Source organism: Fistularia commersonii, chromosome 5 (genome assembly GCF_037954325.1).
Source record: "Fistularia commersonii isolate RoL2024-O1a breed Wild chromosome 5, RoL_Fcom_v1.0, whole genome shotgun sequence".
Classification (NCBI taxonomy): Eukaryota; Metazoa; Chordata; class Actinopteri; order Syngnathiformes; family Fistulariidae; genus Fistularia; species Fistularia commersonii.
In genome coordinates this window covers 1,562,449-1,632,929 of record NC_141288.1, presented here as the reverse complement: position 1 = coordinate 1,632,929, position 70,481 = coordinate 1,562,449, and the positions used below count along the sequence as shown (strand labels likewise).

Sequence of the window (70,481 nt, the reverse complement as noted above, 5' to 3'; positions counted from 1 at the left end):
TCAATGTGTGTGTGTGTGTGTGTGTGTGACTCACTAGGCCGCGGAGTCGTTGAGCTGGTATTCCCGGGAGCGGCTGAAGCAGGCTTGAACACCTCCGTCCTTCCACAGCCGCTTGATGACGCCGGCCAGCTCGGCTGTCATGAAGCCTTCCTCGGCCGATCCCGCCAAAACAAACAGCTGCCGCGCGTCGTCCTGGTGGGGCGGGTCGGTCGCGGGGTCAGGATTATAAAATCAGCCGTCACGGACACGCCCCGACCCTCCAAATATCTAAATTGACTCGCGGGGAAGCTGAAATCCCGTCTTGTGTTTTAATGCTCCGAGTGTTCCCCGAAGCCCGCCGGAAGTAAACGCATCATCGCCGCACAGCAGAAGCAGCGCGTCAACACGCCGATATCCATTTCCATTTGCCGGAAGCCGAAACCGCACGGATAGAATTAACGGTCTCGAATTTCACGTCTCATCAGCCGGAGAAAGAGGGTCTTTGTCAAACTCAGAAGTTACAAACCCTCACCGCTCCCGCCGGCACGGTTTAATTGTGCTAAGCTAACAAATGGAGGATAACGGCCCCATCACTCACGGCTCTGGCGGCGTCGCCGAAGTCGATCTTGAGGCGTCCCATGGCTCTGATGATGGCGATGATGGACTGGATGGTGTTGCTGTAGACGACGGCCTTGTACTGCTTACACTCCTCCTCTGAGTATCCAGCCTCGTGGATGATCCTGGTGGGCGGGAGGGAAAGTTTGCCTTCACACACTCCGACCTCACACTGCCAGGGTGACCTAGAGGGCGTCTAGGCGAGGGCACACGGCCCCGATCGCCACCCTCATTTCAGGTTGCTTAAAATACACGCCGTCCAGGGAAATTAAACCCTTTTTTTTTAAAAAAAAAAAAAAAAAAACAGCTTTTCTTCGTGTCAGATTGCGGGTCGTTCAAAATCTTTGATGCGCTGGCGAAATATGGTATCGGCGAATGCAACGCTCTGGTATTTGTTTAACAAACTTTGGTACTGCAGGTGTTCTGCACAAAATGCACTTTTTTATAAAAGAAGGTGAAGCGTTGCAATATTTGTTGGATATTGAATTGTTTAACCCTCATATTATGTTAAGGGTCAATTTCACCCTTAACATAATATGAGGGTTAAAAAAACATAGCGATGAAAAGAAACTGTATCTTATTGGAAATAGAATTAGACTATTGACACATTTCCATTTAAGAAGTGGTGTTTACCCACTGGGGTCGGAAAGTTTCTGACCAGCTTGACTTGCGTTGCCGCAGAACCGAAATCCCGAAAAAGGGAAACTTAGTTTAAGTCGCTGACGGCGGATTGCCGGAAACGTGGCCGATCGACGCCACGGAAACAAACCTCCCCATTGACTGAGTCGGGATTGTGTAACGTCAATAACAGGATGTTGCCCAATCGGGTGGACGCAAATCGCGAGTGACGCCGTGCGGCGGCGGCGTTTTCCGCGACCTCTGCCCCGTTCGGTTTGGTGACGCTTCAAAACAACTGGAGGTGAAGCGTCCAGACGGCGGCAGGAAGGAGGAGCAAGAGAAGGGCAAAGAAATAAGCGCAACTGAATCTCCTGTGTGATGTAGGTGTTGCAAGTGTGTGTGTGTGTGTGTGGGGAGGAAGATGAGCGATGACATTTCGCTCTGCAAATGAGGAAACGGCCTGCGTTTGGTGTCCGCCGCGGTGGTAATTTTTTAGATCGTTCCTCCGCGGCCGAAGATCCAACGGAGGGAAGAAGAAAGAAAAAAAAAAAGAAATGTCACGGGGAAACGGTTTCAAACATCCAGGCGATACGGCGAGGGATGAATACATCGCGGAAAAGGTCGCGGCTAATGTAAAAAGTGGGTAAACACACACACACACTGATACAATAACTAGACCCCATCCTGTTGGTAGTCTCCCCATGCACCATGTCTGTGGATCCTGCAAACGCCAGACCATAATACCTCCAGGAGATGACGTGAACTTACTTCATCTGCTTGACGATGGTGCTCTTTCCTGATTCGCCGGCTCCTGGAGGAGACGAGAGAATGCAGCGTGAGTATTTCCAGGGAATGCATCTTTACCCATTATCTGACCCTTGAGATAAGCAGATGGGGTGACCCACAGTATGTGTGTGTGTGTGTGTGTGTGTGTGTGTGTGACTTGAGGTCAGAGGAAGTGTTAAAAGCCCCCCCCCCTCTTTGCTCCAGGGCAATTTCAGCCTCACATACCAACCGGCTGATGCTACTGCAGTGGAGTCAGATGACTCCACGCCGTTAGCCGGTCGATCCCGCTCCGGTTTGTTGTGAAAAACAGGCCTGATATCGTGAGAGCCGCCGCCGCCGCCGCCGTTCTGGACGCCTGACATGCGCCGAACGGGTAAAAATAGATCGCGGACGAGGCGGAAGCGCCGAGAAACGTGGTGTCGCTTGAAGAAGGGCAGGAACTCGGCGCTGAGGCTTTATTGGATTGACAAGCCGGTCGCCGACCGGTGAAATAACACAACGCCGATGGAGGAGGGGGTTAGCGAGTCGGCTTTGTGGATCCCTCAAACGTCACGGCGCCATGGCAACCGATCTCTCGCAATCCCTCTCTATCTTGACATCTTTAGTGCGGCTGCAGTCACCGGAGAAGGTCTCGCGCGCGACACGCCGGTGTCCACGACGACCGACCGCGAGCATTCTTTCACGGAATCGATGGAGGTGAATCTCGGTCCTCCTGACCGCCCTGCTCTCTGCGTCAAAAAAAAAAAAAAGAGGAAGTGAAATTGTGACACATGCTACACCGCAAGCTCATTATCTTGTGATACTGCCATGGCTCGCTCTTGCATAATTAATCATCCCCGCGTTATAGTTCCACTTTCCTCGACGGTGGAGGAAGAAGTGGCGGCGAGCGTACCGCCCCCCGCGGGGCGCTAACGCTAACAAAGGGATGAAGTTCGTTAGCTTGAGGAACGCCTGACACTTGATGGACAAATATCCCATATGTGACAAGTACCAACACTCGGCTAGCTAGCTTCTTCCGTTGCTGATCACGTGGTCGTATGAGCGCACGAATTCCGGCCGCGAGCGTACCGCCCCCCGCGGGGCGCTAACGCTAACAAAGGGATGAACATCGTTAGCTTGATGAATGCCTGACACTTGATGAACAAATATCCCGTATGTGACAAGTACCAACACTTGGCTAGCAAGCTTCTTCTGTTGCTAATCCCGTGGTCGTACGAATGTCCGAATTCTGGCTGCGAGCCGCTAACGCTAGTGAAGGGATGAACTTTGTTAGCTTGACGAATGGCTGACACTTGAACAAATATCCCATTTGTGACAAGTACCAACACTCTGCTAGCTAGCTTCTTCCGTTGTTCATCCCGTGGTCGTACGAGCGCCCGAATTCCGGCGAACTTCTCCACGGCGCGAGAATCATCCCAGGGCATTTTATTTTAATTACACGTCACCGCTCGGGTGCCGGAGCACCCCGGAGAGGGGGTTGGGGTGACGCTACGGTGGCAGCTCCCTCTGCTCCGCGGCCAAATAACTCGGTTTCGCGAATCCCTGTGGGATCCGCGCGCCGACATCAGATCCGCCGCTCGACTCGGCTGGCTGGCGAGCGCCGCCGTGACTCCCGGCCTGCCCGGGAGCCATTTCGACAAAGCCTCAGAGGGGGCGCACACCATGCATACAAAGAAGCCTCCTTTTTCGGGTACCCTGATTAAAGGTAGTTTAAACATACTTCTTCGATATAATCCTACCTTGAAGCCAGACGGTATTTTTAAGCTACCACGCTACTGATGCTACTTGGAACCGCAGAATCCAAAATGACTTGAAAATGTGGACAGGCAAGTCATGTGATCCAACTCAGAGTAAACTTAGAACTTCTGGTTGAGCCATTATCAAACCGCGACCCCCAAGAGCTCTAGCAAACGCGCATTCCCATATCGAGATGACGTGGAAGATCACAGATCCCGGCGCTGCCGCTTTGATGAAACCTCGCTTCTGCCGCTTGATTCTTGGAAACATCGGGAATAAAAGCGGGGCAGCGAGGGAGGACTCATGCCTGTGCGTGACAGCGGCTTTGACAGCTGTGGTCCTCCGACACATCGCTGCTGCTCGGCTCAACACTCCACAAGAGGAGCTGGTTGTTCCCACACTGGCCCTGACGGAAAATTTCAATTTCATTGCTCAGTCTTTAACACACACACACACACACACACACACACACACACACACACACACGGACAATGAGCAAACCGCAACGAAAGCAGAGGAGCTGTTGGATCCAACTTGCCCAGATGTTTCCTTGTGAACCCAAGGTGACCGACTGGCCCTCTCCATCTCCCGTTGTTGTTTAGCCCTTTTCTTTAGAAATCCAGATCCAGGGAAGGAGAAGTACTTTTGGTGCCAGTAATTTTTCCACCTCTGTGGATCTTCCATGTGACTGCGTTCAGATGGAAACAAAGAAAGAAGCAGCATTTCTTTGTTTGACGAACCCCGGCACCAGTGGCTGTTTCTGCGCCTCGCTGGACCTTCTACTTTGCAACACATTGCAGATTCATATTTATAGCCTGCACAAATCAACAAGCTAATGTCGGACAGAAACTTTTCAAGAACGACGCGAAGAAAAAAACACTATCAGAGGGGATGTAGTGTTTTCATTGCTTCGCCATGTGAAGAAACCCCAGCGTTGGCTCGCTTCTTTTGGCCAAGATACTGATGTACCTCTGCGTGCCGTGGGAACCCCTCTGTGTTGTAGCAGGCCAGAAGAGCTTGAACCTCTTAGTCACATTTCTTGCTGCTTCTGTCTGTTATGTCACAAGAAAACATTCCACGACATACAAGAAGTATCTGGTAACGGGCGCGGCTTAAAAGTTAGACAAATCACAGAGCAGGGAAGTGACGACCTCGAACCGTAGAAAGACCCTGCCTCAGGGTGGGAGCTAAGACGGTTCCAGGAATCCATGTTTCCTGGTTCCTCTGCAACAAGAAAACGGGCTCGTTACTGAAAAGGTTCTAGAAACCGTGAAAAGTTTGGTTTTAAAGAGTAATGAAACATCTTTCATAATGTGGGTTCGACTGCGGCGGCGCCTTCCTTCCAGCGCGCTATCAGTATGGCGAGGCTTACTGCGCGACCTTTAAAACACGCCTTGCTTCCTCTGCTTGATTTACAAGATTAGAAAATGCAGAAGTAGTTCTTGCATCGAAAACAAGACAGAGAGCTCCGATGCAGGTCAAAGAAACGATTCCTCCATGGATTAAACACCAAAGCCTAGCAAGGGTTTGGAAGATACCTATGAAACTACATCTTGAGGATATCTATCAAACCATTTCGCTGTTGGACAACCCTGCCACTCGCTTGCCAGATTCTTCCAGCATGAAGCGGTTGCGATGAAAAAGGTCAGTAAATCTTCTTTCAGCGGGTCGAAGGTGAATCTTTGGACCGCTCGCTCTAGCGAACATCTGATTTCGAAGCAGAGGGTTTATCGAACATGCACGTCTTCTTCACGTTCTCCACGAGACGCGACACCGACGTGAACTTCTGCCAGACTCCGACTCCACGTAAGAAACGAATCCTCATCCCACCACGCTTTTCAAGAAACGCGCGATGAATTTGTTTCGGAAAACCACAGCCTGAAATCCGCAAGCGCCCCCCGGCTTCGACACAAGGTGGTTTGTATCGATGCTCTATTTGAGAGAGCGAAGCCGATGAATCGCTCTTTGTGTGCGACGGGCCGACTGTATCCTTATCGACTGAGCGCATCTCAGATCCTGGAGATTCTGGTTTGTTGACGATGTGATGGGAGTTCTTGACACGACCCCGATGGGCACCGGGGGCTGAAAAGCAAGCAAGATCCTGGGAAACCAGTTGGAAACTTCTGTCTCTGGCTACCGGTCGAAGTTGACAAAATCACCCACAGTTAGCCTTTGGGACATTTGTCTTGTAGACACCAGACAAAGGGAAATCTCACCAGGGTGGCAGGGAGTGTCAAAAGCACCGCCCCTTTCGCAACGCCATGCTTTCCCAGCTCCACACACAACCGGGGTCGCAGAATGTCACAGTGAAATGAATAATACTTTACGAGTACCATGTCTGGTTGTTCCGAGCAACAGTGTGTTCCCCTGGCAACACCCTAAAAACTATGGATTAGCAGCGAAGGCTCGTGCTCTTTGACTCTTTTTGACTTGGGTTTGGAGGGGAAAAACACAGAAGCGTCTTCCATTCCAAGTCTAAGAGATTGACTAATGACTTTATCTGATCCAGGCTCGAAGCGGCATCTCAATAAACAAATCCCTTAAATTCCAAAAGCCCTTATTAATATAGAAGTAAACATCGGGTTAAGCCTTGTGGACACCGGGCACTTGTCATCAGGCAGAGTGACTGGTGGGGAATGGATATAATTTCAAGGACTCCGAAACAGTATCAACCCCAGAGGATCTGCTCGATTTAACACGGGAGGTTCGGGAGACGACCGCCGGTTACTGGTCAGAGCGAGAAGAAAAACCAAAATCGGATGTATTTCTAATCCCGCGGCGACAACATCGAGCTGAGATGTTGCTGTCGGAAAGAATCCGGCATGCCAAGCGTCGTAGGCTACATCGAAGGCTACATCGAAGGCTACATCGAAGGCTACATGAAAGGCTACATGAAAGGCTACTAGAAAGGCTACATCGTAGGCTACATCGTAGGCTACATCGAAGGCTACATCGTAGGCTACATCGTAGGCTACATCGTAGGCTACATCGAAGGCTACATCGTAGGCTACATCGTAGGCTACATCGAAGGCTACATCGAAGGCTACATCGTAGGCTACATCGAAGGCTACATCCCCATCAGGCTGGAGACGAGCGATGCGTTCATGGAAGTATCTTGGCTCAGGCCTCTTTACACCAGTGATGTCATTAGGGTGTGGTTTGTTGAAGCCTGTGGGCCTGAAGAGCACAAAGGACACACACACACTCTCACACACACACACACACACACACACACACACACACACACACACACACACACAGACCTTTGAGGGTTCCAGAACCACAGGCCTGACCTTTGGCTCTTCATGCAGAGTCATGTTACACACCCACTGCTTTGATACGCCCACCCCAAAACAGCTTAAGCCTCAAAACAACTGCAGCAGCTGGTTTCTGTTTCTAGTGGTTTCAACTATTTTTGGAAAATTCGAGCTCACCCATCCGGAGCGAACGGAGATCTGCCCCCCCGACACACACACACACACACACACACACACACACACACACACACACACACACATTTTTTTTCCTCTATCAGCTGGCTGTGATGAACAGCTTTCCTCTGGGAACTTCCCCGGGCTGATCACGGAGAGGAGGAATGTTTCGCAACAATGGCGGTATGGAGACAAATGTGATTAAAATGGCCGCCGTGCCCGGGGTTTCGCACCGTTTATTGATTTAGCATATGTCACCTGGCGGATCACCGGGGAGGGGGCGGGGCAAGCGACGAGAAGACAAACCTGAGAGGTCATGAAACGCTCTCCATCCCTCGGGCTAGGATTCGATTAACGCCGCGGAGATAGATTTGCCGGCCGAAAGCATTCGCTGCAGTCGAGGGAGGGGTGGCGGCGGACTTTGAAGTCTGGCGCGGCGCGCTAACCACATTAGAAGCATGAACGGCATCATCCACGCATCGCTCCTGCAGATTCCCCCGCTCCTATTGGGCACACCGATCAACGCCCTTTCACGTCCTCTTTTGTTGCCTTCAGCCATCGTGCCGTTATGGTTTACGGTTCCTCTCATTTGCCGTCCACTTCCACTCCTCCCTTCACTCTTCATCCGGAGGGGGATCTAAAGTGGGAGCCATTCATAAGGGAAGCCCGCAGCCTCTGAGTGCTGCTATCCGGCGGAGGGAAATGACCACGCTAAATCACAGGGATCGATCTGCCAACGAGCAGGTCGATAGCTATAAGATTGTTTCCCACACACACACACACACACACTCGCCACGGAGCGAGCTGTCCGCTGCGATGTTTAATAACGCTTACAGCGAGAGGAATGTGAACAATTTAACCCGGGCTTTCCCTGATTACATTGTCTGAAATAAACCCTTTGTCTCACCGCTCCGCCGCCTAACTGGAAATTTCAAAATCCCCCCGCGGTTGAAGCTATTGTGTTCCCGGGGAGGCCGGCGTCTCTCGCCGGCCTCCGAACACTGCACTCAAGTGGAGAAGCTAACGGGAATACATCTCTGCAGAAATCAATGTGCGCCGACTTGAATTGCCTTCACTCACGTGGAGAAACAAATGCTTGAATGTCCTCGAGTGGCAGAAATACACTGGTGCTTGAACCCTGCTTTATGAGCCGGGGATTCACCAGAGGACACGAGACATCAATACCAAGGTGTTCCAAAATTAAGCTGGACTTAGCCAAGCACTGAAATCTTCAGAGTGCGCATGACGGACAATCGACACTGGTGGTGAGCTATGGGGACGCTTGTGCGTTCACATCTGTCTGACGAAGCAAAGTGAATCACCGTTGCTCGGAAGGGAATTCAACAAGATGATGACACAGCAGGTTACTGGTTCTGTTCACCTATCCCCGAGTAGTTACGTACACCGATCCCAAAATAGGTCTATCCTACAGTTTATGCAAGTCTGTCCCTGACTTGTTCTGTATGTCTTTCCTTAAGTAGTTCTGTACACCTATCCCCAAGTGCTTCTTCGCACATATCCCAAAATGGTTACCATATACCTTTCCCTTAGTGGTTCAGTACCCCTGTCCCTGAGTAGTTCCTTACACCTCTACCAAAGTCGTGCCGTACACCTCTACCAAAGTCGTGCCATAGACCTCTACCAAAGTCGTGCCGTACACCTCTACCAAAGTCCTGCCGTAGACCTCTACCAAAGTCGTGCTGTAGACCTCTACCAAAGTCGTGCCGTAGACCTCTACCAAAGTCGAGCCATACACCTCTACCAAAGTCGAGCCGTACACCTCTACCAAAGTCGAGCCGTACACCTCTACCAAAGTAGTACTGTACTCCTAGCCCTGAGTGCTTCTGTATACCTACACCTTAAGTTGTTCTGTGCACCTGTCCCTGACTTGTTCCGTATGTCTTTCCCTGAGTGGTTCTGTCCACCTATCCCAAAGCAGTGCTGTGCACCCGTCCCTGTGTGGTTCTGTATGCCTCTTCCTGACTAGTTTTGTATGCCTATTCCTGAGCAGTTCCATAAACCTATCCTTAGGCAGTTCTGTACGCCGAGCCCTACATGGTTTCTATATGTCTATCCCTGATGTGCAGCACGCCGCACAATTCAGAGACAAATTCGGCGATGGCATTTTCCAACGAGAAATATCCAAAGGCTCACTTTGCCCGACACTGACGCACAACTTGCCTATGGCTAGCTTAAGTGACATTAGAAAACATTGGTTTTGTTCATCTAATCTGACCATCTCTTCTTTTAGTTTCCTATTAAGAACAAGCTCGTGTCTGCTGTTGCATGTTTCCTTAAATGAAAACCATTCATTAGAAAGACATGACAAACATTCAGCAAAAAGGCGGCGGGTTTTAATAAAAACCCTCCCGCCGTTTCCTGACAGCTTTAGAGAGAGCAATTAGGCTGAGAAGATTGTAATCTATTTCAGCACGTGGACACGAATAGTAGGATAATTGGATCCTTGCAACGTCGGAAATAAAGGGAGCCAAATAAAGACGAAGCGCTAGATGAGAAATATGTTCCATTTTAGGGAAAAAAAAAAAAAAAAAGCGAGGCAGAAGAAGACACCTCCTCCTGCAGGGCTGCAGGATTAGAAACATCCTGCACGTTTCAGGGCGGGAACATTGTGCGGTCGGGGGGCCTCGCAGATTCCCCGTGATAAACATTCAGGACGGCGCCGGAGAGCCAGGCGGTCGCCCGGCGAAGCTGTCGATCACCATCAATGTCGACGGCGAGCGGACGAATCATCGCTTTTAGAGCCGACGCGAAAAATCCCGACATATTAGCGGTCGATTACATCTACAAGTTGCGGGAGGTTACGCCGCGGTGCTTGAAAAGAAAGACTGTGAAACAAAGACGCTCTCTGCGACCTCTGCTCTGCTCCTCGGGGCTTTTTTATTTTTAATGCCCCCGTCATTTGCTGCCTTCTCATCTTCCGCGGCGCTCTACTGCTTTCTCCCGGGCGCCGCTGTCCGGTCTGTGCGTCACTCCAGGCGGTCACCTGAAGAGGCCCGGTGTTACCTGGCTACCGCGGCTACCGTGAATCAAACACAAATAGTGTGACGAGGTGAAGCGGATACGCGAGCTGGCACGCCAGCGAATGTGAAAAAAAAATAAAAAAACAGCGTCGGGCTCGCGTCAACTTGACCCAACTTGCTTGTTTTCGAGGAGCAAGTCGCGTCTGGCCTCCAAGCACCTGAGGAATGCGAGCCACGCTTGACAGAAAATATGCGGACGCCTGCTCGGGCGGAGAGCCGCCTCGAATAAAACGCGTCGGACGCAGACGGTGACCTCCTGGAAATTACAAATCGTGTTTGTCTGGTCCTGGTTTGCAGCTCGTGTTCCCACCCGCCCGTGGAGTGTTTGCTTACTATTGATATTGTATTCATCCCTCCGTCCCGGTAACCCACATACTGCGTGTTTGCATGTAAACACCTCCAGAAAGCGGCAACTTCAGGGCTCGGTGGAAAAGTTTTTCACCTACGGTCGGTGTTGACAAGGGTAACAACCTCCCGCTCCAATATCGTGCTGGGGGTTCGTCGAAACGGGAAGAAAGAAAACAAGAGATACAGGAAGTGAAACGGGTCGGCGTTTTCGGCAAAGGTCAGGGGAGAACGAGGACGAGGGCCTCCGAGCGGACCAGGGGGGAATTTTTTTAAAAAATAAAGCAGATTGCCCGTCAAATGCATGAACGATCTGGAGGCGAAGGGGTGAACATGAAGAAGAAAACCCCGAAAAAACGACTGGTGTTCACGTCCGGCCCAGGCCCGGGCCTGCTGGACCAGACCGAGGAAGTGGACCATTGTTGGGAGGATTTAGTCAACACAAATGGTCCAAAAGGGTGGGTCAGTGAACGCCTACAGGGAGGGAGGGAGGGAGGGAGTGGAAAATAACAAACGGTTACCAAAGTTAGGGGATTAAAAACCTGTAGTTTAAAATAAAAAAAAGAGTTCGTCGCGGCTCTTGAGGCAAGTGAAGGTGGTGCGTTCACGGACCGGAGTTGACAGCTAGCTTAAAGGCTAAAGACGGAGGGGAGTTTTTTTTATTTTCGCTAGCGATGCTCCAACTATTTCGCTCGTTAAAAATAATAAAATGAACCAAAAAATAGATGTACATATGTGTTACACAGTTGAATCTTCGTGTTTGTCCCCTCGACGGTGTTCGGAGGGGAGTTTCACCACCGCCGGAGCTCCCCCGGTCCCTCCCCGGTCCCTCCCCGCCCCGGCGCCTCCCTCTCACCGAGCAGCAGTAGCTTGACCTCCCGGGCCGCCTTTTCTCCGTCGTCCCGGAGGTTCCTGTCGATCATCTTGCTGCGCTCCACCGCCGCCTTGTCCTCCGTGCTCAGCGTGCATCCCATCTTCCGCTGTGTCCGCTCCGACCCCGGCCCAGAGAAATGCTCTTACAGCGGCGTGTCCGCCGACATGAACCGGTCACGGCTCCCCGCTCTCACACACGCCCTTTTCGGATTGATCCCTCCGGAAAGGGGGGCCGAAGAGAACCGATGCGAGTTTTTTTTTTTTTTGTGTGTGTGTGTGTTTTCTCCCCCCCACCCGCCTCTGACACACACGAAAAGATGAGAAAACAACAAAAAAATGTTTCCCTTCTCCTTCTTCTTCTTCTTCTTCTTCTCGGGCGTGTTAAATTCCTCGCCGAAGGGGAGCGGTGGGCGGTGAGGCAGGAACCCGGCGATGGTGCTCTCCTTCCCGGTCAGTCGCTTCCATCCGCCGCGGCGACGAGCTGCTGTCGTATGTAAAGCGGCGGGCTGGGCGAGGCGTCAAGCGCGCAGCTCCACAACCGATCATCACTTCCGGTTGACCTTCAAAATAAAACAACATCATTCGCAACACAAGGGTTTTCTGCGAACACCTGCAACCAATATGCTTTTTTTTTTAAACAAAGAAAACAAAATCAGATAATTATATATATATATATCGATGAAAACCGCATGAATAAATAAATAATCATCAATAATAATCATTACTATTAAATCTCCCCTGCATGCCGTGAAGTGGCCCTGTCTCCTCTATTACGCCTGTGCAGTGACATGCTGAAATATTCTCCATTTCATCCTGATTAATAAAAAGAACAATATTTTATTTTAATATTTCCACGACTTTCCAAGATTGTTTGTTTTATTTTGAAAGTAAACGCCCAAACCGGAAACCTATCGACCGCGGAACCCAAACATACAAATATTGACTCATCACTTCCAGGTAAGATGACCCTCTTTTTTTATTATCTTTTTTTTTTTTTATCCCAACAAGACTTACCTAACTAATGATTGATTTTTCAGGAGGAGATGTAGTAGGATGACAAATGTGTAAATACTTATGTATCATATTTGAAGTCTGCATTTTAGACACAGGGAGGCCTTTTGCCTTGAGAAACACTAAAACACCGGAAGGCGTTCTGTGTTTATTGCTGGTGTGTTTTGATTCTGGAGGTGCAAACCCTGCAGCAGGGACGCCGTCCGAGCCCTTCCCCGCCCCGCTCGGCAGCGCACAGCCGCTGTTTATGGTTTAAATAATTTAGCCTGTCGGACAAAGTCAAGTTTGAGCTTTCAAAGTCAACACTCGGTCCAAAGGTTGTGGGTTTTCCCTTCTTTCTCCCCGCTGTGCAAACATTCTGTCCTCCCCTTTTCCATTCCAAATATTTCTTTTTTTTCACCTTTTTTTTTTTAATCCGGTTGGTGACTTTTAGGATCTAATCCGATACTCGATGGGCGGCGGGGCCGCTTGGCAGCACGAGATGGACGATAATAGGGGAGACGGTCAACTTATATATAAAGAAATACAATAACGGACGCCTTCTCGGTGCTTCTCACGGGATATTCGACCCACGAGACCCGTTTTCGAAAGCGTAAACCGCACCGGGCCCGACCGAAGAGCGTGCATGTGTGAATTTTATATCAGAGAGGGATAAGTTGCGGTGTTTTCAAGGTGTCGTTCACGCAGTCAGCCGTGTCTTCGCGAGGCTTCGGGCCAAACAGGCAAGACCAAACAGGCCGTCTGTTTTCAGAGATTTTGGTTTTGCTGATGCCTTTCCTGACTGAGGGAAATGTGCAAAATTAGAAGGAATGAGGAAAAAAATAAAGGGAAAAATAAACTTGTGTGTGTTCGCAAAGTCCAACGATGTAATAAAATTCAATATAATTTAATATATCGAGATCTTCCAGAAATTATTAAAACTCACACTCACATAAACTTACCCAATGAAATGATAATATTACTGTAAATATTTTTAATTATTTTTTTTAAATGACATTTAAAATGATTTGTTTTTGTTGAAGCAAAATCTTTGTCACTTTTGACTTTTCTCTGACCAATGTATCTCAATTTTTATTTGATAATTATTATAATAATCTGAATATTTTTAATACATTTTTTTAAATAAGTAATAATAATAATTTGAATCATTTGTTTTTGTTGAAGAAAAACCTTTGTCACTTTTGACTTTTCTTTGACTAATGTATCTCAATTTTTATTTGATAATAGTAATAATAATGTAAATATTTTTAATTCATTTTTTTAATAAGTAATAATAATGATTTAAATAATTAGTTTTTGTTGAAGCAAAATCTTTCTTGGATCAATTTATCTTTATTTTTATTCAATTTTTTTTTTAAATTAAATTAAGTTAAATGATAATTATAATCATCATCATTTAAATATTTTGTTTTTGTTGTCGTGCAATTTTTATCATTTTCCACTTTTCTCTCACCGATTTATCTCTATTTTTTATTCAAGTATGAATTTATTTGCCGGTAACATGTTTGTTTGTTTTGGAAATGAAATTAGAGACGACGCATTAATCATTGATGGGGTTTGGTTGAAACACCTCCAGCTCGGCGAAGCCTCTTCTCTCCCAACGCAAACATCCGTCTAATCCTAATATCGATGTTTTCCCCATGGCGGTGTTGACGTCGGTCTTTTTCGAAGACAAAAAAAAAAAAGAAAACGTCCAGAAAAACACCGCAAAGCAAAGAACACGGATGAACACGATCAACGATCCCGTGAGGAAGGTTTCTCGTCCTCCTCCAGGATCCGACCCCGGCTTCGGATCCTGGTCCTCGCCGCACCTCAGGAGGGTTTTGGCCTCCTGGACCTGCAGATGCACCCAGACGGACCACGTCTGGCGTCTCCTTGTGGCCACGTGGTGCAGAGCAGCGGAGGTGGACCAGAGGTGGACCTTCTGGATCAGAAGGTTGCAGCCCCCTGAGGGGGTCGAGATGTCTGGATTCTCCAACGAACGCCGCGAAATAAAACAAGAAACGAAGTAGAATCATCTTCGAGGAAATGTCTTGGACGATTTCAAGAAGAATCATACATTTTAATTCGGTCATTTTTCATTCCTTTTGTCTTTGGTTCATTTGCTCTTGTTAGTTCTTATCCTTTAACTTGTAATATCTTTTTTTTTTTTATGATACGTTTTCTAAATTAAATGAGGGTTTCCTTCGCGATGAAAAATTAAATAATCCACACTTGGTGTGTTTTGATGTCAGTAACTACAGGACTGTCTCAGAAAATTAGAATAATGTGATAAAGTTCTTTATCTTCTGTAATGCAATTACAAAAACAAAAATGTCATACATTCTGGATTCATTACAAATAAACTGAAATATGGCAAGCCTTTTATTATTTTAATATTGCTGATTATGGCTTGCATCTTAAGAAAACTCAAAAATCCTATCTCAAAATATTCAAAATATCAAAAGAAATTTTTGTTTTTTTAATTGCATTACAGAAGATAAAGAACTTTATCACAATATTCTAATTTTCTGTGACAGTCCTGTATATCATAATAATATACATGATGACATTTTTATCATCAGTATTATTATTAAATATTGAACTATATTACTGATATTATAATATAATGTGATACATTAGCCATATCATAAGACAGGTTTCTTACTACAATTATCATCATCAGCATTAGTTTACATGTTGGCATAAATGATACATTCAATGAAATGTCCTCAATCATTCTTCCATCGCTATGATTATTATTATTATAATCATTATAAATTATTATTATCATCACATCACATGTTATTATTAAGGTTATTTTAGCTCCTGTTCCTGCAGAAAATAGTTTGTTGTGAATGCAGTTCCTGCTGCCGCCGCTAGAGGTGAGTAGCGAGTCAGAGCTGCAGAACAACGACGGCGTGGATTCCAAACACACTTGACGTCTGTTGAGGTGAAATTAGCCGACGGTGGCGAGGAAGGTGGCGGGCGTCGCCTCGGAAAGTGACGAAGCAGCCGCACGCGCACTTCCTGCTTAAAATCTCCATCACGGGCCGCTAAACCAATCGCGCGCTACGCGAAAGGTGCGGATTCGCGGCCGAACGCTCGCCCCGAAACTCGGCGCAAGAGCGACGGAGTGAATCGGGAGGAGGCGCGCTTCCTCTCGACCCTTTCCTCCGAAAAACGCGGCGGAGCGAAGGAAAAAACAATTGCGCCCCCGCACAAACCAGAATGAATCATTCATGGCGCGCCTTGTTCCTGTCGGCGTGACGACAGGAACGGGGATGAATAGGGTTTTCAAACAAAGAAAGAAGACGACGAGAGGAGGGGGGGGGGCGCGTCTCCAGATCAAACATCTCGTGCGAATCCGACGGACGTCAACAACCGAAGCGTTTTCGCCGGAGAGGAAAGGAAGAGCGGCGCGCCTTCCGCCCGTGACCTTTCATCCCCACCCGCCGCCGTTATCACCCGGTCAGATAGCGCGCGCCGATATCCGATTGGACGTCGCTCGCCCTTGCGCCCTTGCGCCCCGACCTTTCCGCCCGTTATGTAACATCAGCCGCGGCGCGTCCCCCAACCCGGGGGCCTGTACCTTTACCTGGCCTTCCGCTGCTCTGTCAGAGTCTGGGCTGGTAACGCCCGCCCTTCCGCGCGGCCGGGAACGCGCGCGCGCGCGCGCAGAGGCTGCACGTTAGCGCGCCGGCGCGGGAAGCGAGAAGGAGAGCGGCGCTGCCAGGCAGACAGACAGCGAGACAGACGGCGGGACGGAGGGGTGGGGGGGGAACGCTCGCCACCATGGGATGTAACAGAAGGTGCTGGCTGCTAAGCGGAGCGGCGTTCGGGGCGGTGGTCGCTCTCCTGGGCGGCGTGCTGATGACACTGGACACCACCATCATCAAGGGGACGGTGGAGAAGGTAGGGTACTTTTGCTTTGGGTGCATGCATGCATGTGTGTGTGTGTGTGGAGATCAAGGTGAATGGTACCGAAAAGAGTGTTTTTGTTAGAAAAAGACGTCGCAACCGGCGTGACAACCAGCGAGAGCAGTTTTTATGTGTCAGCAGGAGATGAGGAGAGGGTTGGGGGGGGGGGGGGGGGGCTGCTGGCCTGCAGGCAGTCTGGAGGCAAGTTATAAATAGAAAATGTGTGTCTGCGGGATTTAGGAAGCCGTCATCGAGCCGGGGACGACAGCGTATGACAACTGGGTGTCCGCGGGGGCGCCGGTGCACAGGCAGTTCTGGGTCTTCAACGTGATGAACCCCCAGGAGGTCCTGAGCAGTGGAGCAACTCCGGTGGTGGAGGAACGAGGGCCGTACACCTACAGGTGAGCCGCTCACCTGGCCGGCGGTGACCTCGCGCCCTCGCGCCCAGACGGTTGATGTCCACGGTTGCCGTTTCAGGACGAGGTTCCTCCCCAAAGACAACATCATGGTCAACGGCAACCGCACCATCTCCTACATGCTGCCCCAGATCGCCGTCTTCGAGCCGTCCATGTCCGTGGGGCCGGAGGAGGACAGCGTCACCGTCTTAAACCTGGCTGTGGCTGTGAGTGATTGTTATCCAACCTTGTCTTTCGGCGGTCTCGTCCGACATTTGTGTCGGTATGTCTACATGTAAACGGCGTTCTGTGTGTTGGACGCTGAGGTCGAGGTGCTTGTCGCTGATCTCCAATGGGGACAAGTAGAACAGCAGGAAGCGAGGACATTCGGGGAGGTGATTAACGAAAACAGAGCGATGTGGCCAAGAGGCAACAGGCGAGGAGGGAGTTTGGATCCTGGAACAGTCGCTGATTGCGCCATAAAAGATTATCTCCTGGGTTATATCCTGACGGTGCACATCGGAGATAACGGTGGACGAGGCTGGCCAAGACGCGATAACCCCTACCATCCTATCTTACTCAAAAGCAACACCTTTGTAAGACCATGTTTCCTTTGGCTTGTGTCCTTTTTCCAAAAGGGTGCTTATTCGCTGGTCCCAAAGAAGATGCACCTGGCCTTGGAGATCATGATCAAGTTGAGCAACTCCTCCCTGTTCCAGACTCGCACGGTCAAGGAGGTCCTCTGGGGCTACTGGGACCACATGGTGAAAAGGACCGTCGGCGTGTTCGACGACGTGAGTTAGAGGCGTACGTTTCCGTCCGTGCACTCCGAGCGTACCCTAATCTCGATCTGCTGCCTCACCAGTACAACAATACCGCCGACGGCGAGTACAACGTCTTCAACGGAAAGGACGACATTTCCAAAGTTGCGCTGATTGACAGGTGGAAGGGAGAAACGTGAGTGAGCAGTGGGGTCGGGCGATGTTTCCAGACTTCAGGGCTCCGAGGGGTTAATTTACTTTTCTTCCCCGGACAGGAGCTTGACCTTCTGGGAGGACGAGTACTGCGACATGATCAACGGGACAGGTGTGGCGCAAACACTCGGACGTTCTCCGCGAGCATCTTCCATTTTGTCGTCTGACGCTTGTTCCTCCTCCTCCTCCTCTTCCTTCCTTCCAGACGCCGCTTCCTTCCCTCCCTTTGTGGACAAGAAGAAACCCATTTACTTTTTCTCCGCGGACATCTGCAGGTGAGCTTATCTCCAGCCCGAAATGTCTCATTTTGGGGAGAGGCAACCTTTCCCCCCGGCGACCACCGGAGGGCAGAGCTTTCCAGCAGATGGAGCCGTGTCAATCGACGGCGAGCCGGGCTTAGTGTTCAGGGAGGGGAGCAAGTTTGTTTTGAGCTTCAAATACCTGAAATACTCCAAAGCAAAGCGGCGTGTACTTCCACGTACTCCGTCCAGGTCGGTGTCTGCTGGCTTCGTGGAGACCAGGGAGCTGAAAGGCCTTCAGGTCTTCCACTACACCCTGCAGGAGTCCACCCTGGCCTCCCCTACTGTCAACCCTGACAACCGCTGCTTCTGCAAGGACCTGGAGACCACTAAGAACTGCACTCTGGCCGGGGTTCTGGACATCAGCTCCTGCAAAGAGGGTCAGGGCGGAAGTGTCGTCCCGACGCCACGGTCTCCCTGCTCTTTTGATGTTGATGTTTGTTTTCTATTCACTCGACAGGCCAGCCCATCTACATCTCTTTGCCCCACTTCCTGTACGGCAGCCCGTCCCTGCGGGAGTCCGTGCGTGGCCTCAATCCCAGCGAGGAGCACCACATCACTTACCTGGATGTAGAACCTGTAAGAGTCCTAAAATACCCCCGCGTTGCCTATCGTTTCTGACGGACGGCCCTGATTCTTGCCGTTTCCGTCTCCATCCCAGCTCACCGGCTTCACCCTGAGGTTCGCCAAGAGGATCCAAGTGAACATGATGTACGGCCCGTCGAAGGTCATCACGTAAGTGGCCTTTCATCAAACACCCCGTCACTTTTCGACGGTCGGGTTCCGCGTTCGGGTAAACCGAAAGGAGGTGAAGCCGCAAGCAGCCGCCGATTGGTCGAGAGTCGAAATAAAGGGGCGAAACAGCCAGAGTGGATCTGAGTCCTCAAGCTAAACAAAGGGGACGTGAAGGGAACCACTTGAAGTTCACCGGGAGGAATGTAAACAAGAATAGAAGACGGTTCCAAATGTCTTGCGGTCAGTCAAGGCGTTTGACCCAATTAGAAGGCGATGTGATCTTAACGTTTCCCACCCGGTCTTTACCGTCGCCTCGGCACAACGCAAATATTCTTGACCAAGATTAGCGTATCGATTGTTTGATAGCCTCCAAAGTACCGTAAACCTTCCACGCGACTTATGGCTATGGCCTATGGCTAACTTTTGCCCAACCTACAACGCGCGCATGGTTCAACGCTAGCTGAAGCATCGGTGAAACGGCTACCTTTCTGATCCTTGTTGTTTATCGCGAGGCACCGGTGTGGACGGGACACCGACTCCACCCTCCACCCCCACCCTTCCCCCTCCTTGCTAAGCTACAGTATGCCGAACGATCACAACAACGCCTGTGTTTGCGCACTCGGCAAAGTACAGCGCCGCATTCCTCGACTCTTGGAAGCCTCCGAGAGACGCTAATGAGTTCTGTCTGCGCAGGGTGCTAAAGAAAGTCAAGGATTACACCATATTTCCCGTTGTTTGGATGAACGAGGTAAGAAAAACCAAAGCCTCGCCGTCGTTGAGAGAGCACTCGTTCGGTTCACCGGCCGCTCTCCCTTACTTTGCCTCCATCTGTGTAACCAGACGGCCACGCTGGACGACGACACCGCCGACATGTTCAAGGAGGAGATTTACGGCCGCATTCGGATGCTGGACGATTTACAAAAGGGGCTGCTGGGCGCCGGCGTGTCCATCTTTGTCGTTTGCCTCGTGCTCTACACTTGTGTGAGACTGAATGATACCGATGCTAAGAAAGGAGATGGGACGGCTTGAGGGACGCTGGATCTTTTGATATGTCGATGCACTTTTTTTTTCTGGAGGTTTCAGTGTTATTAATGCAAACACTTCCCCTGATACCAGTGGAATTTACTGTGATTTCCAAAAGAGCCGAGCCACTTTTGCCGAGTACTGTATATTTTAATTGCATTTAACCACCGTAACTCAATCAGGGAAAACGGAGGCTCCCTTCAGTTAGCCCGACCCCTTCGGATCTCCGCGGGGGGGAAGCGAGTGTCGGGAGTTCGTCCGACGAGCTAGGGAAGAAACATAAGCTACACATCGGCTCCTGCGAATTTTGTCTGAATGTTCACATCCTTTGCCTAAGCGATTGCTTTAAAAGTGAATAAAAGCTGAGAAAGACATTTGGGTTTCCTGTTCCCGGTGAACTATTGTTCTTCCCTTCTTCATTTGTATGGTTTTTCATCCCCTCGGGGCTGAAATGCATCTTCGACCAATAAAAACAAGCCCCTGAATTTTGCAGAGCAAAGCGCTGCGGATGGAGTTTCCCCCCCCCTTAACCTTAAGTGCGACATTAATCAAAAGCAAAGCAATACAAGTGCAAAAAAAGAGGGATGGTCCGCAGGACAGGGGGAAGGTGATACTCTGCTGATGGATGAGACTTGCGGTTCTTCACATCCATCTAAAGACATCTTCGGTGAAGGGGGTTTTCAATGACCTCACGCCGACCCTTGCAGAAGTCAGAAGGCGGAACTTGAGAGGTCACTTGCGGGACTCTTTGGTAGCAGGTCCTCTTAGCAAGACCGAAGGGCCAGCGGTGAACGGGTCACGCCTCCTTTGGCGCTAATCGGACATATCGGAGTCGTTGACAATCCGAACATGCCTCCCCAACGGTAGCGAGGGGTCGTCAGACCAACGACCAACCGGAGCGGACAGAAAACGGTCAAACCGACCCGGTTGCCCGGTTAGCTTTACGCCGTAAAATGTCTCAGCCGGGTTCTACCCGTATCTGCGTGGGGTTCCTCGGAGGTCCACCGGAGACTAAATCGCACGTCTCGCTCTTTGCCCCTTTGATTGATCCGGGGTGAACCATCGTCCGGGGCGTCCATCTCGGATTCGGGTACCCTTTTAGCTTTCCTTGCAGTTTTTGGGAGTCAGACAACACTCACAGAGTAGCGTACGAGTAGCATGCAGCGGGTGAGATTCATCGGAACGCTTTTATTTAAACGTGTCATGACATGAATAAATAGACAAAATGAAGATAACAGTGTACATCTCGGCGTCGTGCGGAGACGAGTCGGAGTCGGACGGCGACGTACGCTGACACGTATATACAAGGTCCACACATATTCACAACACTTTTGCACAACGTTAAATAAAAACATACCGAAACGACTGTACACAAGCGACACTATCTACACTAGCTACGCGTCTAGTGAAGTCCATTCACGTCCTCGACGTTCTATCTCCAGAGCCGCCCTGCGCCGTGGGAGCTTCATTTGCGTCGACCGAAGGAGGACTCGGCGTCCCGATACCTCGTGCGTCGAAGGCGTCGACGCCGATGACTCAAACGCGCCCCGCCGTCATCGTAGCTTTCGCCGGACTATAACTTCATTAGTGGAAGAAAGGAAATTAATAAATGTGGCTAGCATAGAAATCAACACTGACGCAGGAAACGGAGGCGCCTCGGCGTCTGTTCTTTTAGCTCTCGCTGGTTTTTAAGCTCGATATCGAATGACCGACTTGCGACGGAATCCTCGGCGATGAAGGTTTTGCCCTCTAATTAAAAAGCGAGATAAGATCGCTGGCCGTGACTCGGAGCGAAAGATCGCGAGTAACGTACGTTTACCAGCGCCGCTCATTCCGGGTTCGGTTCGTAAAGCGAGATGCGACGGTAAATGAACGGCCGGCGGGCGCCTGCATGTGTGTGTGTGTGTGTGTGTGTGTGTGTGTGTGTGTGTGTGTGTGAGTCACAGCCATCTGCTTGCGGTACCTCATGCAATTCTGGAGAGGAAAAGGAGACAAAGCAGAGCAACAAACTTCTCGCGCCCTCCAGCGTCCTCATCTGCAGACTTGTAGTCGGAGCCGAAGACCCGCCGACGCCTTGTAGGCTTCGCGGAGATGGAGATCGGTTCCTGCGGGTCGCCGTGTCAGACCTCCGGGAGGTGATTGCGACGGTTGCGGCTCTTTGTCCGATCCAGGAGGGGCTTGAGCTTGGCCAGATCCCCCCTGAGAGGTCCTGGCGGCGGCGGCTGCTGCTGCTGCTGCTGCTGAAGACTCTTCATCTCCTTCCTCTCCTTGCAGTACTGCTGCACCGCCAGGTTCTCCGCCGGGCTGAAGGCCTCCAGCAGGGTCTTGGGGTGGACGGAGCTGGACCAGGCCCACGGCGACCGCTGCTTGTCCGTCAGCACGCTCACCATGGCCTGGCTCAGAACGCGCAGTCGGATCTTGGCCACGGTGCGTTTGAAGCCGTTCTCCGTGGTCAGGCAGTAGTAAAGACCCTGGTCGGACGGTTGGACGGAGCGGATCAGGAGGCCGTGCTCCGTGGAGAGGACGCGATCGCTCAGCCTCACCTGCGGGGGGCGACAGTCGGGCGGCGTCGACGTTATCGACGGAAATTCGGGCGGAAGAACGTCTCGTTTCTACCAAACCGGAAACGATCTGGAGTTTTTGGAAGTACTCGTGTCCTTCTGTTTGGCGTCGCCGTGGAGACCGGAGTCCCGCTAGTTTCACCGTTTCACTTGTTCGCCACCCGCGGTAGAAATTGCACCGTCTGTCTGGTTGTCGCCGCCGATCCCACGAGAGAAATCGACCAAAACGGACAAAGTGCGAGGAGCATACCGCCGATGCTAGCCGACCGGCCGGTGATCGGCTAGCATCATCTTCTCAAGGCAAAACCGAGAAATCCGTGAAGCGTTCATCAGCAACGGCGCTCTCTCGCTTTAGTTAATCAATCCCAGCTTCGGTCGAAGGGATGACAAATATTTGTAAAACGTTTCCTGTCCGAGAGCGCGCTCATTAGCCAGATGCTATCAGGCCTGATCCGTATCGGAGCCCATTACAAGCCTCCTCTGGGTGTCATTCCTCAGGCGGCGAGATCGAGCGCGTGAGCTCATTCCAACCTTACGACATGTTCCGGCGTCTGATGATGAACATCGGAGGCGGCCTCTCCGCGGATCGGACACTTTTAATCAGCGACCCCTCCGGAGGTTTCCCCCCGCCCGCGACCTCTCGGACGCGTTAACTCATACTTTCCGGCGGACGCGGCGGCGTTGACCTCCGACCCGGCCGAATCTCCACTGACCTCCTTTCTCCTGTCATTGTCCCTCTGCATCAGCCAGCGGATGGAAGCTTGGGGAGGCTTGGGAAGGCACTCCAGGAAGGTGGTGTTGTTTTTCACGCTGTATTGCGTCATCTCAATTGCATTCCTGTATGCTAACACACACAGAGTCAAGAGACAGGGAAGGGCATGAGTCTTCGCTTGCTGACGGACAAAAACCTCACAAAAAGCAGGTTGTTGACGCCGAGTTCCGTCCGGATCCGGGTTCGCGCCGCCGTCGGAACGTCGTTCCGGTCGCGGCTAAGTGGCCCGTCACACGGGGCCGTGGCTAATTAGCGCTAATGGCCATATGCTCGTGTTAGTTCAGGGATGTAAAAACGCCCCGGGGAGCGAATCCTCATCTCATTAAAACGCATCCCGCCGCTCGACGGGGGAGGAACTTCCCCGAGGGACGGAGATGCAGGGCCGCCGCCTTCTCCGTCATCCGGGTCACGATAAATCCCCGTCAAACCTTTATCGCGGCGAATTCACGGCTTCCGAAGAACCGAAGAAACGTCTCAAACGGGAGGTGGAACCTTTTTCAAGAGGAGACGTCCGGTTACCGTTGACAAGGATTAAGATGACAGGTCCTGACATGAGTTTTATTTTTACCACGGCGCGTTCCTGTCTCTGCAAATACGGCTCTTTCGGAGATGCGACGCGCGACGTTCCGCGCCGAGCAAAGAGACGAAAATATCTCGATCGAGGCGCGCAAATTTGTTTTCCAGCAGCAACACCGTCGCCTTCTTTGAGCTCCTTTCTCAGCCGACTCCTCCCTTCCCAAAACCCCCTCGAAAAACCAAATGTTCGACGAACAAAACTCTTGGCCTGCAAAAGTATAACAACGGAACAAACGATCCGGGGCAAAAGCAGCTGCAAAATATGGCGCAATGGACGTTAGTCCAGATTTACCTTTCAGGTTGAATCCTCTGCACTGCGTGAGGGGATTCCCGTACATGATGTCCTGCCTCCTGCTCCTCCTGAAACCGGAGGAAACGAAACGTCTGAAAACATTAACAAACCTTCTCGGATTTTGTTCCCCAAATTCTGGTTTGAAGAAATCGGTTGCAGGCCGAACGGGAACCAAAAGGAAAGAGGCAATAAACAGCCGACGCCTCTGCGACGGGGGAAAGAACAGGGAGCGCGTTAGCGACCGCCGACCCTGGCGAGAGGGCGACGTGTCGCTCGCACATCCTGGTCTGCCTTACGTCTAGACGGGAGGGGAAACAACAAAAGCAGAGTCGGAGATGACTCGTTCTGGAGCGACCGTTGAGGGATTCCAGTCCCGTTGCCGAGTTACTTCATCGCAATTCTCCCCTCTCATTCGTCATCGTGCAAGAGTGGCTGCTGCCCACGCGCTCGCTTGGAAAAATGGATGAAACTTTTTTTGAAAGTGAGCCCAGATGAAGTTTATTGGAGTTCACCGGCCGCGCACGTGAACGGGCTACGTCTCGGACACCTGTCGGATCACTCGGGCTTGCTTGTAAAGCAGGGGCGTTAAACTCATTTTCACATAGATGTAAAAAAAGAAAAAACATTTTACCGGTTTACTTGCTAGCTTACGTGAAGATGCTCTGTTGCCATCGTAGTCTGGCTTTTAATTCTCGTACAATTTTGTTGTTTTTCCAATAGGCTACCTTTAGCATACTTTAGCCTACTTAGCTTAGTTTGGTGTCAAAACGTAGCTCTTCGACAACCGACGTTGCCTCTTAACACAAAAGACATACCGCTTTCTCTCCTTGAAGCGCAAACATGTGTTGGCCTTCCCATCTTTCTTGAAACAGCCTTCCATCTGGATCAGCTTTTCTCTTCTGGGATATTTAGGGATCATTTCTCAGTTTCACTTGTTGAAAGTCGCATTGATGTGGATACACTGCGATCCAATGAAGGGACGCCGTCATGTTGCGGGTAACATGATCGGCATGAATTTTGGAAAATGTAGTTTGACGCGTTTGATTTGTTTATTTTAAGACGATCAGAACCTTTAAGACGTTCTCGCGGGCCACAGAAAATGACCTGGCGGACCACATGTGGTCCGCGGGCCTCGAGTTTGACACGCGTCATGCTAAATGAACTCAGTCATGCATTCATATCTGGTTAAGCCTCGTTGGCGCAGCAGGCAGCGCGTCAGTCTCATAATCTGAAGGTCGTGAGTTCAATCCTCACACGGGGCAGGCCTTTTTGAACATGATGACTGAACAATGCTGAAAATTGCGGGCGGCGTTAGAGAGGGCGCAACCTTGGAACCAAACATTCCCCGTTCCTTCAAGCCTGACAAATTGCTGTTGAGCAAGACAGCGAGACCCTCACTGCTCCTTAGCTGCCTTCTGCTCCCGGTTCATCCATGATGGGGTCAGATTTAGCTGATGCTGTGCCCCGGGTATGTGACATTAAATGCATTTCGTCTTCTATTCACCCATTCACAAGCACACTCTCGCACCAGTGGAGGCGCAGCTCCGACGGCAACTTGCTCTACGGACACTTTGGCGGGGAGGATCGAACCTCCGACTGTCCAGTCGGAGGGGCATCTGCTCACGGATGGCGTCACATTGCTACGCAAGGCGCTAACCAAACCGCCTGGGGCAACCGGGCGCTCGAGGACTATTTGGCACGCGGGCGGAAGGAAAGGCTAGCTAGCGCTAACGGCGCTAACAAACCATCCGCAGCAACTGGGAGTTCAGAGTCTCGCTTAAGCCGGGAAGTGAGCCGGGACGCCCGCTCCAGCCGCCGACCCTTTGCGTACCTCTTGCCGGTGGGGTAGAAGCGGGAGCAGCTGAGTCCGTCCCAGGCGCAGTAAGGGTCCCTGGCGAGGCAGCAGTCGGCGCAGGCCGAGCCGTAGGCGTGGCAACGGTGGAGGGAGACTTGCGAGACCCCGAACTCGGAGCTGACGTACAGCTGTTGCTGCAAAGTAAACAGTTCAAATGTCAGCCCCCCTGTTTGTCTTAATAAGTGGCTGGCTGACAGGAAAATGGGGCAGAGCACTGAAACAATTACGGCTTATTATTTCCTCCCCATTGGGAGACGTAGTGCACACAGGGGATCCGTCTGGGACGGGAGGCCGACGACTAACATGCCGTATCACAATGGGGTCCCAGTTCGGGGGGGACGGTTACCTTCTTGGAGGAGATCCTCAGGTTTGTGACGGGAGCCTGGTTCTGGAAAGGGAAAGCAGAAGGATTTCAGGGCTGGGATGCATACAAGTCAGATCCACCGCGGCTTCGCCTCCTGACATTAAGCAGAGGTTCGCAGTGGAAAAAACAAGGAAACGAGATCGGTTTCCTCTTTTCGGGGTTGGATTTGAACGGGCGGCGACTTGAACGCGCCTCCTCCGAGCGACCGCAGGTATAATGAATCACGTTAACAACCGCGGCCCTTGTTGCGCGCACGCCGGCTACACTGGACGCCTGCAAAACCACTTAACCGGAAAGGGAACATAACTCAACCTACAAATCCCCGGGTGTTTATCTTGCCGCTGCTGCACATCACCACGAGCCAATCGGCGCAGGAGTGCTCCGGTTCGGCGCCGTCGGTTCGACACAACCGCGACCCCGAAGAATTAAACCTTCGCGGAAGGCTCTGCAGGGCGTCGGCCGATCAAAGCGAAGGGGGTCGGGTTTTCCGTCCGACGACAGGTTAATCAACCCTCCGTCGCGGGGAAACAAGCGAAACCCCCGCAGGAGGTTTCAGCGTCGCGCCGGAGGACATCCATCACCCGAACCAGACCCCGTCTTTATCTTCTGTCTTTGATTCTTGGAAAAAGAGAAGGGATGAAAGCGAGCGGGTCGACGGACGGACCGACGGAGAGCAGACCTTAAACACTTCCAGCTCCTCCAGGATCAGATCTTCTTGCAGGGAACGATTGGTCGGCAACACGATCACCTTCTGTACGGTTCCCTTGTCTGGGACAGAGAAACGGGAAGCAAGTCACGTTTCGGACACAGTTTACCGGTTTATGATTAAAACGATCTAATCGTTATCTGATGGTTTCACGGTTCCTCGCGATATCGGAGCTTATCGTCCCCCGAGTCGCGACATCTGATAACCGGACAATCATTTACCCTGTCATTTTGTAATGACGGTGCATTTTGTAATAAACGTCCAAAATGCGCTAACTTTTTCATTTCATTTTGTATTAAAGCTGCATTTTGTAATAAATTTTGCTGCATTATGTAATAAGTTATTCCATTTTGAGAAGATTATTACAAAATGCAATTTTTTTATTCTCTAGGAAATGTAATAATATGGAATTTATAGAATATTCTCTGTTAATGCAGCCTTTGAAGAGTGTACTAATAATAATAATAATAATAATAATACATGGGATTTTTATAGCGCTTTTCATGACACTCAAAGACGCTTCACAAGTAGAAAAAAAAAACAAAAAACAAAAAACAGAGGGAACAGAACATACACAGAATTATTGGGAAGAAGTCGTACTGATAGTAATTGCTAAGTACTGCTACTAGGCTAATACAGTGATGCTAATAATAGGCCTAGCTTTACAAATACTTTAAAGTTAAATAAAATACAATTACCAAACAAATAAACTATGCTTTAGAATTGTTATCACATAATGCAGCATGTTATTACATTCCTAGAGAATAAAAAAGTTGCAAGTGCATTTTGTAATTATCTTCTCAATATGTAATAACTTCAAAATTTATTACAAAATGCGTTGGAGCAGTTTATTACAAAATGCGGCTTTATTACAAAATGAAATGAAAAAGTTATTACATTTTGGACGATCATTACAAAACGCGGCTCAACGCGCCTCCCGATCGGATCGCGTCCGCCGCTCCGCGACCTCCGAGACATTACGTCGTTTACTTAAAGCGCCGATAAAGACGATCTCATCCGGTGTTTGCGTCCGTCATTTGGCTGCGATTTGAGCAAAGTGCGAACAGACGTCCGATAAAGGCTCGCGCCGGCGCGCTAATTCGCAGGAAAGCGCGGCGTCCGTACCTGTGCCCAGGAAGAGCACCTGGTAGTTGCCGTCCGCGGCCATCACCTGGTCCACGGCCACGGAGGTGTACTTGTAATCGGCGTTGGTTCGGACCACCAGCGGGCGCCGGCCCAGAGGGTACGCCGGGTTGAACATGACCGGGTGGTTGCGTATGAAGGTCACCACGTCGTCCGGGAACTCCTTGGTGGTGTGGATGTCGGGTGTGAAGGCCCCCCCCGGACACTGGGCGCCAAGAGGAAGCGGAAGAAACAATGCTATTTTATCCGGTTTTATTTAAGCCACTTTCTGTGCAATATTTCATCTCATAACCGCTACACTACAAGTTTCCCTTCTATCATACTATTGTGCACTCCTTACCTCACTTGTTACTAAGACACTTTGTAGTTTCACTGAGACACTTTATAGTTTATAGTTTATTTTTATTTCTAATTCTGCCTTTTCTTTTATTATTTATTACTGTTATATTTTCTGTAACTCTGGCACAGCAATTTCCTTCGGGATTAATAAAGTTGTTCTTATTCTTATTTCTTACAAATGTACCTTTCCGGACTAGGAGCCGCTGCTTTTTTGGAATTATGGATTTTTTTTGGGGGGTGTGGAGCTTCACAGCTCCAAAACATTTAGCCTCGTCACATTGGACCGATGAAAAGAGCGTGAAATTCTGAGGCCGTTCAATTCCGACATTTAAAAAGATGACTTTAACGGTTTCCGGGCGCAGGAGGAAGACCCAGATCAGGAGTCGGACAAATGGATGGACTTTTCCTCGTGTCAATCAGCCGTTCGGTAAAAGCATTTCCGGTACGTACTCGTGGATGCTACCGCTATGTAGCTTTAGCACTAGCCGGTTTATCTTCAGGTGAGCTCACTAGTCTGGAAATTACGCTATTTCAACCATCGAGCGACAGGCGTCGGGATAAACTCACGGTCCCCGGCCTCGGGTACGGGATGCGCCCCTGGAACGCCATCCACTGAAAGTTGGGCCCTTCCCTGTGGGCGAAGGGTCCGTTGAAGACGGTGAGGATGTCGGCCATGTTGTAGGCGCACACCGCCGAGCCTTTGAACACGGAGCTGAGGAAGACAAACGTACCACGCTTTTGTGAAACGTTCCTGGTTTCCGAGCCCTCGGCGACCGCAAACTCGGTCGGAGGTCTGGAATGAGGGATCGAGTGGCCCGTTTAGAACTCCACCATCGCCGCGCCTCATGCGTGATTTTGACCTTCGATGGCGTTCCCTCCCTTCGGGCACAGATGTTGGCGCCGCGTGGACGCCGCCATCAGAGCGACTCGCTCGCAGGGGACGACCATTAGAGCCGAGGCCACGCAGAGGACGCAGAGTTTCTGCAGCCGGTGCTCCGTCATCTAGCTGTTCTGCTACATAACGGGACCTGAGACAAGCCTAACGCACGATAAAGCTAGGAAGAGCTAACCAGCTAGTTGACTTGGTTTGATCGCTAATTAGCAAACAGGCTAGGAGGAAAATCTTACTTTTAGAAAGCAGCCAAAGATGTATGAACTGGGAAAAAGAAGGGAAACAGCCTCCGAGCTGATTGACAGGAAATGGACGGGAAATGACGCCGAAAAATGAAAAACCCGTCGGTTTCTGCGCGGAAACAACCTGAAATCCAAAACAGAGTCGTAAAGCGGACGCAGTCATGCACGGAAGATGCAACCCATCTGGATTCAGCGCTGATGACAGTTGTCGCTGAAAGCTGCGCTGCTAGGCAACAAAAACCTCCATCTATCCGTCCTTAAAGGCCCGGACTCCCCTCTACCCAGTGACGTGGTCCATCTCTGAGTCCCGGATTTGTTCCCGGACACGCAGTCCCTTCAGGGTATCCTGGGACTCGATGTCCGAAACACCTCGTCCGGTTCCTCTGGATGAGCTCCTCCTGGACGACCGACCTCCTCACCTTATCTCCAAGGGATGGAACTCATTTCGGCAGCTCGTATCCACAACCTCCCTCTTTCGATCTCTATCTTGCGGACGGAGGTGAGAATGTCACTTCTCGGTCACCTCCTGCCGCCGGCGTCCAAAGGTGAGTATAAAACACCTTTCAACCGACGTTTTCTCGGATTCAATCATCGGCTTCGTTTCCGGCTGCAGCTGAACGAGTTTCTCTTGGCAGTGAAGCCAGAAGCAAATTTTGTGTACAAGTACCCAGGTAACCAGCATCGCGAGCACTCCGAAGGCCCGCGGGAATGTCAAACCGGTCTTTCGTCGCCTTCGGTCTCACCTTGTGGACGTGAAGACTCCGAACAGCAGGAGGCCCTTTGGCTGGTCGGTCTCCAGCAGGAAGACGCTCTCTGCGACGAGAACCGACAAAAACAGAAACGCACATCTGAAAGGGGGAGGCGAGAACGTCGAGACGATTTTTTGCCGAACTCCTGCCCGATAGGGAGAATTCAGCAAACGGCGGATGACCGAGGGACCGATCTGATGAGCTCAGAGGAGAAGCATGAAGTTCATAGTTTCCATCAAGTAGCGCGGGGTAAGTCGGAGAGGCATAAAAGAAAAAGGTTATGAAAACTGATGTAGGGCAGAGACCTGATCCAGGCTAAACAAAGGAAGTTCCACGGATTGTTTGCTGAGCAAGTAACGGTGTAACCTTGGAGCTCAAGTCCAGATTCACGGTATTATGCTGGCCTCTGGCTCGCGGCCCCCGCGGTTCTTAAATTACAGGGTCCGAAACATCAAAAAGCGCGAACCGGCGAAGGCGTCCTACTCACCCAGCTCGTCAAAGTGGGTTTCGGTGCCGTCCTCCTCCAGCACGGAGCATACCATCCTGGCCTTGAGGAAGGTGGTCCACTTGTTGACCAGGCTACGCTGCCCGCCGATGTCGTTCTGCGGGACAAAACCCGGCTCACCACGGGAAGGCAAACAAGCGCGGAGTCGCCGGGCGATAGAAAAAGGGGAAGGCGCTCACCGGACACACTCGGGCCACCATGGTGTGGATGTTCTTCGTGTTCCCGCTGTTGTCCATCAGCCTCTCCCGGAAGAAGAAGTACAACTTGGCGTCGTTGGGGTCGGTTCCGTCCGGGATCAACTGGGCGTCGATGAATATCGGCTCTGCGCGAAAAAAGGGGCGTCGGGACATCGAGGACGAACGCATTTCTGAAGTGACGACGAGGAGGACGGTATGCCCGGACTCACCGCTCAGCCACTTGGAGTTGTGCTGGTCCGTCCGCACTGCGTTCCTCTTGGTCAGGCTCCTGAAGATGGCGGCATCCGTCCCCATGAAGTCGATGTACATGCCCGAGAACAGCTCCTGGTCTGGAACACGCAAACGATCACAACGGTTTTAACGCGCTTATAAGCCCCGCAGATCGGAAGGCTGTTTACGCTAATCAAATGTTTAGAGTCTTGCCACTTCCTGCTTCTAATCAGCCTCTGCGCCGGATCATGTTTTCAGACTCTGGTGTAGAAAAGCGGGGAGTGTTGGGGCGGCGGGGGGGTCATCAGAAACAGATGGGGGGCGTCTCCGGACAATATCCAGGAATCAAACTTCAAACACCGAAGATTCATGTGCTCTATACCGGACATCGATGTTATGAAATAAATTGTTTATAATCCCCCGCCCACTCCCCTCGGGTAACCAACAAAAAGAAAACAAAAAATGTTTGCAAAAGGAAAAAAAAAAAAGGCATTTCCTCCCCTTCTTGGCCTCTTGAGACGCCGGATTTTTATTTCGAAGGGGTAAGATCTCCGCATTTCCCCTCCGGCCGACCCCCCCCCGGGGTAATTCCAGCCTCCCTGCGCCGGCTGCTGACGAGGCAACGCTCGGGTGTCAGGAGGCATAACTCGGGGTGCAACGTATCACCCTCAAGAGTGTCCGTTCAGATGGGCAAGGCGAAGGGCTTCTACAAAACAAACTCAAGGCGTCACTTCACGTGGGCCTGCGAGAAGGCCTTCAAAAATAAATAAGTTAACCGTAAACCCTTTTGCCCTTTTTAGGGCAACCATGATGTGGCCCTCGGTGAAAACTCTTTTATTTTTAAGATTTTACGATCCAAATAAAGCCTCATCTCAACGTGGAGGTTGCACAGAGCTGGAAAGGAAATCGGGAGTTGAACTTTGCAAGCATCAGACACCAACTCAGGAGAGCGAGGAGGCACCTACTGAGCATGACGGAGACGGTGTTCACTTGGGGGTTGAAGGAACACCTCCCTTTGCCAGATTCCGTCCTGGAGTCGATGTGAAATACTTGTTCCTGTCACAAAGCGAGCAGAAGGTTATAGTTTTTCGGCGACAGCTTTATGTCGCGGATCGTTTCGCGGCGACCCCGTCCAACAGATCGGCAATAAAAGGGGATAAGAGGTCCCGCAAGGTGGCTCGGCCTCCTTCTCGTCTGGCTTTCAGGAGATGGTTGTGGTCCACCCCGGACCGGCCCGTGAGGGACAGTAAACCGCCGAGGTGGAATTTCCCCGCTAGACGCGCCGGATTGCTAAGGTTTCCACTGCAGGTGGAGAAGCTGCCAAGTTCGATTCCCTTCCTTGCGGTAAAGCGGCGCCATGCGCTGTAACCTGAATAAATTACCCGGTTTTCGCGTCCTGCCTCGCTCAGGTCCGGGTTTGGCGTTGTTTCTACTTCCCGAGGTTGGAACTCAGGTGATGCCGCTTCCCCGGAGCCCCGTTTTTTTTTCTCTGACCTTCGTCAAATATACCTCAGAGAAGCGCCGATTACGCGGAATCGGTTAGAACAGTGTTTCCCAACCGCTGTGCCGTGAGAGATCATCAGGTGTGCCGTGGAAAAACGCCCACTTTCACCCGATTGGTCCGAAAATTATTTATCCGACGCAAATAATGTGTCTTCCTATGTCTATGTGGGCAGCGTGTCCATTCCATGGCAACGGGGGGTGAATTAACCTGTGCATCTGTGTGTCAGAGTGATACAGTTTTCAAATAAAAAGCGCCGTAATTTCCGGACTATTCAGCGCACCTCAATATTAGCCGCACCGGCTAGCCGGTCGCTATCTTTAGCTTCCTCCTGCGCACTAAAACCGTCAAAGTCGTCTTCTTCGGTGTTGAACGGACTCAGAATTTCGCGGTCGTTTCATCGGTCCGATGTGACGAGGATAAACGTTTTAGCGGCGTGAAGCTCGTTAGCGTCCCCCCATCCAAAGTCCGTATATTAGCCGCATCGTTGTTTACGTGAAAAAAGTCGCGGCTCATCGTCCGGAAATGACGGTACTTGTATCTGCGTAAACAAACAGGCAGCGTTGTTGAAAACTACCAAGACGAGTGAGAAAGCAGTGAAAGCTGCTATAAAGTTGCTGAACTCGTCTCTAAATCCAAACAGCAAAACATTAATACGACCTGCCGGCGAAATCATCGGAGAAGAAATGCTCGGCTCTGGCGTTGATAAAGAAATAGCCGGTTCTCTCAAATAATACCATTTCCAGACATATTGATGACGTGTCTTCAGATATTGTAAAAAGTGCTCTGGAAAAGTTGCACATCGGTGGGAAATTTGCATTGCAACTTGACGGATCTACAGATATTAGATATATTAGATTTCGCACAAAGTAAATTGAGACTACGGTTTCATTCTAATTCGTTCAAAAATGTTTTTGACATATTTATTTGGTTGTGTTGCTGTGCGATTTTTCTAATGTAAAATATGTGCCGCGGCTCAAAAAAGGTTGGGAAACACTGGGTTAGAACATCGTCAAGCGAGATCCGCCTGAAGCTAAATGTGGAGCTTCTCCCATTTCTATCGCTCTACCGCAGCTCTGCTCCAGAGGTTAGCATGATTTTCGTGTAAGATCGTAAAACCTCTGGATCCACATGTATCCCTTTCACCCCTGGTGGCTCTTCAATCATCACAAATAACAGGGTTCATTAAAATTTACCATTTCGCCGGTCAAAGTAAAGCCAAACTGTGGCCCGACCAGCATGAGAACCGAAGCTAGCGAGCGGGTGTCCGTCTGAGCTAGCCGCTAGGGGATGGCTAGCATCGTCATCACCTTCTTCTGCTTTGACCTCTCCCTTCGGTGGTCACCAGAGCCAATCATCTGCCTCCATCTAACCTCCTCCTCCTCCTCTCTCATACCGACCAACTTCCCGTCCTCTTCCACTCCATCCAGCTAGCTTAGCATCTGAAACATCGGTCGCCCCCTGCGTCAGAAAAGAATAGCCTCTCTATCGAAGGCCCGTTTCGAACTCTCTTCAGCGGCGATGTATGTTTCGAGCTAAAAGCTTCCCTCGGAGTGTTATGTGGAAACTTCTGGTCTTGAATCAATTTGAAAACAAGCAGGACATTGTGACCCCGCTTGTCGTTAAAATGTTAAATACAGGAGGATGAAGTGGAAACTTGAGGCCGCCAGAGGCTTCGAAGCTGTTAGCGAAGTCATATATTATCTAATGAGGTAGGGAGGGTAAACGCCGAGTGCTTTAAAGAGCCGAAAACGCGAGGACATCAGAAACGGAGCGCTTCGTGTCCCGAGGCCATCTTTAAAAACTAACTTTTCTTTAAGAGGCGAGAAATGTTCGTGCCAGGAAAAGCAGACTCCCTTCAGGCTAACAGAACGCGCCATCCAATTCCAAACGGACCGTATTTTTTGTCACTCGGAATCGGCGGCGTTTTAAGCTCCATTTTGTTTTCGAGCGACCACAACTAGCTTGTTTACTGACGTTGTTGTTTTGCGCCGCCATGCTAACAGAAGGGATGAGCGCCGGTTTCGGAGCGGCTGTTCATCGGACGGAAAGGAAAGACGAGCAGCGCCTCGCGAGGGGATTCGGCGCGGATCAGAGACGGGGGACGCTGATTTGCTAGCGATGTGTGCAGGGAAAGGACGCCATTTCCCGTTTCCTGTGGAAAAACCCCGACCGGGCACGGTGAAACAAGCCGGGATCATCCTTTAACTCTTGGATTCGATCGATTGCGCCTCCGCCTCTGGATGACTCGTGTTACGTACCGCCTCGATTTGTTATGGAAATAAATCCCCGGCCGTGCGACGGAGCGACAACTCCCTCCGGACTCGGAGCGCGGTTAGCATCTTTAGCGCCGTGTCGATTTCAGCGGGCGCCGAGGTGACGTCACGCTTTTTTGGACAAGGGATTGGTGACTTCATGAAGGAAACGCTCTTCTCCCCGGGGGGTTGGAATGCGGCGACGGACGTAATTCACCCTTTGGTTGCCCTTTTTGTTGAATCATTACCTTCTCGCATTCCTCAAAACCCGCCAGCCACGCAGGAGACCGCTCCCATTGGAACGGAGATCCCGGTGCTAGGGGAACGCCCGTCCTAGCGTAGCATCGCCGCGGCGATAGCTATTTTCCTGGAATTCCTCATCTGTCCGCGCGCCGCGAGTTACTTCCCCCGGTGACTCATTCGGGGTTGAGATTACATTCGAAAACGAGCGGACCTCCCCTGTGAAATGGAAGCGCTCGAGGCTAATCTGCCGCCCAGATTGGATTTTCCTTCTAATCCCTGAGTTTGAAAATCAAGCAACAGCTGTATTTAATGGTTGTAAATCCGTCCGTTCGTTATCCACGCCGCTTATCCCGCGCTCAGGGTCGGCGGGTGCCGCAGCCAATCCCGGCCGAGGTCGGGTTCACCCTGAACCGGCCGCACACAGAGACAAACAATAATTCATTCACACATCTGGGCAATTTGGAGTCTCCGGTTCACCTCCTGCATGCTTTTGGACCGTCGGAGGAAACCGGAGAAATCTGAGGAGACCCAAGAAGACACGAGGAGGCCCTCCCTTGTTCCCGCGCCGCCCCACGGTTGTAAATATTAGATTAAAATATATGGTCGATAGCGTTTGCGTCTCGACCAACAACAAACCCGGACTGAAAATTAGCTTTCGGCTCAAATCACGCGGATCCGAGCTCGGCGGGACGCGGCGCTAGCCTGCGGAAGCGGCGGGCTAATAGAAGGGGTCACCGGCAGGGACCGTTTCTCGGCTCGTATCCTCCCGCGGCTCGACCCGCCCGGAAAGAAAGATTTATCCCTTTCGAGGCGTTTGCTTCTCCAGCGGAGTGGATCTGACCGGTGCCCACCTCGGGTCTGCGGCCCCTGTTGACGTAAACGCAGACCGGGCTGAACGCTCCGCTGCCGCACATGAACAGATGGGTCCTGTTGAACGGCTGCGCCACCCGGATGAAGTTCCCACAGCCGTGCTGCAAAAACAGATAAACAAAGACACGGGAAGGTGAGAGGACGTCGTAAAAAAAGAGCGACGCCTCGCTTTGGCTTCGCTCTTTTACTTTCCGCTAGCGATACCGTCTGCCGGCTTCGCGTTTGATAAGCTCTCATTCCAAGTATGACGCCACGCAGACAAAACAGGGAATTAAAAACAAATGAAAGTCTATTTCCTGGTGTTAGTCCAGGGTAAACAGTAAAACCCAGATCTGGTTTATCTCTCCAGATGTATCCTATTCCATAGGAGTGAGTAATCCAGGCTTATCTGAACCGATACGCGGTTTATATAATCCGATGTTGTGCAATCGGCTGCCGCCGCCGTATCTGCGGCAGGTGAGGCTACGGATCCGCGGACGTTTCTCGATCCGGGAATAATTAGGTCTTGACGGACAAGATATAAGAAGGGCAGCTGCTGCGCCTCAAGGCGACTCCGCAGAGATTCGCGCTCGCGGACAAGGAGTCCGACTCGCCGCGGCCTCGTCCATCTCGTCATCCTCCGTCTCCGAAGCCCTTCGCAAGCGGATAAGCGCCCTCGAAAGCCGCGCAAGTCGAAGCCGAGATGGAGCGGCTTAAGGCGGAGGCTTAGGAGGCGAAGGTAAACGGACTTAGTCGACCCTCTGGGTGTCGTAGCGTCCGACTCCGCCCGAGTGCCGCGAACACAGACGGTGGCGCCGGTCGAGGAACTGAATCCGTCACCTTCTGGACAAGGACACGTGGTTGGAGTTGTTCGTTACAGAACCGGCTGAGGCCGTTTGGTTTGACGACTCCCACGGACACAAAGAAAACATCCATTGACCTTCTATCCCGCCTGTCCTGTAGTCGGGGAAGTGATGGGGTCGGAAGTGTCCGATGAACCCCTTGCATATTTTTGGACTGTGGTAGGAACACCTTGCAGTCTCTGGGAAAACATGTAGACTCCACACAGAGAGGCCTCCTGTTTGGATCCAACCAGGGATCTTCTTGCTTTGAGAAGGAAGTGCGAACCATCTCTGCTCCACAAAGATGGTGCACGAGACGACAAGACCTCTGGCCAACTGACAAAGGTGTACGTATGTTTCCGAGATGGGAGAAGGCGACTCTGGTGACCTCCTCAACATGAAGGTCAACAGAAAGTGTCCAGTCAGAGAAGACCCTGAGAGTAATAGCACGGCGGTAACCAAATTAACTGGGCAGTGCCGTCATTTTTTAAATATTTTTCAGTCGTTCCAGGGGGGAACGAAGCTCGCCGGCTGGTAATTAGCTTGGTGGTGCGAGGGAAGGAGTGCGAGAGAGAGAGAGAGAGACAAATGGACTTTGGCGAACCGCCGGAGGAGGAAGAGGAAAAAGTGAGTGAAGACGAGAAAATATAGTAAAATTAGAAAGGGAATTGAGATCTATTTTTTTCGTATTTTGGAAAGGAAACTGCTGTAAGAAAGAAAAAGGAATGAAAGATTGAAAGGAGGGCGGGGGTGAGCGGGTGGCTCGGCGCAGAGATGGCTTCGCCCAAATATTTGCGGGAGCGTGTCCGCCTCGAGCGAGCCGTGACTCAGTAAAAGGAAAAAAAAGAAAGAAAAATCACTCGGGGAAACTAGAAACAGCTTCTGCTACATCCCGGCGCAGAAAACCCCTGACATGATGGAGAACGTCGGAGGAACCGGCTGGCGAAACACATCAGCTCCTCTCGGAGTTTGAGCGAGAGTCTGGAAGGCGTCCTCTCCAGGAACACATGTATGCTTTCCCAACAAACCCCTCTGGAGGGTTCCGTCTATATTTGCGTTTTTTCAGAAGGAGCTTATTAGCAGGGACTGGAAGACGGATCCTTGTTCCCAGGCGCCGGGAAAGGGGTCCCGTCGATGAGCCGCATCCCATTTCTTGTTTTGTCCCCTTCTTTGTCCAAATGGCGCCGGGTCCGGGGCGACCCGGCGACCCTGCAGACATCTGCTGCCTTCTGGCCGCCAGGCTGCCGAGCTGTTCCCTTCCAAGTTGGACGAATGTGGATTAGGAAACAGCTGATAGAAGACTTGGAGCAAATTGAGACCATCAGGTACAAGGATTACATTGTGGTTTCTTGGCAGAGTGGCATCGGATACCCTTTAACTCCCAAACGCTGGCAGTGTGGGCTGCTATTATGGGATTCCGACGGCCATTCGATTGAACGTTTAGTGTCGTTCAGATGTGCGAGCAACTTCTGCTTCCTCCAGATGCCCCCGATCGGAGCAGATGTTCTGTGTGGATCTGGTTTTCACACAGCTAGCGGTCCAAGTCCGTCCCTTTAAAGTGTTTTATCTCTAACAATATCTGCTTTCGGCTAGAAATCCGTCTTAGAACTCAATTCTAGGAAGCCAGAATTTGGTTCCAGGGAGTAGCCTCATCCAGAGAAACTTCAGTTTTGAGTTGCCATAGCTCGTGAGGAACCATCATGAGGACAGTGTGACGTAAGCTTCCGTAACGTGCACCTTAAGCGCCACACAAAAACAAACAAGCCAAGACGACGACGACAACTTGGACGCCAAGGAGGGGGAAGCTACCATCGCGCCACATCGGGCAATTGGATGGTTGAAGGGTTCTGATCCTCTCCCTGCACCGCTTCGCCGTGTGAAGAACTCCGTTAGCCGCTAGCTAACTTAGCACCTATCCCGGCCGAATGTGGCCGCTCCTCTGCGAGTTGGACCTCTTCGGTGCTCCATTTCTCACAGCTCTTGTCCGTTTTGCTGCAAGAAACTAGCTGACGGGCGACCACAGTGGCTTTTAAAAAGTGCGATTCCGAAAGAAGTACCGGATAACGGAGGTATCTTGTGAGTTCCACCAGTTGCCAAAGTCTCTTGAGCTCCAAAGGCATTAAAATGGGACACAGAATACAAGCCAATATGGTTCTAGGGACCGAGGTCCATCGTCCCTGGTGTCTCTGAATGCACCAAGAAATAGCCTACTTCCTGAAAAAGGTTCTGGGAACTGCAAAAAACTTCTGACAGTGCAAAAAGGTCTACTGTGCTGTAGTTCAGCAAACCCCATCCCGATGTGAGTTTTCTAATCACGGAAGATCCAGTAGAGGCGCTCTTACCGTGGGGTCTTTCCCTGCCATTTGGCACTCCTCTATCTTGCTTTGAGACGCCGGCCAAAACACCTGGTGGTGAAAGCATACAAGTCCGCGTCAGTCGGCTAAAAGACGCCGGTAAACGTCCGTAACAGATGGCGGGAGATAAACACGGACCGGTTGAGGTTCGACGATATCCTGTCAGCGCACCCTTGAATTAAAGGGGGAAAATTGGATACGGAAGAGGCTGAATGTTTAATGGGAGTTAGCGACGGGAGCCAGCTACTGTCTAGTAAGGGAGGGGGGGCTGAAATGCCTGGAGAGGTCCTCAAAGGTCTCGTCCAAATGAATATATCAAGCAATTGAGCGGGGAGAAGTGGATGCGGTGCAGCGTCCCCTCGGGGGCGAAGCTCTACGTTCTCCCATCTGTTTATGCACTTCACGCTTGTCAATTACGCTGCAGATAACTCCAGCGCCTCCGCACGCCCAACCAGTTATCAGGGGGTCACGGTATTTCACGGCTCTTTCGAATAACGCCCGAATTATTCGAATCGTTGCGATTTGCATATAATTGCAGGGATGATTGCAGAGCCCCGGCGGCTTAATTTGACTCTTTTCCTGTTTATATTTAAGAGGAAAGAGATAATGGTCGCACGGTGACCGTCCGCTGACCTTCAGCGTGCCGTGGGTGATGTTGTTGATGTCCATGGAGAGGACGTGGTCCTTGCAGCCCACGTACATCCGGTCCTGGTCCTCGTTCATCTGCAGAATCCTGTAGTCCATGGGCTTATCGGACAAGCTGTAGTGCTCAAAGGACTGGGAGGCCTGCAGGTCTGAGAGACGGGGAAAGGGAGGAGGCTTTGAAAAACATGAGAAAACAATAATCTGCTTGTTTTATTTATATTCCGGCAAAAAAGGAAAAGATGATACATTTGAAACCGGAGCGAAACAAGAGAAGGCGCCGCGCGCCAAGCGCAATAAAAGCAAAACTCCGTCAACTTGACTTCAGGTTTTCTCGAAGCTCAGGAGGCAAGTCGCCGCGCCATGTAGCGCGGGGTGTCGTCGGCGTACGAGTGTTTTTGTTTTATGGGCGTCGTACTTAAAAACACATTCGGAGGATAAACAGAGTTGGTGGAACGTTTGGATCCCGGCCGTCGCCGACTGATTCACGAGCGAGGAAGTCGTGACTCAGTCGGAAAAGTTTCGGGGACGAGCCGAGCGGTTGGCCGGCGCGAGACGGCGGAAGGGCGGCGGCTAAAGGGAGCATGCCGAACACCTGAGCCGGAGCTCCGGGAGCCGTGGATCACGCCGGACGAGCGTCAGCGAGGCGCTTGATTTGTTTTTCCGTTTGTTTTATTATGTTTAAAAAGTTCCAGTTCTCTCCGGTTGTTTGGGAGGAGGCCACCGGGAGGTTTTTCCCCTGGAACTCGAGGAGAGGCTTCGGGAGCTGCTAGCCAAAAGATGATGTCTGCATCTCTATCGGTTGGCGAACTGCACCTTTAAGGAAGCTCAAAACCTGAAACCGAAGCCGTTGCGGTTTCCAAACCACGTCCAGGTGACACCAGACCTCCGCCTTCCGTCAAACTCCATCAGCTTTGAAGCCCGAGGTCTTTTATTTGGAGGACCAACGTCCTTCCTGAGCCTACAGGATCATGTCTTTTTTCCAGAGATGCTACGTATCCAGAGTCCAGAGTCGAGAACCGGATGAAACAAATGAACGTCTGCCGGTACAAATTACGAAAAATTTGCCGAAATGGCGTCGGCGTTCATCGAAAGCGGAAACCGGGATCTGGAGAAGCGCGTATTTGTTCGAGGGTTTCTCGTTTCGTCTTGGGATGTCCAACGCAGTCCGGTCCAAGCCGTACATCACGCGGTGGACTCACAGAAACAGATAAAATGGTCTTTTCCGCTTCCACCGCACAGTTTTTCAATGGCTGTCACTTTTTTTTTTTTGTCCTTCTTCAGAGCGGACCGGAGATCAGACGCTCCAGAGCCGGTCCAGCATCAAAAAGCAAACCAAAAAGAAAGGCGAAGAGGAAACCAATGGCTCCCCGGAGACCGGAGCGGCGCCAGAACCTGGTTTTCTTGTTAGGTATCGTCCCTCCGCGAGGACGAAGATCCGCTTCCTGTTTGATTTTACCCAAACTCCGCTGTCACTTCCCGTCCCCCCTCCTCCCCCCATCCGACGTGGAGTCGGGGCGCAGCTGCGACGTGGAGGGTCTCCCCGGACATTGTTGGCGGGCGAAGTAAACACTCTTAGACGGTTGGAGATGGAGATGGAGAGCCCTCGGTTACAATCCAAACTCATGCATATTTATCACTTTTCCAATCAGCGCTGAGAGCGGAGGCGGCGTGGATCTATGGAACCCGCGGCTTCCTCCCGTCGCCGACCCTCCGCGAGGCCTCCAGTCAAGGAGCAGGTGGTTCCTGGTCTTCTGGGCTCAGAGTCATGTTTTGGTGAATGTTCTTTTCAATCCGGGGTTTTCAGGCGCCGCCCCTTCGGAGTTAACCACTTCACCGCGTTTCCCACGAGGATTCGCCCTCGCCGTACGCCGTTACCGTGACTCCCAAACAAACCGAACCCTTTTTTCGCCATTTGGGACGGCAGAAGTCCTGAAATGGAAGAGGAGCGACCGAAGGTTCGGCGTCCCTCGGATTGAACCGCCACAGGCCCGACAACCACATCCTGGATTTCACAGATTTCTTCTAACCGCCTGACAAACCTATGAATCAGCCCCTGCGGAGCTTCTCCAAAAATCCAAAAGTTGTATTTCAAACGTGCGTTTCGACAGGAATCTCCGCGGATCAAGACGTTTGCAGATGACATTGTGATTTGCGGTGAGAACAAGGAACAGGTGGAGGAGCGGAACGCTGGAAAGGGGAGGAACGAAGGTCCGTCACGGCAAGACGGAGTAACATGTGTGTGGATGAGAGGAACCCAGGTGGAGATCAAGAAGGTGGAATGGGTGGAGAAAAGATAGAAGAACATCAGCTGGAGGAGACGGTGGCGAGATGATCTACAAACACTGACAACGACCAGAAGACAGGAAGCAGAGCTGGAGGTGGCGGAGATGAAGATGTGGAGGTTCTCTTTGGGAGCGACCAGGATGGAGAGGATCAGGAACGAGTCCATCAGAGGGACGGAACACGCTAGATGTTCTGAAGAGAAGGTCAGGGATGGTTGGGTCGTGGACAGACGAAAAAAATTTGGTCGTTGGACGCTGGATTCGGAGGTCCAGAGGAAGACCAAAGAGAAGATGGATGGACGTCGTGAGAGAGGACATGAAGGTAGTTGGTGTTAGGAAGGAGGATCCAGAAAAATAGAGTTAAATGGAGAAGGTGGACCCTTGACGGGAAAATCCCAAAGGAGAAGAAGATCCTCTTCATGCATACTTAACAAGAGCGCCGCGGGTCAAAAGATACATTTATTTTGGCGGCGACAACCGAGAACCCGCGGTCGAATCCTTCGCACCACATCATCTGCAGACTGATGAGGAACATGTCCTCCTGCCCGACGTGCCAAAAAAAAAAAAAATCTGCGTCCTGTCAAACAGATGAATTTCTGGTGAGAATAAGATAAAGATCTCGTCTGCCTGCCGCTTCAAAGCTCGGGAGATAGCATCGCAGTTAAGATGGCAGCAGAGGCGATATTAGCCTCGGCTCAAAGGGCTTCGTGTTACACGCCACGCTGCGAGAGCCGCAGAGGCTCGCTAAGAGTTAATTAAAAACACAAGGGTTTCAAACCGCGGGGTGAAAATCCATCGCGTGACCTTTCAGAGAACCGAAGCGCGGAAAAAAAAAAAAAAAAAAAAAATCACTTTTGCGCCGACAAAGAGATGCAGGTAATGACTCCGGGCCGCAGAACCTCCGGTCCCGGCGGAGGAAGAATGTAGCTTCGCTGGTCAGCCAGCAGTCAGGAAGCCACAGCTTCTTTTTTTTTTTTTGTTTGTCCTTTTTAAGCTACATAAGAAAACCTGACGTGGAGGGTTAGCTTCTGCTGACGGAGAACGCAGTCGTGGCAAATTTCAGACTATTGAGCGCGCCTGAATATAAGCCGCACCCACGGAATTTGAAAAGAAAGGCCTTATATGCTTATTAGGACGAGGCTAAATGTGTTAGCCTAGCAGGAGAGGTCATCGATCGCTATCTTCATCTTTATCCTTCGCATTGAGGCCACTCCAGTCGTCCAGCGGCCTCAGAATCCCTCCGTCACACACTTCTTAGTCTCTTTTTTTTTTGTTGCTCAGTGTCACTTGTGGAAACCACAAAATAGCCCATAAAATACGTAAATTAGCCGCGGCATTGTTTAAGCTGCAGTGTTCAAAGCCTGTGGAAAAAGCTTATAGTTCAGAAATGATGGTATATGCTACATACATGCTTGAACACACACACACACACACACACACACACACACACACACACACACACACACACACACACATCTCTTGCCCACCATCAGCTGGGAGAGGCTCCAGCAATCAGCTTGTGGTGTTACAGAATGAATGAATGAATGGTGATGATGGATGAATGGATGAAATAAGAATGAATGGATGGATGGACGGATGAATGATGGATTAAGGAATGGATGGATGGACCAACGAATGGATGGATGAATGAATGGATGGATGGATGAGTGATGGAGTAATGGTCAGATGAATGGACGGATGAGAGAATGGATGGAGGAATGAATGAATTGATGGATGGATAGATGATAGATGAATGATGGAAGAATGGACAGATGAATGGATGGATGAATGGATGGATTGGTGGACGGATGGATGGACAGATTAATGCATGAAAAAATGGATGGATGATGGATGGATAAGTGAATGGATGAATGAATTAATGGATGACGGATGGATGTGGGGACATATGAATGACTGGATGGATGAATGAATGACAGATCAACAGACGGATGAATGAATGAATGGACAGATGAATGAGTGACTGGATGAGTGAATGGATGCATGGATGAATGGAAGGATGAAAGATCAATGAATGGATGAATGAATGGATGGATGGACAGATTAATGGATGAATAGCTAGCAGTCATGCTAACTGCGCTAACTGCAAACATACGCGGGGAGCGTGCCGGTGCACGAGTACACCCATGATCTCCTCGCCGTCATGGCAACCGAAGGCGTACTTTCGGCGAACAGGATCACTTGCAGCGCCGGTCCGCCTGTCCATCAGGCTCCGCCCCCTTCCAGAACATTCCCCCGGTGCGTTGACGTGGTGAGACCTTTGTTGAATATTACGATGAACATCAGCGGGGGGGAAACGGGAGATCCCCTCCCCCCCCCGCCCGTCAAGAGGGGCAGCTAAGCGTCGGGGGAGGGGGTGCGGCGTCGCCCTCCCGAGCCCCCGCATACCTTCGGATCCGGTATCTTCTCGCCGCTCCGCTCGCCTTTCCAGCCCTGCAGCTTCCCCCCCCCCCTCCTTTGCGCCCAACATGGCGCCGCGCGCTCGCTAACAAGCCTGTATTCGCAACGCCAAGCGCGGACCGTGACGGTCATCCAGGCTTTCGGTTTGACACAGGCGGGTTTTTATGTTTCGCGGTTGCATCAGGACGTAAAAATCGAAGGGTAAAATTTGGGAGCAGCTGTTTCTGCGCCTCTGACGAAGGAATCATCCGGATCCACACGCCGCCCGTTACCCGAGAGTTTACAAGCATTGCTCTGCGCTGAGATCACGGGTGCAAAGGAGGGGGTCAGGTTAGCGCAGGAGGCTAGCGGGCTAGCGTAGCCGAAACGCCGCCGCTCAGTGGATTCCCCGATGGCGATTGGCCGAGAGATGAAACGACCCGCAGGTGGACCCCGGACCCGCCCCCCCTTTGATTCGGAGCTTTGACCCTCGCCGACCCCTTTGGTTAAAGGTCACAATGAGGGGCGGTCGAGCGGAAGCGGCACTAAACGCCTTTCCGGTCGACGGCGGTCCCTCGGTTCTAAAACGGCGGGTTTTCTTTCCGTCGGCCAATCGGCGGGAGGCGGGCGTTCAGCTCGGCCAATCGGGCTCCTTGACCTTCTTTTATGTCTGCGGGTCGTCTCCGACGTCACCTGTTTTTCCCGTTTGACATTGAATGCATGGTTTCTACTTGACCGGGGAAATAATCTGGGATTAATGTGGATTAAAAACAGGTATTAACATAAGTATTATATTAATTATAGTAATTCAGTATTAATAACATTGAATAAACACTGGTTGGGAACACTGCATGGTGAGGAACACAATACAAAGTAATGCGCACAGATTTCCTGGGGAGCTTGTATGTGTGTGTGTGTGTGTGTGTGTGTGTGTGTGTGATGACGCATAACACAAACAAACCTCTTTGTTTTGTTTTCTTTGTTTTATACACCAGATAAGCCTCTCGTTCCCCTGGTGTTTGGTTTACTGAGCAGAATGTCACACACACACACACACACACACACACACACACACACAGGTTCTCTGGAAATCAGGAATCAAACCACCAACCTTCCTATTTATTGACCAGACGCCCTTATAAGGAGTGGAGTGATGCTGTTTTAATGTTTTTTTTTTTTTTTTTTCAAAAAAAGGGGAGGCAAAGTAGAGATTTTTGTCGGAAAGCGTGCGGGAGCGTGGAGGTTAGCTTCTCCTTGAAGCAGCAGCAGCTGTGTGATGACGTGTGCAGTTTGATGGCTTCCAACAGTAGCGCCGCATTAGCTTAGCGGCGGGTAGCGGGCGGGTAGCGGGCAGGAAGCGGGCGCGAATGGTAGCCAGAAGATCCTTCCGCTAAATTGACGTTTTACAAACCGAACCCCTTTCCCTCGCCCGCTAACCGGGTCTCGGGAGCGCGGTGACCCGTTAGCGGGCGCGAACACCGAAGCGCCACCGGGGGTTTCAGCCCGAGAGTCCGGCTTGTGCCAAATCCTGTGGCTCTTTGGCCGGACAAAGCTTGGGGCCCTTCAGTTCTGGTTCTGGATGGCTGCTCTTACCTTCCCTCCCCCCTCCTCGCTCATACTGGGCCTGTAAAAGTCTTCACCGTGGCAACTGACAGCCCTCCAAGAGATGAAAAATGGCTGTTGCCTAAATAGGACAGCGAGAGGCGGCGGCGGCGGCGGCGGGGGGAGGAAAGGGGGGTCCCGCGGTAATGAGCGGCGCTGTATACATATCAAGGACGAGCTAAGGTGTCGTTCCAGCGCGAGCGGACCACCCAGGACGTCCCTCGGAGGCCTGGCAGCCGTGCGACGGTCGGCCCTCGCCGCCGCGCTACGCATTCCCAGCCGTCTCCATCATTCAGGAGGGCAAACGGCGAGCTAACGGCGAGTTGAAGCCGGGAGTCGTGTCGCTAGCGCGCACAAGGAGACGCCATATTGAAATAAAACATGCTAGCGCGCCGTTAGCTTTAAGGGACGCGAGTCCAACGACGCGCATCTTAGCCGAACCCGCGAGCTAAAGGTATTAGCGCGATCGTCCGGCCCCCTTCCCTCCGAACCCGACACCGCCAGCGATCCTTCCATCGCCACGGAGACAACCTCCACTCAACCCCACCTCTCGCCTTTCCACACCAGATACTTTCTCCACCTCCGGCAGCCAGTAAATCTCCGATATTATTGTGGCGCGGGGGGTTCGGACTCACGGGAGTCAGCTGAAGGGAAAAACAACAAACGACAAGTGGGACGCCGGGAAAGCCTTCCCGCCCCCGGGCGCCAACGAGTATCACACCTGTTGCGCCCGCGTCCAACGAAAACTTCGATCCAGATGTTTGAAGGAAATCTTTCCCGGCATGGAAAAGAAATTAGCCGACACGTAGCCGGGGACACGTCGCGCCAATGACGCTTCTGGAGTCCAGACTGGATCTCACCAGCCGGACACCGAACCGTCGGGCCGACCTGGAAGCTGCAACGAACCCTTCCAGGTTTTTGGAGAGAAAATGGAAATTCCATAGTCTGCTTTTTCTAAAAAAAAAAAAAAAACAACTTTCCAGATGGTGGCGCTAACAGTTAGCATCTTTGCAACCACCGCCATTTGGAAAAAGTACGTAATCAGGTATAACATCAAGACGTGGTTCACGCATCAACACGCGCCGCCGACCTATAGCTATGCACAACATGTGTGTGTGTGTGTGTGTGTGTGTGTGTCGACAGCTCTGACAGACCCTCTGCCTCGTCCTGCCAAGAACCCGCCGTAATCATGGAAGATCACAGATTTCCCTGCGCTGCTTCCTCCCCGCACGCACCGGCGGAAAGAGGAGGTTTTAATGCAAACCAGGACGGCGAGGATCAGCCGGGGGTCGCAGACGTCCTCGCCCTTTGACCTTTGACCTCGCATCCGACGCCGACACAGCGGGATCTATCGTCGGGTCGACGGCTGACTTCCTCCGGCCTCCCGGGGATCCCCCGCTGCTAAATGTCTGATTTACCCAAAATCAAGTTAAGAGCTATTTTGGTGCTAAGATGAAAATCACACACATTATAATGACTGACGGCTCACGAGGGTCTTCATGTTTGAATGTTTTTATCACATTTTTACTATATAATCTAATATTATGATATATTTGTATATATTATTTTTCATATTTTTTATATTATTTTGAATTATATATTTTAATAATTATTTTATTTATACTTTATTAAGCATGAGATTCTTCATGTTTGAATGTTTTATCACATTTTTATGATATAATATGATATCATGGTTTATTTCTATATATTATTTTCTATATTTTTTATATTATTTTAAATTATATATTTAATGATTATTTTATTTATACTTTATTAAGCATGAGATTCTTCATGTTCGAATGTTTTATCACATTTTTACTATATAATCTAATATTATGATATATTTGTATATATTATTGTTCACATTTTTTATATGATTTCAAATTATATATTTTAATAATTATTTTATTTTTACTTTATTAAGCATGAGATTCTTCATGTTTGAATGTTTTATCACATTTTTATTATATAATATAATATTATGGTTTATTTGTATATATTATTTTCTATGTTTTTTATATTATTTTAAATTATATATTTAATAGTTATTTTATTTATACTTTATTAAGCATGAGATTCTTGATGTTTGAATGTTTTTATCATATTTTTATTATATATTATAATATTATGATATATTTGTATATATTATATTTTATATTTTTTATATTATTTTAAATTATACATTTTAATGATTATATTTTTTATACTTTATTAAGCATGAGATTCTTCATGTTTGAATGTTTTTATCACATTTTTATTATATAATATAATATTATGACATATTTGTATATATTATTTTTTGTATTATTTTAAATAATATATTTTTAAAGATTATTTTTTTATACTTCATTAAGCATGATATTCTTAATGTTAGAATGTTTTTATCACATTTTTATTATATAATATCATGATATATTTGTGTATATTATGTTTTCTATTTTTTATATTATTTTAAATTATATTTTTATCTATCTATTTTTTTTATACTTTATTAAGCACGCCTTAATCAGCTTTAATCACATGATAGCCATCCTGCTAAAATAGGTCAGATAAAGCGTAATAATTTGTGTTTTTGCAGCCATTTTGTCTGGTTTGGAGGCCCTGAGAAGAAGAGGAGGCAGAGATGGAGATGTTGGCAGTTCCTCTTTTGGAGTGAGGAGGATGGAGAGGATCAGGGAGGAGATGGTAGATGTTCTGGAGATACAAGTCAGAACCTCAGAAGTCAGAAGAGATGGTTTGGACACGGACAAACATGGACATCTGGGTGGAGGAACGCTGATGTTGGAGGAGGTCCAGAAGAAGACCGGATAGCGGAGGGGTTGGAAGAAAGCTAAACGGCTAACACTTGTTATTGTATGTAGCTATGATACAAAATGCTAACGGATATAAACAATCAGTCAGAGGGGGGATTGACGCTGCGCGATGCAGAATGTCTAAATACCGTAAATTATCCAAGTAAACATGATCAAATCCCGCTCAGGCATCTTTTAACGATCTTCATAAAGCCAAACCAAATGAAATCCTGGCAAAGACTAGCGGCGGCAACCAGTCGGTCGGTTTCCAGGGGGTCTTAAAATAACTGCGGCGATCCGGCGCGCCGCATACTTTTAAGCTAACGCCGTCCAAAAAAAAGTTATTTCATCAGGCGAGAAGCTGGAGGAAGCGGCGTCACCGCGCTTTTGAGTAAAACACGTGATTTTTCCCTTTAAAAGCAACGCTCGCGGCGCTCATCGTCGCCCCGCCTCTCGAGGCCTCTTCAAATAAACCCCTCTGACGCGCTGTGTATGTATCTCCAAATTAATATGGCGGCCGAGGGCTGGATGTTCGCCAGCGCCGGCTGAGAGCGCTGATGAGGTTAAATGATCCCGATCATAAACACGGGCCGCGGGACAAACTGCCACCTGCGGCGCTGTGTGGGGGGGGTTGGAAGGGGGTTCCTAATCCAGCCATTCACGGAATGGCATTTCCAGCGGCGGCGGCGCCAGCCGAGCCGCCGCGGCGACATGATGAATGCATTATTTTAAGAGCTCAAGTGGACCGCAATGAGCGCGATGTCGGGCGTTAGCGGTGACCGCGCCGTTAGCGCCAAAACAACGGCAAGGGGGAAACACGGTCCCGACGTTAGCGTGACATTTAGCGTGGAGCCTCATCCGAGTGGATCCGCCACGGTACCTCTTGGCTAAAAACAGACTTCCAGCAGACGTTTCAATCGGAGACAAGGGGATTAGCCGATTACAAACCGGCGCCGTCGTCCGACAACTTCTCCCATGAATAAGTAGAAGAGCCTGGCTAGCGTGACGCCGCGGTTTGCTGGGCAAACAGTCCGAAAAGCGCCGATCCCTCGTCCACCAATGGTCTCTAGGCCTCTTTTGGGCAAAGACTGCAAAGAGTTCACCAAAAATTGAATCGCCACAGCGGAGCGGCTGGCGCCGGGATGAGGCATTAAGGGAAAACTAGTTGTGCGCTCCCTCGCTGTAGCATTTCTTGCGCTAGCTTAGTTTTCCAACCCACCGGAAAAGCAGGTATGGGTTTCACCTCTTGGCTCCGCCTCCACCAAATTACAGAGAACGCAAATTCTGGAGTTTTACAGGTTTCGCCGCAAGCTAACGGGAACTGGCGGTCCCGCGCGAGCACCAGTGAAACTCAAGAATACAACCGATAGCCACAAGCTAGCGTGGCTTTGGCCTCGTCGTGACGCAGATTGCGGAATGCGTGGTGAATCGGGCAGGTTACTGGTGAAGTACACTCACAGGAACAATTATCTCTGATCACGCCGCAGAGCTTTAGACAGCCTCGGAGTAATGAAGGGCTTTCTGCGTTTATTATCACGGGGAAAAGCGTCGCTCTGGAGTTTATTATTCGGGTTAGCTGCATTCTCCACTGTTTATGGTGCGGTTTTTAGCGGCGGCGGCGCTGCGTTTGCAGACGAGCAGCGCAAGGGGAAGAGGAATGTCGGAGGCAGCGACTTCTCGGCGGGACGCGGCGTCTTCAACCGGGAGCCCCGTGAACCTGCTTCAACCCTGGGTTGGATTTCAGCGGCGACACGAGGACGGAAAAAAAAGTGGGCGTAGCGGAGAATATCTCATTTATCTGTTTATTTTCTCAGGTTAGCTAGTTCCAGGGTATGTTAATTAACAGGCTGTACATCTGGGAGCGGAGGATTCCAGACCCGTTCGGCCACCCAGCAGGTGCCTCATCGTCCTCCGGACGTCGCTCGTCTTCGCCGACTCTTCATTCATCTCGGCTGGTTGCTTTGGACCGAGTCCAGACTCCCGGAATTCATCCCCCCGCTCGGACCCGCCGGGTTTACAAGGGAAATGAGCCTCTGCGTCGGGGCGGCCGCTAGCCTCCTTCCATCTGGAAGCGGCCCCTGAGATCGCCGCATCTGAGCGGGGAGTTGAGTTATGGCTCTTATTGCCCTCCTGTGACAGTGATTCCTGGCTCGAAGTCGCCTCTCGGGCCTTTCAAAGTAGCCGGCTATGAAAAGCTAAATTCATTTTGTCCCCGGTTAGCCTTTTGTAGTGGGGAAACCTGACGGACTGCGGGCTGACCTCGAAGGAAGTTGGGTGTTGGAGAAGCCTCGCAGAAGCACAGGAACCATGAAATACTACCTTTGGTTGGACGCCAAAACCTCATGATGGACGGCTCTCGTTTTAAAAAGTCTCAAGAAGGGGTACGCTAATGCTATCCGTGTCCACAGCAGCGATGCTACATCGCTAACGGAGCGAGGGCTCGAGTGTCATCGGAATCTCATAAAGCGTCTCGAGATCAAGACATGGATCAACCTACGTTAGTGTCTAACGTCCCGTGACCCTCGCCTTCTGGCGGCGGTATGCTCGTGACGCAAGCGCAATCCATCATCCTGGACTCGGACTCGGCTCCTTCTCCGCGGGGTCGCCTTTGACCTCGCAAGCTGGTTTACGGATGTCGGAGGACGGAGGGCTGAGTGAATAATGGGCCTCCTGTGGCCGAAAACCCCTAGCGCGGCGGCGACGGGGGGATTTTTATTCCTCTGTTTTCAGTCCCGCGCTTATTTGCAGTCATAATCTAACAACTCGCAGATCCCCCCCCGAGCAGAAACAGGCCGGAATGCGGATCCAGATATGCGCGGAATGGAACCATAATCAGAGCAACGTGGAAGACGGACGGCGAAGAAAAGAACATTGTGGGGCGAAAGTGGCCGCGGACGATCACCTTTGGCCAGAGCACGCCATGTGACCGCCGCCAAGGGCTTACCGGGTCTGGCCCGTCCGCCTGGCTTCGAGGGTACCTCAAAATATCCGCGCAAAGATACACCGCAAGGGAAGAGGGCGCGCAAAACCCAGAGCCAGGATTAAACTTTAACCAGGAACAGATTTGGCAGAGTTGGACGAGCGTTGCTACACCCTGAGGAGGTTTAACTTTCTGCAGACGCGGCAAGGCCATTAACCGTCAGGAACAGAGCTTCACGACCGCAGGTGCGCGTTCGTGCGAGCTGGAAAAACAAGGTCACGTGACTGAAAACATCACGGCGATCCCGTTCGCCGATGACGTATCTGTAGGCTGGGACTGATTACGGCCCGTTTGCGAGGCGTTAATGCGGTCAACACATGCCATCAGCTCCGTCGCGTCCATCGGGCGCAGCGAACGAGCCGCCTCTATAAAAATAGAAGTGGGTGAAAAAAAAAAAAAAAAAAAAAAAGTACAATCACTCTTTCAAGATGTTCACGCGGGTCGTAAATATTCAGCTTCCCTGCGCTAACAAGCCTGGTTTGCACATTCGGCGAGATTGCGGAGCGCCACGGATCGGCGCCGCGTGCTACGCGCGAGCGAATTAGCAATTAGATGACACAAACCATGGGGACGGCCTTCGCCTCCCAGACATCAGGGGTGTTTAACATCCCGCCCAGAGAGCCGGTGATGACACATGGAGTACCTGTAGGCTAGTGCAGTTAGCTAACAGAGCTACGTATCCAGGGATCAGAGTATGTACACTGTTTATACTTTAATTCTTGTGCAGTTTAGAGAGCATACATGGTTGGGGGTCCTCTGGGGAAAATGAACCATCTTGTGACAGTTGCCCTGCTACTGAGCTTTCCCTGAACTCTGCGCTGCACCAAAAGACCCAACGTTCACGGAATGAAGTGTCATCCGTTCATCCGCTCTACATCCTATCCAGCCAATCCCTGCCGTCGCTGGACGAGAGGCTCAGCTCAAGCCGGACCGATCGAACACTGAGCCAAATTCACTCATCCGGACAATGTAGGGTTCTCCGATGAACCTCTTGCGTTTGTTCGGGACACTAAGCACAGAAGCGCCTTGCCAATTACAATATTCAGAAAAGTGACTCATGAAATGGGTCAATAACAGGGTGGGAGACGCCAATCTATCGCCGCTCCTTCAGCTAATGGTACTCATGTGGCCGTGTTTTCGCTCTTCAACCATGAATCCTTTCACAGTGACAATCACGTCAGGTCACGCCAACTGGAAAACAGGTGCTTCTACTTTCAATACCTTTGGGACGGGGATACTAATCGATTCAGACCTTGTAAAGCGATACAACCGGATGGAAGGAACGTTCTGGAGACAAACGAAAACAGATTCGTCGGGGCCGACATCTGCGGAGAAAAACAACCGCGACGCGGAGGCACGCTAATGGCTTACATGCATTTTCTTTTCCCTTTTTTTTTTTTTTTTCCTACCTTCAAAGGAGAGGAAGACTCTGGGCAGCGGCAGCGGGAGCCTGGAGGCCCCGGCGGTGAGGAGGTAGAGGGCCAGCAGGGAGAGCGCGGCGGCCGACCCCTCGGGCCCGACCATGGCTGCGCCGTCCGGGAACCGCGATCAGTCGGCGGAGCCGGTCGTGGCTGTTTGGAGAGGAAATAATGGATCGTGAGGGGACGCCTTCGGATGAAACACGACCGCGGGGAAAAATATCCTCCGCGACAGGAATCCCCCGCCAAAGCAAGTGCGCCGCCTGGTTTTTCGGCGGGGTTAAATATTTGCACAACCTGATACTCATAAAACGGGAGGTGTCGGAGCAGCGTCTGAACGGGAGCGCCGTCCCATCCGGACTCCGAACTCGAGTCCCAAATACCGTAGTCCTCCTTCAGTCGGCCTTCATGGGAACGCAGAAGCCGAGATGTTCCGCGGGGACGGGCCATCGGTCGCTACCTGTCGGCCATTTTTAAAGACCGTTTGGTTGCGGGGTCATACCGCCCCTTGTCGATACCCGATACCCGAAGTACTCATTTCAAAAACCATCCGGGCTTCATCCCGGGGGGAACTTCAAATATTCAGGTCCAACAAGTGACGCACCGACGCGCCTCGCTGCGCCAACTGGATCAACGCAGTGAGATACAATTAGCTCGCTAACAGGAACTAAATCCGTGCCTGAAAATACGGGACTCCCAAAGCAGCCTTTTTGAGCCCCGGATCGAGAGGTTTTCGTCGGCCTTCGGGACCCGAGACGGGTCGGCTTTTGGTTTTCTTAAAATGTTTGCTCGGAAGACATTGTGGTTTTTAAAGTAAAGGCTGAAAATGAGCGGGATCCCCGCCGAGCCGCGCTGTCAACACATTTCCAAAAAAATGCCGATACCAAATGTATTTCGGTTTCCGAAGGAGATTTAAATGTCGTGAACGCGACACTTGCGACCCCGTGGAAGCGACAGAACGGGCCGTTAGCACGGCGTTGACGTTAGCAAGGAGCTTAAGTGACTTTGCGCTCCCTGCTTTCACATCCGGACGACTTGGACCGACATTTTGAGCTCGCAATGAATAAAAGCAATGAAGAATGAACGCAGATTGGTTTTAAACCGGGCTTTAAGACCAAACACTTGCACACTTATGCTTTTTAAAGAATTTGGCCGCAAACACCAGAGCCGGACCTTCAGGAAATCGGAAAATCAACAAACGTAAAAAAAAAAAAGAGAGTCGACTCCTTAAAAAATCTCGCCGATTTCAGAGAAACCACAAGCGCATTGCAGGAAAGTCAGATTTCACGGTTCCGGAGGAAGAAAGTCCGACGGCGGCACGTCAACACGTTCTCGACACGAATCCGTCCACCTGCAGATGCACGTCTTAAATATGGATGAGCTAAATCTGCACAGGCCGAAAGAAACATCCCCCTTCGGCCTCGTCCTGTTCCATAACGGGACGAGGCCGGCTCAATTATTGATGCGAGCAGGTACCGCCGCCGCCGGAGAAGGAAATGCTAGTTTAAAAAAAAAAAAAAAACGCAACCCATCCCCCTTCGACCGAAAAGAAAGAACCCGCGCAAAGAAAAGGTGGATCCCCGCTCTCATGGCTTATAGATGGCGGGATGAAAAATTGATGGCGGGAGACGAGGGCGCGGCGAGATCACCATGAAAGATTCAGTTGGCGGCGCGGCGAACAAACAGGTGGAGCGGCCGCGGGCGAAACGCTAGTACCCATGTAGTCGCGGGGAGGGGTTGGAACACGGCGGGAAGCTCCCGCGGGCCGGCGTGACCGTCGCATCGCAGCCCCTCTGCTGCCGCGACACCGAATCGGTTTGATTCTTAAGACACCGTCTGCAGATCCCCAAAATTAGCCGCTCGGTCGATTAAACCCCAAATCCTCGCCGATTTCTGCGGCCTGGATGGGAAGCGCCAGAAAAAGGGAGCTATTCGGAGGAGACTCGTACCCCTGGCCGCCGCTGTACGGTAAACATTTTACAGCGGGATTTGTTTATTTACCCTGGCTTTATTTGATAGGACCAGACTCAATGTACATCAGCTAATTGGAAGCAGACGTCTGGTGCGAGCGCCCCGGTGTTTACGGCAGACGCTAATCTACCACATCTGCGCCTAGCAAGGGCTTCAAGGAGAAACTAAATAAATTAAAGCAAACAGATTTAAAAGAGGGGGATAAAGTAAGTGCGCCCTGGCTCTGACGCTCCCAAAAATGGATGAGAGTGCTCGGCGGGCGCAAGGTGGCCTTCAAAGCGGTAGGGTTAAGACCGGTTGAGCGATCGGGCGAGGAAAGGTTGGAGATCCTTTTAAGCGAGTCTTTAAAATGATCCCTCGGTACTTCTGCGGATACCAAGAGCCAAACCGCTCACTGGAAAGGAGTTGACCCAAGATGTGGGTTCCAGTTTTAATTTTGTTCATCTTGTAAGTCTTTTTTAAAGACAAAGATACCCGGGAATGTTATTTTTGGTATCAAAGGCCGCTTCAGACCGAAAAATTCCCCGCGCCAAATCCATTTCCTTCACCGAGTAATGGCTTTCTGTTACGGAGCGGTGAACCGGGATGGGCTTCCGTGGGAGGCTTCAGCTCAGGCCCGGACCGGAGACGGCGCAGGTGATGCCGCCGGCCTTTCGAGACGGTCATCAGCAAATCCACAAGAGCGAGACTAATCCTTGCAGGACTGATAACATGTTAGAGACCGCCAGCTCGAGACAGGCGTCACCGAAACATTTTCCAACCATCTGGGAATTTCCCAGATTTGAAAGCTGCATGAGCAAGTAAGAAGATTTGGTTCCACCAAAGTACTGATGTCCTCGTAACCGGGAGGGACTTTAGTCCACCGTTTTCACGACTACGGATGCTGAAACGATGCTCCGCAGAGCAAAGATTCGAAAAGCCTCCGTCAGACTTTCCATGGAGACGGGGAAAACGCAACACCTTGAAAAGAAGCATGTGCACTTCAATCAACTGCCATACCTGGGTGGGTAGACTATAACTCCAGAGTACTCCCGAGTACCCCGGAGCACTCCGGAGTACTCCCTAGTACCCCATAGTACTCCAGAGTACTCCCAAGTACTCCAGAGTACTCGGGGGTACTCCGGGGTACTCCGGAGTACTTGGAACGGCGTGGCGGCTGGTGTAGATTCCCCTGGAATTGCCACTCCTTGCAGCTCAGGGTCGCTCCTAGCAGGAACCCCACCTCATCATCGGTCTGTACAGAAACGTCACCGCTCGCCATTGTTGAGCTTTACAGCCGCACTTTTGTCACGCAGAAACAGGAAGCGCTTTCGCTCACCACAAAATCACAGCGCCACCTACTGGCCATCTACTCCTACGGTCGTGAGCAAAACGGCAACCAAATGAATTGCCGTTGTGTTCCGTCGGCACCTCTGGCGGTAACCGGGATGTCGCTTTCCTTTCGTCCTGATGACGAACCGATGATGTAAAATTGGAGCAGAATCATGACAAAGGACTCCTCAGGCGTGTGGATTTTTAAAAATCTGACTTCCACTTTCCCGCGTGTCGTTTCGTCGGCTCGGCTTTGAGGAATGAATCGCGAAAACCCGGCGTCAAATATATAAATAAATCAAATCAGTCCACAGAGCCCTCATTGTCAAACGTCGGTGCACTACAAGCTGGCTCTTGTCGCCGAGCCGCGTCCCCGCCTAATTGTCCATGATTAATTCTCAAAACCGAATCTGACTTTGGGGAACATCTCAGATGCTCCTTTGTGACTCCAATGCCAATCAGGATCATATGATGATCACACTAAACGCTAAGTGGATTAGATGTTTCTCGGGACTCCGCAGGCCGGCGCGAGATGCGTCTGCCAGCGCGGAAATACGAGTCCGGTCAGCGGCGGAGCTGTACTTCGAGTCTGAGGAAACTTAAACCAGTACCGCCAGGGAGGGGGGGGGGGGCGACGGCGACGGCGGACCCCTTCGCTGAATCACCCCGTCGAGAAGCTACACGTGCGCCAATAAATGACGGTCCCGCAGCTGCTCGAGTCGTTGGCCAGGATAGCCATACCCTGACGTCCAGGCAGGTCGGGTTCCCCCCCACCTACCGCCGCAGAAATGTCACTTTTCGCTAGTTGTTTGTCGCCAAGACCGGATATAATGAAAGGTTTCGTTGAGCTCTGGGGAAGAGTCGGAGGATTCCTGCGGCTCTGCCAGGAATCTCTGCGACAGCGGGGAAAGGTCTGGACCGAGGAGGTCAGCCGGGGTGAGCCACATCTCCGACGGGGCGCGATGATACTTGTTTATTGTGAATTCCTCGGGCCTGATGACTTTTCCACGTCCCTTTCTTTTTTCGGAGGCGCCGCCGGAAAGCTAATGTTGATGGAAAGCGTGAAACTCCCTTTCACGGTTTTCTGTCTCAACCACATGGACAAACATGTCAGGGGCCAATCAATTATTTAGCCTTTTTTCGCTCCAGTTGCTCAACGGACAATGAGAAGAAACTCAGATGGTAAACAAGTGGCTGACTTTCTGTTCACACCACACCCTGTCACTCAGTTGTCAGCCGCCGTTACAGCTTCACATTCCCTCGCACGCACCGACGCCAGGGACTCGCTCACGCCCCCGGACTCGGGACACTCGTGAATCCTCGCGGTCGCGTCCGACCGGAGAAACAGCTGAGAACGTCCGAGTTGCGTAACGTCACGTCGGAATCCGGACACAGATTTGACGCCCGAAGAGGGTTACTCCTTCACGCACTTGTATGCTTCCTGGATCCCATTAGAGATACGTGTACCTGACACCGGATAAAACATTAACTCCACCTATCCGCACCAGGACCCTGCACCTGTCAGCCTCTCGACTACCACCTCCCGGTTGCATCCACCGCCGCGAAGAACCGGACCGGAGTCCGCTCTCGGGTCCGGGGGAAGGAGTTGGACTCACCTCCTCCGGGCTTCCTCGGCTCCTGGTCCCCGAACGACCCCGACCCCGAAGCGGACCCCGAAAAAGGCGCTTATCCCCGCGGAGGCGCCCTCTCTCCGGTCTCCTCCGGTGACTCCAGAGGGTGAGAATGCTGCGGTTCCATCTAAAAAGCTCCCAGAGCTCGAATGAGAGAGGAGGAGGAGAGCGAAAAGACAGAGAGGGCTGGTGTCCTATTACACTCTCTCCTCTGAAATCCCCCTCCTCCCCCCTCCGTGACGGTCCTCCCACCCCTTCTTCTGTTAACTAGACAGCAAACAGATCACTTAAACATGTACAGCTCAAAACATCAGAGGTGAAGGACTCCTCACGCACTCCGAGGGGGGAAAAGCCGCAAAGGTCAGACCGATTCAAGGGTGATTCTGATTTTAACCACCGTGTGAGGAGCATTTTTATTCTCGCCTTCGTGACGACGATAGAAAAAGAGAAATAAAAGCAAGCGGAAAATTGAACGTGAGGATCGACATGAGGGAGGGAGTTTCGCGGAGTGAAACGCCTGACGGCTCGGATTATCACGTCCGCGCTAGCGAGTTCTGACGGACGGATCTGTAGTTGGAAGGAATCCGACAAGGCCCGCGACGCTTGGCGGTAGCGCTAACGGTTAACTGATGCTTTGGTAGCCTCGCTAGCTTTCCGAACACATCATCGTCAACTTCCGACGGCGGTGGAGAGAACGCCGACTTCACTTGGTGCCACAGCGTTCGACGATTTAACTTTTTATTAGCATTTCCTTCCAATAACGGGAGGAGCTGCACGAAGGGTTAGCACAAATGTGGTTGCTAATGACGCTGACACAACGCCCAGGATAGCCGTCGCTCCCAGATCTTGATCCTCTACTTGGGCTACCGCTAGGCGACGACTTTGCTAGCTTGGTCGAACCAACCACATCTTAAGAATAGGTTCTAAATGCAAAGAATGACATGATCTTCTTCTCGTCGGCAAATGTAAATGCAGGATATCAAACCAAACAGGAAATCGGTTCTGTATTTTGGGTGTTGGAGGATTTATTGCTAACATCGCCGGCAAAACAGTAACAACAAGACAAAGTGACTTATCGACCCGGCGCTTTGAAAATGTACCGCCGGTGGTTGTAGCCGTCCTGGAGGAAATGTTATAAGCTGAATTTAGCAGATACACACACACACACACACACACACAGAAGCCACATGCTATGTTTGGCTTTCGTACAGCGGTAGCCAATTTGCATGTCCTTAATGGCTAATTTTAACCTTCAAATGGACGGCGGATACCGCCCGCATCCATCGGTCTCGAGGGACAAGCTGAAAGCTTCAAATTTGGCCTTCAAGCGAGCGGCCAGTCGTTGTGAACTTCAGACTAGCTCGCCGCTTATCGTCATCCCTCTGGCCAAAACCGACCCATGTGGTTTGGCCCCAAAAAACAGCTGAGTTATTCTCCGCTCCGTTGCCGACGCGCTCCCTTTCGACTCGGGCGTTTGCTTTCTCGGCTCCCGCCTCCGGGAGCGAAGGATTTCACCGCCGGGACCAGGCGAAGTAATAACGTCCGACACGCTTCGTCCGGACGCGGCCCGTCGGGAAAATAACACGTGGATGTGGTTTTCGGGGCGATGGGGGAAATATCATCTTCAGCCCTTTTTTTTTACCCCCATTCAAAGAAGCCTGCTAGCAAAAACATGCTGAGCGCGCGAAGCTAAAAACAGGGTTTTTTCATTTTTAGCTCGGCTGCGTTTCCACAACCGAAGTCAATAATTAGCGCCTTTTTACGAACGGATGCAAAACAACGGAAGTCAAAAGAAAAGAAAAGAAGGGGTCTCTGATAACGGCATCTGGAAGAGGGTAAACAAATCCCGATTTACACCTCTCCAATTAAAAACGTCCCGCCGGGCTTCTCCCATCGGACGTTGGGAGAAGAATGGAAGGAGGCGGGCGACAGGAGGGGAGATCATAAAGACGAGGCGTATCCTTTTACGATCCCCGGCGGGTAAATGAAGTGGACGAGTGCGTCGGAGCGCTAAGCGCCGAAGCGCAGACAGGTGGAACGTCCGAGCGCAGAAGAGCTAATTAGCCGCCGTGTCTCTGCGGGAAGATCCCGTGCATTCGTTCCACGGGCGTTGGTCTCCGACCCGGTCATCTGAGCGCATTCACAGGTGGCGGCAGTTAGCGTGTGTGTGTGTGTGTGTTGTGCATGCAACGCTCCTTTTTTCTTGCCCACGCACACACACACACAAGCAAGCTCGAACATACCTTTGAACAAGCTATCCCTTATTAGCACGACAGATGTTACACATTTGTCACACCTATTTCAGATGCTCGTGGGGAAGTCAGCAGACCCTCCCGCCCTCCTCTCGTGATTTCACATCTGCAGTTGTGTGTGTGTGTGTGTGTGTGTGTGTGTGTGCTTTGAAGGTTTCTTCATTGCAGCATTGAATGCTAACATGCTAACAGATGTAGTAACAGGCCATATTGCAGGATTTTGAATATCATCTGAATGTATTGTGGTGTCCCTTGTTTGGGACACGGCTGTTTGTGTGTGAGTGTGTGTATGTGTGTGTGTGTGTGTGTGTGTGTGTGTATGTTCTTCGTTGAGTTCATTGTTATAGCATTAATTGCTAACATGCTACCAAGCATGGCCTTATATTTGCATATTGAATATCATTTAAAAGTGATATGTTTAGCTGGGACACGTGTATCCGTGTGTGTGTGTGTGTGTGTGTGTTTGTGTGCGCTTTGAACGTTACTTCATTGCTGCTATTACGTCTGTTAGCATGCTAACAGGCGCAGCAGCAGGCCAGATTGCAGAATTTTGAATATTATCTAAATGTGATGTTTTGGTGTGTCTTGTTAGGGACACGCCTGTGTGTGTATGTGTGCTTGTGTGTGTGTGTGTGTGAGTGTGTGTTGATGGTTACATCATCAAAGTATTTACTGCTAACAAGCATAGCAGCGGGCGATATATCAGTATACTGAATATCAGCTAATGTGATATTTAAGTGTAGCTTTTGTTCGGGACATGTGTGTGTGTGTGTGTGTGTGTGTGTGTGTGTGTGTGTGTGTGTGTGTGTGTGTGTGTGTGTGTGTGTGTGTGTTTGTGTGTGTGTTCTTTGAAGGGTAAATCATCATTGCATTACTTACATGCTAACAAGCTTAGCACTGGGCTATATATCAGTCTACCAGCTATCATCTAGTGTAGCTTTTGTTTGGGATACGTGTCCATGTGTGCGTGTACGTGTGTGTGTGTGTGTGTGTGTGTGTGTGTGTCTGTGTGTGTGTCTGTGTGTGTGCATATATATGTTCTTCGTTGAGTTCATCGTCATAGCAGTAATTGCTAACATGCTACCAAGCTTAGCATGGGCCTCATATCTGCAAACTGAATATCATTTAAAAGTGAAATTTTTAGCCAGGACACGTGTATGTGTGTGTGTGTGTGTGTGTGTGTGTGTGTGGAGGGTGCAGACGCTGGGTGGGCTGAATCAGGGGGATCTAGAAGTTTTCCAGGAGGAGACGGCCGCTGGAATCACAGCGCAATTAAAGATGAGCAACAAGGAAAAGCCAAAAAAAGACACCCCGCAAACAAACAAACCGCCGCCGTCGCCATGGTAACGGCGTCGAAACCGCTTCGCACGTCACGTTAGCTTTCCTTGTCGCCTTCCATTTCGGCTCCCATCTTTTCTAACCTTTCCCTTTCTTCTTGGGCGGCCGACGTGCGAGACGCCCGGACGAACACAGGAAATCCAAGTATTCCCGGGCGAAGCTGAGCGACCGCGAGCAGTCGACGGTTTCCTCCGGCGGTTTCGGTGTTTCCTCGCTGTCTAATGACTGACGTACAACCCATAATTATCAGCGGCGGCGGAGGCGGCCAGACGCCGCAGTTTAGCCTCGTGCAAACGCAGTGTTTTCATACGGTGCGCCCACGGATCCGTCCATATTGCTTACCTTTTCTGCGTCGCCCCGACGACCGGCGTAATTGCATCAACAAATTATGCAATTATAGCATCTGGCGGGGGCGACGCATTAGGAAGACACCGCATTTTTACTTTTTCACATTTCAACGATGAGCGGTATGTTTGACAAATCAACAAACCGACCCGCCAAAATAAAAAGTCAGCATTTAAACTATTTTCAGCCGCGAAGTCGACTCAATCATCCCGTTAGCGCCGCATTGTTAGCATCTCATATCCGTGGAAGGACGGCGCGGTTGAAGGACGAGCGGCGCGGCTGAAAATGTGGGCGGGGTTTCGGCCCAAAGAGGCGGAGCCTCCCTCCCCGCTCTGTCGTTTTGTTTTTGTTTTACGGTTTGCCGCTCGAGCTGTATCTTGGTAGCGGGGAAACAAACAAGACAAATTGGAAATGTCACGCTACGCAACTTTGAGGAAATGGTCCGGAGCAGACGGGAGGGACGCTCGCCAGTCGCCGGCTCTCCGAGGGTCGCGTTTTTCGGCGTTACGCGCACAAACACGAGTGTTCGAGTGTGTTTAGGTTCTGGCTCTGACTCATTACGGTGGCGTGCGACGACCCCGGCCATCTTGAAAGATGGATGCGCTCAACAGTTGAACGCCGTCATGCTTGAAAGTCCATACCGAAGTGAATTTAAGGTCATTAAAACATCTAGTTTTTTTTTTTTGATTCGGGTTGAACTGATTCTTTTGTCGCTTCGTGGCCATAAAATCAAACCCCAGGAGAGGCCGATCTCACAGAACGAAGCGTCGACGATGAACCGAATCGCGTTGGATCTGCGCCGCAGATGCTCCCGTTCGGCCGGCAGCCCGTAAAAAGCTGTGAAAACAAAAAAAGCGACCGCTCGAATAGCCGGGCCGCTAATTAGCCGACCGCTCCCAAAAAGCGAAGATCCGACAAATGCTCTTCGTCCGGAGTCACGCTCCACGTCAAAACAGTTTGAGAGGAACCTTCCAGCGCCTCATTCCACCCCATCTGGAGTCGTCTGCAGGAACCCATTCATTACCGAGCGCACCGTGCGCTCCACCCGTAGCACGCCTCCTCCATTAGCTTAAGTAAGCGAGGCTGGGAAGATCTCCCCCCACCTCCATTTCCATAATGGAAAGACCGCAAGCTGACGGGGAGGAGAAACATCATGAGAGGACGAGAACCTGAAACCAGAAGGTCCAAAATGACGTCACAAATCCGTTGCAGGTGGAAAAGACGACGGAAACACCTCGGAGACGTGAATCAAGGAGCATACGAGTCGGTCGCGGATTTAAAAAGACAAAGATATGAAGAAATAAATCTGCCTTTCGTGAGCTCACACTTGCCGAGCGCGTCGTCCGCTGTTTCGAATTAGCCGCGAGGCTGACGTGCGCGGCGAGAGCTGGATTCGGACGCCGCGCTTCGTGACCTAATAAATCAAAACAAGGCTCTTGGCTTCGGACGCTCTCCCTTAATGGACGGCGGCCGGTCTGATTTCACCGCCGAGCGAGACGCCATTCATCCAGTCATTCTCAAAACCGCATATCCTGCTCTCGGGGTCGCAATGAGGCCGGGGTGTTTCCCAGCTTTCATTGGACGACCCACCTGTCAATCACAGAGACAGCCGACCGTTCACCCTCTCAATCAAACCCACGTACAATTTAAGAGTCTCCGATGAAACGATCCCTCGCTATAACGCGGTTTACTTTTCACGGTTTCGCTACTTCCTGGATTTGCATGGTGCATTGTGTTCTGCATTCTGATTGGCTAAAAAGTCACTCCGCTTCTTCTCTACCTGTGCGTCAATAACGTCGCAGTTTAATATGCACACGTACGTAAAACAGCTTGACGAATTTACATGACGTACGTGCAAATTCTCTCGCAATTTCCAGTTTCTGTAAAACCCATAATGTTGACAAAACGCTCTGGAGCGACAAAAGGGCCCAAAAGGCAGCGGAAGATGCTATCTATGGCAGATAAAGTTAAACTTCTGGACATGCTAAGGGAAGGTAAAAGCTATGCGGCTGTAGGTCGGCATTACGGAATTCATGAATCTTCCGTTCGTTCCTTAAAGAAGGAAGAAAAAAACATAAGGACGACAGCAGCGATAAGCTTTAATAAGGATGCAAAAAGGGTTGCAACTGTCCGCAATTTTTTTCATAATCATTTTTAATTTTCTCCCATTTAATCCAATTCCTCGGGTCGCGGTGGGCGGAGCTAATCTCAGCAATTTGAAGCTTTCTGTTCACATTGATGATTAAAATTATTATTTGACAGTACAGTGCAGAAGTTGTTTGTTGAAAAAAACACTTCTAAAGTACAGTACTTTTATTTGTGAAACAAATGATTGAGCCTGTAAAATGCTTTGTTCTTTCTTTTCAATGTATAATAGAGTATTTAATTGTATGATAATTGTAAAAAAAACAAAAAGGTTTCTACTTCACGGATTTTGCCTATCATGGGTTCTTTTTGGAACGTAACCCCCGCCAAAAACTTCGCGGCGAAGCGTGAGCGCTAACCGCTCCCCCGTTTGTTAGCAGGGCATTGCTAATAACAACATTAGCAAAACTCGGCTTCATGCACTGAAAGAGCAGCAAACAGTCTCAGCTTGAAATGAAACATAAGCACGATTTCCAGTGTATCGATCTACATCCTCACCCTCGGGAGCCTCGTCCGCTTGTCTGGTTGACTCTCGTTTTGGCAAGACACACACACACAAAAACACACACTCCGGCCACAGCTTGGCGACAGGATGCGGCTCCGAAGCAGGAGAGAATGAACCCCCGCCCCGGGGTAATAAATCCCAAATTTCCGCGGATTACAGGGTTGGAATCTGGGGGAAACTCGTTCCCCGGGCTGTAATTTGCGGTCCTGTCGAGCTGCCCGGAGCCTCACCGCCAAGGTCTACCGGTGATCTGTCAACTTTCACTCATTCATCGCAGAATTCACCTTTTTATATCATAAATAACATGAGACCGGCCAAAGTCGATGAGCCGATTCGTCGACATTTAGCAAGCTAATGGTATGTTAATCACAATGACCCGACACCCAACTAGTGGTGGTAAACTGGGGTCAGTTGATGGACTTGGTAGCTCTGTGTTGTTGCTATGCTAATCCTCAAGCGGTGCAATCCAAAAGTAGCCTATTTGTATGTTTGTAAGTGTTCCCAGTGGGTCGGCTAACTCGAGTCTATGGGCCGATTCAACCGAATCATCTGGTCTGAAGTGTCTCCTGTGAGAGTGTGAGCCGATTGAACCGAATCATCTGAGTTTAAAGGGTTTCCGTGGGTCCACTGACTCGACTCTTTGAACCGATTCAACCGAATCATCTGAGTCCGAAGCATTTCTGTTGGGTCTTCTGACTCGACTCTCTGAACCGATTCAACCGAATCATCTGAATCTCTATTGTTTTGGTTTGTTGGCTAACTCGAGTCTGTGGACTGATACAACCGAGTCATCTGGTCTGAAGTGTCCTCCTGTGAGTGTGCGAGCCGATTGAACCGAATCATCTGAGTCGAGAGGGTTTCCGTGGGTCCACTGACTCGAGTTTGTGAACCGATTCAACCGAATCATCTGAGTCCGATGCATTTCTGTTGGGTCTTCTGACTCGACTCTTTGAACTGATTCAACTGAATCATCTAAGTGTTTCTGGTGTGTCCGCAAACGAGTCTGCGGCCAGAAGATTAAGAAGATCAAATTCCAGATTCGGTGTGAAGATTCAAAATCATTAAACGTGGTTGGCTCAGGAACCGACCGACTCAATGTAATACTTGGATGAAGGTGTCCATAACGTATGAATATTATCCTGAAAACACTTCTACAGTATCCTACTTAGGACATCCCGCAGCCGATCCTGAGCATACAAGTATGGTGACGTAGAAATCAGACGGCGCAGCCAGTTTTGGACAAAAGTGAGCCAAACAAGGTGATAGTGCGAGGCCCAGCTGGCACGTCGGCCCACCCGGCGTGCCAGATGGCCGGGCCGGCCCTCCTGCCTGCGGGGCTCGTAAACCCGAACCCCGGCGCTACTGTGCCGGCTCCAAACCGGGGGGGAGTTCCCGCGTGACATTTGGTCTAAGGAATCAAGAGCCGATGTGAAGATGGCCGTCCCGGGGCCCATCTGTCCTTGTTTTACCCGACACAGTACACCGCCGCTTCCTGGCGCGGTACTCTCATCTCCAGCGCATCGTTTCCTGTCCTCTCGGGGGCTGGCGGGGGCGGCGGCGGCGGATAATAAATTAAGTTAAAAGTTCTCCACTCGAGGCACTGTGTTCCACGTGGGAAAAAAAAACAGAATCTGGTTATGATTTAACCGGCTCAAGTTTGGCCGGCGCCGCGCACGGAAGGCACTCAGTAGGAGCGACTTTGGATCTTCCACGATCGGATCGTGTCGGCGGCGGCGAGTTTAGTAATCTGACAAATTCAATTAAACAGCAGCCGTCTAATAAACAGCAATTAGACGGGAGGAGCTGCGGTTGCAAAGCAGCGGCCTCCTGTTGGAATTAAACGATGCTTAATGGTTTATAGGCAAGTCCCGGCTCGAGAGGCGTCAGATGGCGGCGGCGTTACGCTCGGATTCTGGACCCGATCGGCACTTCAGAAGGGAAGTAGAGCACGGTGTTTAGGCTCCCGGCTGGAGTCGGCAGATACGTCGATGTTTCCAAACCCTTGGAAATTAGTTTGTCCGAACTCGAAAGCACATATTCGGCACTCCGGGTTGCGATGCTGCCGGAGTCTATCCCTGCTGTCATTGGGCGAGAGTTGGGGTTCACCTGGGACTGCTCATACAGGGACATACAACACTGTCCTTCGCACATCTGGACAATTTAGGGTCTCCGATGCACCTCCTCGAGTGTTTGGACCGCGGGAGGAACCCGGAGAACCCTGAGGAACCACCAAGCAGACACTGGGAGAACTCGGAAACTCCAAAACCGTGGAGCCGCGAGAAGGAATCGCCACTGAAAAGGTCCATTTAAGAAACGAAGCTCGCTCAGCGCGCCGAGGCTCGTGGACTCCTTTCACGATCCACGGCTGTAAAAAAAAAAAACGTATCTGAGAAAACACATGAGGACGATTACGATCTGGGGGGCGGGAAAGGCGTCCTTCAAAGTGAAGCGCTGATTGAAAACACGTGCGTCGGTGTCTTAACAAGGCTGTTTGCGAATGTTGTCCTCCGCCTGGACAACATTCAAATGAGTAAGAAGGAGCGCTAATGAAGATACCGACGCCGAGGGGTTCGTTCATTATGGAGTCTGGATTCTTGTCTTTTGGGGTTTTTTTTCGGAGGAGCCAAATGAGTTTGGCGGGAATCATCTGATTCACGCGAGTAACAGCTGCCGGGAGGAGGAACCCTGGAGGGGCGGGCGGGTCCAGGGAGTCTCTTTTTCAAAGCTACTAAATGCGCCAAATCGAGCATGACCAGGAAAAAAACACCTCTAGAACATCTTGCATAAGCACTAAAAAAACAGTGTGACGACTGAGTAGTGAATTAAGAGCTCCTGACGCAGTTACGGCCGACATGTTGGTTTTATTTTGAATCTGGAAGAGGACAATCGGACATCTGCTAACGCCCCATTCCTACGCTTTTGTTTTGCCGTCCGATTTTCGGAGCCATCAGGATGGATTCTTGGATGAAAAAAAAGGGATTTTTTTTTTTTTTTTTGCTCAGCTGTCCGGCCAAAAGTTTGTCCCTTTTGGTTCCTGTCTTTGCGTCTGAATGTCTCCAGGTACGCCGTTGCTTGCACGGCGCCGCTAGCAACCAGACGCAGCTGCGAGGGAGGTCGGAAAAAGAAAAGGGAAAAAAATAATCAATCCCGAAATGGATTGGTTTTTATTACACCCGGCAGGTTTTAGCGAGGCGGACACTTTCTGGGGATTTTTACACACACACACACACACACACACACACACACACACACACACACACACACACACACACACACACACATAGAAGTGGACCGTCAGAATACCGGTCTCCTTTCATGCTAGGCTAGGACACTGGCTGGATTCCAGATGAAAATGCACAAAGACTGAGGCTATCTGCTCATCGAGCTAACCATGCTAACCGTGCTAACAGTGTTACAGGAGATAGAATCGTCAAGGCCTAGGCTATCCGCCCCATCGAGCTAACCGTGCTAACCATACTGTTAAAGGAGATACAGTTGTCAATGCTAAGGCTATCTGCTCATCGAGCTAACCATGCTAACTGTGCTAACAGTGTTACACGAGATACTATCATCAAGGCTAAGGCTTTGCCCCCATCAAGCTAACCATGCTAACCATACTGTTACAGGAGATACAGTCTTAAAGGCTAAGGCTATCCACAGATCGAGCAACCAGGCTAAATGTGCTAACAGTGTTACAGGAGATACAGTCATCAAAGGTAAGGCTATCCCCCCCCATCAAGCTAACCACGCTAACTGTAATGGTGCTGGAGATACAGTTGTCAAAGGCTATCTATACATTGAGCTAACCATACTAACAGTGTTACAGGAGATTCAATTGTCAAGGCTAAGGCTCTCCGCTCATCGAGCTAACCACGCTAACCGTACTGTTAGAGGAGATACAGTTGTTGATGCTAAGGCCATCCACCCATCGAGCTAACCATGCTAACAGTGTTACAGGCGATTCAATTGTCAAGGCTAGGGCTCTCCGCGTTAATCGAGCTAACCACGCTAACCGTACTGTTACAGGAGATACAGTTTTCGATGCTAAGGCTATTTGCCCATCAAGCTAACCTTGCCAACGCTATTACAGGAGATCCAATTGTCAAGGCTGAGGCTCTCCACTCATCGAGTTAACCACGCTAACTGTGCTAACAGTGTTACGAGAGATAGTCCTCCCGAGGGTCACCTTCGCCTCACTTCCTGTCACCTGACCGTCCTTCTCGACCCCCCTGGTGGCCAATGGGAAGAGTTCTGGAAACTTCATGACTGTCCCTCTGTGGTTAGCATCCTGCTGAGCGTCGCTAGCAATACGTCACTCGAGACCGACCTCCTTGACCGGCAGAGCGGAGGAGATACGGATTTTCTCGCCGTCGCCACAACTCCTTTAGCAAGTCAAAACACGGCAGCTGCTCTCGGTGAGAAGATAAATCCAGAGCGCGACGAGGAGGGTAAGTGAAGAGCGTCCAAACATAACAAAAACAAAGTAAACACTCGCAGATCCCAAAAGGCTCCTTTGCGTCGCCGTTTCAAACACCGTCCGACAGCTAAATGGGACATTTCGCCGCGATCCTGGCTTTGTTTGAAGGGCGAAGACGGATGGGCGCCGCGTCTCCAGAGGCACGCCGATCCGGCCGAGTCGTCCCGATTGGATCAAAGGTGATTCCGAGTTGAGTAATGTCCGCCTCTGAGCCGCTAAAAACCCGAAAGGATATACAACCTCCTTCACACTGAGAGCCGGAGCCTCTCCAGCTAGCTTACCAGCTGCCGACATACACTTTCCAACATCGCTAGCTCGCGGAAGCCACGTCGGCCACCTGCGGTACGACCAGATGCGCGATGTGATTCACGCATGCGTGACAAATGGTTGCATTTCACCAAAGGTCAGAGGTCAAGTCGTATCCCTTACGCGACCTTGGCATCAGACACAGATGTATGATGTCAGATCCCGTGCGTCGGCCCGGAAGGTGACGGCAAACCCTTTGATAAGGTGGGAACCGCTGCCCTCGAGCCCCCAGCCGAGCCGTGAACCCGTCGGCTACCAAGCTAGCTTAGCACGATCTGCTCCCGGAGGAGCGTGCAGGCATTCACCCGGCCTTCCCCTCCTCCCAAAACAGTCCCAAAGAGTCGCTCGCCTTTGCAAGGAAGCTAATGGTGCTGGGTTCTAATTATGCGCAGGACCCGAGGTCACGGTTTCGCTTGCTGTTTGAGTTGCGGCTCCATTTAGCCGATTAATTATTGAACCCGCGGACGCTCCTTCGCCTCCACGCCGAGCTTCCGTGAGTCTGCGTGGCGGAGCGATAGAAAAAAATCGGAGCGATAGCAAACGGCCCATTTGTGAGATTAAACCGGCCGGACGGATGGGGCGGGGGTGCCGTCACCTGACGCTTATAAATTCGAGCTTACGTAAACAATCCCACCGCTTCCCAGGGTCAGGGGTCGGCCGAGGCGCGCGACCAAGCCGGAGATAAATCGGCGCGCGAAAGCGCTCCGCGTCGGGATCGATCAGCGTCCGTCCATTTAGCCGCGGCGCTATTCAATCTGACGGATGTGGGCTTGTTATTAAGCGAGATAGCAGAGCGAGTCACGTGTGCGCAGATGGCGGAGCAGCTGAGCAGGCAGAAGTTCCTCCGACGTGATGAAGCCACGCAAACGTGAGGT

At 50.8% G+C, this 70,481-nt stretch overlaps 3 protein-coding genes and 1 non-coding gene across 4 annotated transcripts in view; 2 read left to right on the top strand and 2 right to left on the bottom strand.

The window, feature by feature from the left end:
• gnai1 (guanine nucleotide binding protein (G protein), alpha inhibiting activity polypeptide 1) overlaps nt 1–11,892 on the bottom strand; it is a 20,216-nt gene extending 8,324 nt beyond the window's left edge. The window contains exons 1-4 of the mRNA XM_086146318.1: nt 11,409–11,892; nt 1,981–2,023; nt 578–719; nt 35–192 (exon numbers count right to left, since the gene is read on the bottom strand). Coding sequence (XP_086002444.1) covers nt 35–192; nt 578–719; nt 1,981–2,023; nt 11,409–11,526 — 461 coding nt within the window. The 5' untranslated portion in view covers nt 11,527–11,892. The remainder of the gene's footprint in view (nt 1–34; nt 193–577; nt 720–1,980; nt 2,024–11,408) is intronic.
• A 4,242-nt stretch (nt 11,893–16,134) lies between these two features.
• On the top strand, nt 16,135–20,133 carry cd36 (CD36 molecule (CD36 blood group)). The gene is made up of 12 exons (XM_086146317.1): nt 16,135–16,330; nt 16,577–16,737; nt 16,814–16,958; nt 17,370–17,525; nt 17,597–17,688; nt 17,768–17,817; nt 17,911–17,980; nt 18,197–18,384; nt 18,465–18,583; nt 18,666–18,739; nt 19,433–19,487; nt 19,580–20,133. The coding sequence occupies exons 1-12, from the start codon at nt 16,211–16,213 to the stop codon at nt 19,766–19,768; spliced, it is 1,419 nt and encodes a 472-aa protein (XP_086002443.1). The 5' UTR covers nt 16,135–16,210; the 3' UTR covers nt 19,769–20,133.
• Nucleotides 20,134–20,930: 797 nt separating this feature from the next.
• On the bottom strand, nt 20,931–58,363 carry sema3c (sema domain, immunoglobulin domain (Ig), short basic domain, secreted, (semaphorin) 3C). Its single transcript, XM_086146316.1, has 18 exons — nt 58,224–58,363; nt 53,317–53,478; nt 39,843–40,003; nt 39,198–39,260; nt 36,016–36,135; nt 32,131–32,221; nt 31,165–31,284; nt 30,938–31,080; nt 30,741–30,855; nt 30,248–30,317; nt 28,938–29,082; nt 28,014–28,236; nt 26,862–26,950; nt 26,165–26,206; nt 25,795–25,952; nt 23,964–24,031; nt 23,037–23,167; nt 20,931–22,305 (listed from the first exon to the last, which is right to left on the bottom strand). The coding sequence occupies exons 2-18, from the start codon at nt 53,429–53,431 to the stop codon at nt 21,883–21,885; spliced, it is 2,277 nt and encodes a 758-aa protein (XP_086002442.1). The 5' UTR covers nt 53,432–53,478; nt 58,224–58,363; the 3' UTR covers nt 20,931–21,882.
• On the top strand, nt 25,153–25,225 carry trnam-cau (transfer RNA methionine (anticodon CAU)). Its single transcript has one exon. It is a non-coding gene; the product is annotated as a tRNA-Met (tRNA).
• Nucleotides 58,364–70,481: the final 12,118 nt, after the last annotated feature.

Coding starts and splice junctions, on each gene's coding strand:
- cd36 (XM_086146317.1), top strand. CDS start 16,211: ATGGGATGTAACAGAAGGTGCTGGCTGCTAAGCGGAGCGGCGTTCGGG. Junction 17,526..17,596: donor CCGTCGGCGTGTTCGACGAC/GTGAGTTAGAGG, acceptor CTGCCTCACCAG/TACAACAATACCGCCGACGG. Junction 18,584..18,665: donor CTTACCTGGATGTAGAACCT/GTAAGAGTCCTA, acceptor TCTCCATCCCAG/CTCACCGGCTTCACCCTGAG.
- sema3c (XM_086146316.1), bottom strand. CDS start 53,431: ATGGTCGGGCCCGAGGGGTCGGCCGCCGCGCTCTCCCTGCTGGCCCTC. Junction 36,136..39,197: donor TGGCAGGGAAAGACCCCACG/GTAAGAGCGCCT, acceptor CTGTTTTTGCAG/CACGGCTGTGGGAACTTCAT. Junction 26,207..26,861: donor AGGAGCTGGAAGTGTTTAAG/GTCTGCTCTCCG, acceptor TTCCCTTTCCAG/AACCAGGCTCCCGTCACAAA.